The sequence below is a fragment of the Mytilus californianus genome, unplaced genomic scaffold (assembly GCF_021869535.1).
Source record: "Mytilus californianus isolate M0D057914Y unplaced genomic scaffold, xbMytCali1.0.p SCAF_10, whole genome shotgun sequence".
Classification (NCBI taxonomy): Eukaryota; Metazoa; Mollusca; class Bivalvia; order Mytilida; family Mytilidae; genus Mytilus; species Mytilus californianus.
In genome coordinates, this window is record NW_026262582.1 from 48,058,088 (window position 1) to 48,130,176 (window position 72,089).

The following is a 72,089-nucleotide window of genomic DNA, read 5'->3' on the forward strand; positions in this document are numbered from 1 at the left end:
AAGTGCATGTCCCAAGTCAGGAGTCTCCTGTAATTAAGTGGTTTTCGTTTTTTGCTGTTTCTAATATTTGTTGTTCAGTTATTGCTTTGCATAGTTTGTTCTTATGATCTACCGTTACGTCACTGTCCCAGGGTAGGAAAGAGTTGGTGTCTTTAAACTTGTTTAAACCCACCACATTATGTATGTGCTTGTACCAAACCAGGGCCTGTAGGTCAGTGGTTGTCATTGGTTCATTTCTGTAATATTTGTTTTGTTTTCATAAATTATTTTGTTATAAAGTAGGCCGTTGGTTTTCTCAATTGAATTGTTTCACATTTATTTCAAAGTTAGGGCCTGTTATAGCCAATTATACGATTTGTGTTTAATTGAAGGTCATACTGTTGTTTATAATTGTGAGTTCACTGTGTCGTCAAAACTTTTCAAAATTTGATATTACACCCAAAAAGATATTTTACACTCATCAAAATTCTTTTAAAGTACATTTGTTTTTGTTAAGCTGTTGCTATAGAAATTTTAATTTAAGGATCTCAAAATGAGGTTTATTGCCGAGCTTGATTTTTTCTGTTTTGCACTCTAATATCAATGAATATATGAACTTTTTAAAGCATTTAGGCCAATACTAAAGACAACATTCAAAAATTTAAATACTGATGTCCGAAAGACGTATGCATATGAACTATTTTGTTTTAAATGCGTACTACCTTCAAGTATGTTCTTTTTTTACCGGGCCCGATTTTGATGTGATACATCTTACAAAGTCCATCTCTCAATCATTTTGAAGTTATCCGCTCAAACCGGTGGTAGAAGCCGTGTCAAAATTGCGGTGAGTTGAAATATCTGTTTTGCATTGTTTTGAAGGCCTCATTGCAATTTTGAAATGAAGAACAGTAATAAAAGCGCTCTCCCTTAGCTGTTTGTGTGTTGTTAGCTGTACATGTACTGATTTTGTGTCATGGATGGATACCCCATAACTTTTATTTCTGTGTTATGTCTTATAACCATCTGAAGGAATTTGGTATTTATAGTATATTTTGCACTTGAATTTAAAAGGTACAATACTGTCTTTATTTTAGTGTCTCCTTTATAAATAAAGATTATACATGATAAAGGCAATAACATTATGAGTGATGAATACGTATACAGGGATGACAAAAATTGACAATGCTCGACATCGCGATAGGTACAACGACAGTGACAATGATCCAATTTAAAAAAAAAAAGTTAATAAGATAGAGATTAACAACTGTAAATGCTGCATCATATACCAACTGTCGATCATCAGATGATTTTGGTTTTTTTTTTTCTTTTCCCCAATCATTAGTCATAACTTTAATGGAACTATATTTGTTTTGAATGGAAAATGACGTTAAGAAATATACGTTATTTTAACAACAGCCAAATGTTGAAAACTATCAAAATATATCAAGAACACGTCCAACGGAAGACGGCAACCACAATCAAAAGACGACAAGAGGTCACCAATTTGTCCACACATTAAGTCGAGCATTCCGTCGTTTCAATACTTAACTATTTTTTTATAATTAATTAAGCGAAAAAAAAAAGCCTTTGGACATGAAATAAGACAACCATTAGCCGTGTTCCTGACTTTGGATAGGTAAATGCAAACGAAGTAACTTTTTTGTTAGATCTCAACCCTCGCATATTTCCAACTATATTGAGATGATCAATAGTGTATAACCTATCATTGACCAAAACCTGCTCAGAAAAAAAATTATTCATGTTTAAATACAGGCATATAAGGCAAAACAAACAATAAAACAAAATAATAATAATAACAAATAGTATACCGTCTTGCCAATCAGAAAACTTTTCACCAGAGACCAACGTAGGTAGAAGTTAGCAGAGGGTAACCGAACAGTCTTTCACGTGTGAAAAGACAAATTCAACATAGCAAGCCATATGAGCTATAAATGGTTCCAACTTGACAAATGTAAAACAATAATAATAAAAGCCTGATTTATGCAAAGAGCATGTAAATTAGTATTTGTCGTTGTTTGCTGTATATATATGTCGGACTCTAAAGTGCGATGGGGACGCTAAAACGCGATGGTCACGCTTAAGTGCGATGGCCTACGCTAAAGTGGGATGGTTTGATACGCTAAAGTGCGATGATCTGTGCTATTAATTTGAACACGCTAAAGTGCGTTTATTTCCGCTAAAGTATCGAAGTTAGCAACGTTAGACAACATTATGACGAGAATGTTTGTCCAGACTAAGGATTTTGATTTGACAAAACAAGAAAGAAGAGAGAATCAAATGATCACAATCTGGAACATTTTGGTCGTTGCTGGAAGAGGTTAACTTAATTTGTAAAATTGTAAAAAGAACTTTAATCAAAACAGCTGGGGTGCCAAAAAAAAAGTCTTCTTTTTTACTTTCTAATTGACTAATTCTATAAAAAAAAATACAATATGGTTTGTTATTTCTGTTAAATAATGAATATACGTCAACTAGACAACAACCTAACAAACAGATGTGTAGTATCATCATAATATATGATTGCCAATAAGATAACTCTCTATCCACGACCTAATGTCATTGATACGCAACTTTAGGTTAAAGTATGACCTTTAACGCGGAGCATAGTCTTACACAGCATATTATTTTATTAAGAACAATGGGCCTCAAAACAACAAGTGTAAAACAATTCAAACGAGAAATATAGCAATCCGATTTAAATACAAAACAACAAACCAACAGCAAATATGAAATATACCAAAAAACTACTTCCACTAAATTCTGGGTATACTAACTATACTTCAATGTAACCATTACCCTTTTTGGACAACTATCGTACTTTAAATAAAAATAAGAAGATGTAGTATGAACTATCCATCCAACCTCAAATGTCGTTCATGTATGCAACTAATAATCATACGGCCGTCAACGTAAAGCCTTGGCCCATACCGTATATCAAGCTGTATAGGGTTATACAATGACCAGTGTAAAACAATTCAAAAGAGAAAGAATATGGCTTGATATACAAATAAAACAACAAACGAAAATGTAATAGGAACTCAGCAACAAACGAAAACCATTGCCTGAATCACATTCCCGTTACACCATCGGACTTTAGCGTGTCATACCATCGCACTTTAGCGTGATATCTGATCGCATTTAAAAAAAACCAAACAACCATCGCACTTTAGCATCTGACACCATCGCACTTTAGCGAAGACCATCGTACTTTAGCGTGACCATCACACTTTAGAGTACCATCGCACTTTAGAGTCCTACATGTATGTACCATATTTGTGTTTTTGTTTGTTGTTTTGTCCACAAATCAGGTTGTTAGTAATCGAGTTGAGATTCTATATACTTATCATTTGGCCCTTACAATTTTATATACATAATTGGTTTTTCTTATTGATGAAAGCCGTACAGTGACACATAGCCGCTAAATTTAACGTCATTTGGTCTATAGTGAAAACCAAGCTCATTGGCAATCATACATTATGTTCTAATCTTTATACCACAAGGGTCAATGAACGAAAAAAAAAAGATAATATTCATTCAGGTCAGTTTGTTGATAAATGAAAATGGGACGTTAGGCAATTTAAAAGTGAAATTGATATATTAAGTTGATTGATCAACATACAAAATGTACCTAATAAATCTCTTATAATTGAGTAAAGCTTATGAAAAATTGAGGGACATGGGTATTGTTCATTACAACTAATAAGTATTGGCCAAAGTCTTCTTTTTCTTTGGGCCATATTGTTTTTATTTTTTTAATTTATCCTTGGTATATTCGTTCGTGGTTTATTGGAAGAATAAATGCAATTAACATGATGACGAAGAGAGTAAAAGAGACGCGAAAGATACCAAAGGGACACTCAAAATTATAAGTCAAAAATAAACTGAGAACGCCATGGCTAAAAAAAAGACAGACAGACAAACAACCGTACACAAAATCAGCATAGAAAACCAAAGAATGAGCAACACAAACCCTCCGAAAGTTGTACGTGATCTCAGGGTCTCTGGAAGGGTAAAATGATCCGGCTCCACATGTGGCACCCGTTGCGTTGTTCGTATTAGTACAAAACCGGTAATATGTCTAATTCGATAGGTGATGATCACCAATCCTATGGCAATATTGTTGACATGCTACTGGATTTGCATGAACTAGTTTAATCCCTTGTATACGAGCTTTACATAATAGAGAATAAGGGACAACACGAGCAGAAGAAAGGGCAAATATTATAAGAAAATAGACAACAATAGGCCAAAAATTTAAATAAGAGAAAATGGCGTGCTGAAATGTACAGAATAGAGTATATTGGTCAACACAATGAACGAATAGAGAAAAATAGTATATAATAAAGAAATGAAGGACTTCATCTTGACCCTTTTAATGTTGTAGTTGTAGTTCCTGATCGTGTATCCTCATTATTTTTCTCAAATTGTTTTCAGCTATCAGGAATAGAATGAATTTGCATTCATTATCTTTGTCGATAATGAAAGACGGGAACGACTGTGTGCAATACCTGCCTTATGTGTCTTTTTTAAAATGTAATATGAACATGTACGAGAAATGAGGACGTCACCGTAATGTCTAGAGAGCTTTTATAGGCTCTGCCTGTTGATTAGTTCTGTGTATATTATTATGTATACGATATATTAAAAATCAAATGTTTTAATGCGCATACTAAAAATCATGTTTACACATTAATCTCTTGTTTGTGTGGTACTTTTTTTTTCGGCAAAGGCCCTTAGGATCTCTCCGAGTTTATAAAAAAAAAGACATTTAGTAATAATCCGACATGTACAACAACAACTATAAAATTATAATAACAAATTCCAATTAAGTTGCTATTTCAGCATAAATAAGAATTCTATGAGGAAGCCACTAGTATGCTAAAAGAGGTTAACTATCAAACACGGCTACTTAAATGAATATATTTTATACTTATTGACTGGGTATGCGTGGAATAGTAAGTTTATTGTCCTCCGATATGCAACTTTTGCCCTGAGTCGTAGCAATAGTTGTATGCAAGAGAACAATAAACTTGGTATTCCTAGAATATCCAGTCATTTAGTTTTTCCTTATACCGAAAGAGAAAATACAAAATGAATATCGGGGCTAAATCAACTATCGTAATATTAAAGCAGAAACACAACCAAACTGTTTAACGTTTACTTCATATATATTCTGAATACTAAGGCTACGTCCCGCACTGACGTCAACCCTAAATACAATAGGTTAAATGTAACTGCCGCGGTATTCTCAACATTCTCCTATCCCGTAGATGCAGTTGAAATTCTGCGAAATATAATGACGCTTGCGGTCAAATAGTTTCATTGAGGTCAAATAGTTTGAAACTTTGACCGGTCCAATAGTTCAACGCTTACAATATGAAAAATAGTGAAAATGTTGTGTTCTTATTTTATATGGAAAATGAAAAATGAGGTTTAATAATGTGATATAATACTGTACAGTAGTCTCAGTCATTCTTAAATAACATCAACAAGTCAAATATTTATTCTTGGAGATATTTTGATTAAATTAAATTAGTAACTGAGCTCTGAAATTTCATAACTTGACCTAAAGAAAATTCGTTAAAAATAAAACATAAAAACAATAAAGGTTAAACATTGAATATTTTATGTACACCCTTGATTTTACAGTTACAGTTTACTGAAGCTGTTTGTTTGATATGATGTGGCTAGTAAAGTAAATGTAAGGTTTTTATTGTTACTTAACCATACCTATTATTATTCTAGGCTTATACTATGAAGAACTGCGCCGTGTATATAGTAATAGTGTGTCTCTTGGTTGTTAGTTGTAAGTACATTGTTTTTCATTTTATCAAAACGAAATTAATTTATAATCAGTTGATATTAGAACAAGGAGGTGGGTTTAAATTGATTGCCAATTAGACAATCATTCACCAAAGTTAGAATTTAGTAAAATGTAAGCAATTATAGGCAACCGTACAGCCTTCAACAATAAAAAAAAAACCATACCGTATAGTCGGCTATAAAAGGCCAGCCAGTTATTTGATAAATTAATCAGTCAAGGATAACATATAAAACCATATCGCTGATGTATACTGAGGTAAATTACCAGGTACTTGGAGATCGGAGAAAGCGGAAACATTATTACATGTAGTTCAATATTAAAAAATCACTTCTGACTTATGTAATTTATAAATTGTTGTTTTCATTATTGTTTGCCAGCATAGATAACTTGGGGAAAGTGGCTGTTCGTAACTTCCGTTACGTACGGCCCAATATGTCAGATGACCGTACCGATAAGATTTTATATTTCCTAAATACTTTTTTATTCGACGGTAAAAAAAAACAAGAAGCCGTACGTAACTTTGAATGTAGTCGTTCGTAACGTAAAGTATTTATATAGAACGGCTGTTCGTAACGTTAAAAAAAGAAAACTTAAGCGCATAACGTATATGACTTTATGACATGTATTTTGGAACCAAAAGAAATTGAAGTTGTATTCTTACTACATCAACAAAATGTACACTTCGAAATGTTGTATTGTTATTTTATTTGACAAGTAACAGAAAGACATTTTACTACATAAAACAGAGCATTGAATAGAGATCAGACAGATAATTCGGATGGTAATGCATACATATATAAGAAAACACTACCTTCCCAATAGACATCTAAAAATAAATATTATACAAAGTTATTCGTAATTTTTATTTGACGCTATTTTTGCCATGTAAAACATTTTTTTACATAGTATGTGGTTGGATTTTAAATAATTTAAAAGATAAATAAAAATAAAATACAAAAGATACAGAATCACCATTTATTCATTTGCTAATTTTTCTTCTCATTAAGAAATTAATTATGGATAAATCTGCATCTTTTGCATTTTATTCTATAAAATTCCAACAACAAACAACTCAAATATGCTCATGCATTGGGCAAAAGTCTTGAAAAGAAACGTTACATAGAAAAAAGTTTATAGGGGTATAGAATGAATTCCAAATAAAAAGGCAGAATGAACATTTTTGATGAAACAAATGATGGCTTAATATTGTTGGCTTAATCTTGTGAAAAAGAACGGGCATGATATGGCAATATATCCGTATTCAAATATTGTTGATATTTGAAAACAAATCTCCGCGCACAATTTGTCCCCCCCCCCCTCCCCTCCCCATCCCCCCCCCCCCCCCCTGAAAAATCAAAAATGTTGTACCCTAGATAAGCATATTTTTTTTTAAATATTGTTCCTCCTATCATTGCGTTATAACGCAAACCTTTGCGAACTAACGCAAACCTTTGCGAAATAAGGCAAACCTTTGCGTTTTAACGCAAACATCTTGATTTCAATTTTCACCAGGTTTTGTATATATGTCTGTCTGTCATTAAATTCGGTTATGATTTAGTTAAGAAAAGAACCATAAATACAAGGCAAAATCATTTTAATTAATATGCATAGGAATAGGGAAATACTTGAAGTGCAATTATACACAGCTTCCGTAAGTTTGTATTGAACATCATGTTTATATCAGTGGTTTGTTAAATAACAAGAAATAACATGAGTGTCAATTATTTTTTTTTTATTTCTAGATGTTCACGTTCATTTTCCGTAGACATACAAATCTATACCAAATTAATTAGATACATTTATATATGTAAAACATCAGTATCAGGTATTTACCCGGGATGCTGTTCATGCAGGGAGACATTCTAAATGAACAAGGATATACAATATTATTTTAAATTTAAAGACGATCAATTTTCTGAAAACAGTGTAAAAATATTCATATAAATTTATTATATTTATTATCAGAATAATAATGGTAATAATAATGATATGAAAATTTAGAACTTCAACAACATAAGAACGAACAATAAAAATCAGTTGAAAAGGCTTAAATCATCAGACGGATACAAATTCAAAAACATCTAACAAGAAGCAGAGTGAACGTGGCAGGGTACTTGTACATCCCAACAAAAAGACACTAAGTACAGATCTGAGAGTACTCGCAGTAACTGCCAGCTAGTTCAAAGCAATACCAACTAATAAAAAAACCATGCATCTAAGACTAGATTATCAATCTTTTCTACAGAAAAACGTAAGGCATTAAATCTAGCATTCAGTCTGTAGAACATATTTTCCACACATTTTTTTCTTCAAGGGGATTTAGGAAAAAAAATATTATAGAAGATAAATTCTACTCCCAAAAGTATGTAAACATAACAATAACTTAGGGTAGGGACTGTGGGCAGGCAAATAAACAAAAATAAAGTAGTAAAGTGTCTGGATTGTAAATGCAAATTAAGCTCATTAAGAAATATGTATAGATCTTACTTATCTACAGTAATTTTGTCACGGAAATAAATCATATTAATGACCGGAAACTTCCGTAAATATTATTTTATTTTGTATCCGTATTCCACGACTTGTCCGTATTTAAAAAACAGCGCAATATGTGCATTAACATTGTTAAATTGAAAGCAGTTTTCAGTATACAGTTGACAAATCAATAAAATTATAAATAAGTTACGCACGGCCGTAAAATCCGTTACGAACGACTTTTTTTTAATTTTCATTCTTAAAGTTACGTACGGCTTCTAGTTTTTATACCGTCGTATAAAACCATTATTTAGATATTCTATCTCCCGAACGCTTGATATTCGTGTTGTCCTACATATTATACAGACTTTTACCAATTTTCTCTAACAACAATGCTTTTGATCAAAAGTATTTAGGAAATATAAAATCTTACCGGTACGGTCATCTGCCATATTGGGCCGTACGTTACGAACAGCCGCTTTCCCCCAGTTATCTATGCTGGCAAACAATAATGAAAACAACAATTTATAAATTACATACGTCAGAAGTACTTTTCTAATATGGAACTACATGAAACAAAGATGGGTACATAGTGGTACAAATCTTTTTTAAAACTTCTCTCACTTGTGGTATATTTAAAGAAGCAAGGTTCAAAATGATCAATGAAAAACAAGATCATTTGTTAAGCAAATGATGACCATCAATGACAACAAATTCTGTCAATAATAATCGTTTTGAATAAGGTAGGCTTAGAAATTGATTTCTTAAAATATTTGTATGTTCATCCGTTGACTATTTTGTTCCTAAATTACTATATATTAAATTATGATAGGTACGTTTTTGAATTATAGATGCTCACTCTGAAAAGATGAAAAAGATACATGAACAGAATCAGGCACTGAAAGTCAACACATCAAATTTTCCTAAATTAGAAGTAATTACACAGGCACTCACGCCAAACAAAACAACACAGGCTCCTCCAACAAAAGCAATAACACAGGCTTCTACACCAAAACTATCAACACAGGCTTCTACACCAAAAGTATCAACACAGGCTTCTACACCAAAAGTATCAACACAGGCTTCTACACCAAAAGTATCAACACAAGCTTTTACACCAAAAGTATCAACACAGGCTTTTATTCAAAAAGTATCTACACAGACTTCTACACCAAAAGTATCAACACACTCTTCTACACCAAAAGTATCAACACAGGCTCTTCAACCAAAAGTATCGACACAGACTTCAACACCAAACGTATCAACACAGGCTTCTACACCAAAAGTATCAACACGGGCTTCTACATCAAAAGTATTTACACAGGCTTCTACACCAAAAGTATCAACACAGGCTTCTACGCCAAGAGTATCAACAAAGGCTGCTGAACCAAAAGTATCTACACAGGCTTCTACACCAAAAGTATCAACACAGGCTTATACACCAAAAGTATCAACACAAGCTTTTACACCAAAAGTATCAACACAGGCTTTTATTCAAAAAGTATCTACACAGACTTCTACACCAAAAGTATCTATACAGGCTCCTAAACCAAAAGTATCTACACAGACTTCTACACCAAAAGTATCAACACACTCTTCTACACCAAAAGTATCAACACAGGCTCTTCAACCAAAAGTATCGACACAGACTTCTACATCAAAAGTATTTACACAGGCTTCTACACCAAAAGTATCAACACAGGCTTCTACGCCAAAAGTATCAACAAAGGCTTCTGAACCAAAATTATCTACACAGGCTTCTACACCAAAAGTATCAACACAGGCTTCTACACCAAAAGTATCAACACAAGCTTTTACACCAAAAGTATCAAAACAGGCTTCTACACCAAAAGCATCTACACAGGCTCCTAAACCAAAAGTATCTATACAGGCTCCTCAACCAAAAGTGTCTACACAGGCTTCTACACCAAAAGTATCGACACAGGCTTCTACACCAAAAGTATCAACACATGCTTCTACACCAAAAGAATCAACACAGGCTCCTAAAATAAAAGTATCTACACAGGCTTCTACACCAAAAGTATCAACACAGGCTTCTACACCAAAGGTATCAACACAGGTTTCTTCACCTAAAGTATCAACACAGGTTTCTACACCAAAAATATCAACACAGGCTTCTACCCCAAAAGTATCTACACAAGCTTCTACACCAAAAGTATCAGCACAGGCTCCTAAACCAAAAGTATCTACACAGGCTTCTACACCAAAAGTAACAACACAGGCTTCTACACCAAAAGTATCAACACAGGCTTCTACATCAAAAGTAATAACACAAGCTTCTACACCAGAAGTACCAACACAGTGTACTCCACCAAAAGTAATAACACAGGCTTCTACACCAAAAGTATCAACACAGGCTTCTACACCAAAAGTATCAACACAGGCTCGTAAACCAAAAGTATCTACACAGGCTTCTACACTAAAAGTATCAACACAAGCTTCTACACCAAAAGTATCAACACAGGCTCCTAAACCAAAAGTATCTACACAAGCTTCTACACCAAAAGTATCAACACAGGCTTCTACACCAAAAGTATCAACACAGGCTCCTAAACCAAAAGTATCTACACAGGCTTCTACACCAAAAGTATCAACACAGGCTTCTACACCAAAAGTATCAACACAGGCTTCTACACCAAAAGTATCAACACAGGCTCCTAAACCAAAAGTATCTAAACTGGCTTCTACACCAAAAGTATCAACACAGGCTTCTACACCAAAAGTATCTACACAGGCTTCTACACCAAAAGTATCTACACAGGCTTCTACACCAAAAGTATCTACCCAGGCTTCTACATCAAAAGTATCAACACAGGCTCCTAAACCAAAAGTATCTACACAGGCTTCTACACCAAAAGTATCAACACAGGCTTCTACACCAAAAGTATCAACACAGGCTCCTAAACCAAAAGTATCTACACAGGCTTCTACAACAAAAGTATCAACACAGGCTTCTACACCAAAAGTATCAACACAGGCTTCTACACCAAAAGTATCAACACAGGCTTCTACACCAAAAGTATCTACACAGGCTTCTACACTAAAAGTATCAACACAGGCTTCTACACCAAAAGTATCAACACAGGCTTCTACACCAAAAGTATCAACACAGGCTTCTACACCAAAAGTATCAACACAGGCTCCTAAACCAAAAGTATCTAAACTGGCTTTTACACCAAAAGTATCAACACAGGCTTCTACACCAAAAGTATCTACACAGGCTTCTACACCAAAAGTATATACACAGGCTTCTACACCAAAAGTATCAACACAGGCTTCTACACCAAAAGTATCAACACAGGCTCCTAAACCAAAAGTATCAACACAGCCTTCTACACCAAAAGTATCTACACAGGCTTCTACACCAAAAGTATCAACACGGGCTTCTACACCAAAAGTATCAATACAGTCTCCTCCAACAAAAGTATCTACAAGGGTTTTTACACCAAAAGTATCAACACAGGCTTCTACACGAAAAGTATCTACACAGGCTTCTACACTAAAAGTATCAACACAGGCTTCAACACCGGAAGTATCAACACAGGCTTCTATATCAAAAGTATCTACACAGGCTTCTACATCAAAAGTATCAACACAGGCTTTTACACCAAAACTATCTACACAGGCTTCTATACCAAAAGTATCAACACAGGCTTCCACACCAAAAGTATCAACACAGTCTCCTCCACCAAAAGTATCAACACATGTTTCTATACCAAAAGTATCAACACAGGCTCCTAAACCAAAAGTATCAACACAGGCCCTTCAACCAAAAGTATCTACACATGTACAGGTTTCAACACTAAAAGTATCTACACAGGCTTCTACACCAAAAGTATCAACACAGGCTTCTACACCAAAAGTATCAACACAGGCTTCTACACCAAAAGTATCAACACAGGCTTCTAAACCAAAAGTATCAAAACAAGCTTCTACACCAAAAGTATTAACACAGGATTCTACACCGAAAGTATCAACACAGGCTTCTACAACAAAAGTATCAACACAGGTTTCTACACCAAAAGTATCAACACAGGCTTCTACACCAAACGCATCAACACAGGTTTCTACACCAAAAGTATCAACACAGGCTTCGACACCAAAAGTATCAACACAGTCTCCTCCACCAAAAGTAATAACACAGGCTTCTTCAATAAAAATATCAACACAGGCTTCTACACCAAAAGTATCAACACAGGCTTCTACACCAAAAGTATCAACACAGGCTCCTAAACCAAAAGTATCAACACAGGCTTCTACACCAAAAGTATCTACACAGGCTTTTACACCGAAAGTATCAACACAGGCTTCTACACCAAAAGTATCAACACAGGCTTCTACACCAAACGTATCAACACAGGTTTCTACACCAAAAGTATCAACACAGGCTTCGACACCAAAAGTATTAACACAGTCTCCTCCACCAAAAGTAATAACACAGCCTTCTTCACCAAAAATATCAACACAGGCTTCTACACCAAAAGTATCAACACAGGCTTCTACACCAAAAGTATCAACACAGGCTCCTAAACCAAAAGTATCAACACAGGCTTCTACACCAAAAGTATCTACACAGGCTTCTACACCGAAAGTATCAACACAGGCTTCTACACCGAAAGTATCAACACAGGCTTCTACACCAAAAGTATCTACACAGACTTCTACACCAAAAGTCTCAACAAAATTTCCTACAACAAAAGTATCAACACAGTCTCCTACAACAAAAGTATCAACACGGTCTCCTACAACAAAAGTATCAACACAGGCTTCTACACCAAAAGTATCTACACAGGCTTCTACACCAAAAATCTCAACAAATTCTCCTACAACAAAAGTATCAACACAGTCTCCTACAACAAAAGTATCAACACGATCTCCTACAACAAAAGTATCAACACAGGCTTCTACATTGAAAGTATCTACACAGGTTCCTACACCAAAAGTATCAACACAGGCTTCTACACCAAAAGTATCAACACAGTCTTCTACACCAAAAGTATCAACACAGGCTCCTACACCAAAAGTATCAACACAGGCTTCTACGACAAACGTACCAACACAGGTTTCTACACCAAAAGTATCAACACAGGCTTTGACACCAAAAGTATCAACACAGTCTCCTCCACCAAAAGTAATAACACAGGCTTTTTCACCAAAAATATCAACACAGGCTTCTACACCAAAAGTATCAACACAGGCTTCTACACCAAAAGTATCAACACAGGCTTCGACACCAAAAGTATCAACACAGTCTCCTCCACCAAAAGTAATAACACAGGCTTCTTCACCAAAAATATCAACACAGGCTTCTACACCAAAAGTATCAACACAGGCTTCTACACCAAAAGTATCAACACAGGCTTCTAAACCAAAAGTATCAACACAGGCGTCTACACCAAAAGTATCTACACAGGCTTCTACACCGAAAGTATCAACACAGGCTTCAACACCAAAAGTATCAACACAGGCTTCTACACCAAAAGTATCTACACAGGCTTCTACATCAAAAGTCTCAACAAATTCTCCTACAACAAAAGTATCAACACAGTCTCCTACAACAAAAGTATCAACACAGTCTCCTACAACAAAAGTATCAACACAGGCTTCTACATTGAAAGTATCAACACAGGCTCCTACACCGAAAGTATCAACACAGGCTTCTACACCAAAAGTATCTACACAGGCTTCTACACCAAAAGTATCAACACAGTCTTCTACACCAAAAGTATCAACACAGGCTCCCACACCAAAAGTATCAACACAGTCTTCTATACCAAAAGTATCAACACAGGCTTCTACACCAAAAGTATCAACACAGGCTTCTACACCAAAAGTATCAACACAGTCTCCTACAACAAAAATAACAACACAGTCTCCTACAACAAAAGTATCAACACAGTCTCCTACAACAAAAGTATCAACACAGTCTTCTACATCGAAAGTAACAACAAATGCTAAGACAACAAAAGTAACAACACAGGCTCCTACACCAAAAGTATCAACAGAGGCTCTGAAACCAAAAGTAACATCGCAGGAGGCTATACCAAAAATTCCTAATACAATGTCTTCTGCAACAGGGATTATCAGTCTGGACAAAACTACTGCTAAGAAAGTTGATTTAGGTAATTATATCAGATATCAATTACACGTTCTTACTTATTTTGATCAGAATATGTGGAAGAATATTGGTAAAGATAACATCTTTTAAAATTGATTGTGACTCTTTCATTTTCAAACGACTTGCTTAAAATATTATGTATCAACCTTTACCCACAATTTCAGAAGTCAATCTTCTCAATTCTCAGAAATGTGATTGACTATCACCATTTTAAGCTCCGTTATTATGCCTTTATCAATATCCATTTTGCAAAGACAAGTTTGTTACATTGATTCTCATACATGACAATATACGTGAAATAAAGACTGATTCTTGAAAAAGATATATATATATATATATATATGTAACACTCCCAAACGTGTCCTTCCCCCCAAACGTGTCCGATTCCCCCAAACGTGTATATTCCCCCCAAACGTGTCCGTAATATTCAATGTTGCCCAAACGTGTCCGATTTCATAACCCCCAAACGTGTCCGATAATTGTTATTCGCCAAAACGTGTCCACTGTTAAACGCCAGAACGTCTCACGTCTTTTAGCGCTAATACATGTATGTCCTAAATGAAATCAATAACGTTACGGCAATTCTATGATGGGGGAAACAGTTGATGAGGTAGTAATTTATTAGCATTAGTTTGTTCAATGCCGGTTGTTAATGATTATCATAATTGCAAATGTAATATGTAACATATGAATTAACTTTAAACTGAATTTGCTTATTGTCCAGTTGCAAGTATTTCATGCTCATTTAGAGCGAACATACAAATAATTCTAGTGCAGTTGAATTAATGGTTTACTATGTAAATTATGTGTTACTAATTAACTCCTATGATGCCTTTTATATTAATCCGACGGCGGGCTTTTAGAAGAATTGACTTCCCTTCTTTTCAACAGTTCTGATATTTTAAAAGCTCTTCAAATCATAAACTGGTTTTCAGGTTTTTAATAAATTTTAGGTTTCGAGCATCACTAAACTTGACTAAAGACACACGAACAAGAGAAATAACGTCAAGTGCCAATATTTCATGCATTATTAGAACGACATCATGTTGACAATAAATACTGTATATAGGTTCTATTATCATACCGGGAATTTAGGATTGGGCCTAAATTTTGACGGTTATTCGGGATTGACACTAGTTGGGATTTTAATCTAAAAAAAATAAGAGCGAGTGAAGACCGATTTTTTTATGACTTCAGTAAGAAACTACTGCAATCTCCGTTATGTAATAGAGGCCGTTTTAAATAAAAGTTCTCCCTACACGAGGTATCTGATTTAATATCTACAATTTAACTGAGCATGGCTGCTTACATTTACATCCAACATAGCCGAACGGACGCCCCCACTTTTAACCAGGTTAAACTGCCGGTTTAAAAAAGACCTAAAGTAATTTATTTCTATTTTTTAATGAAATAATAAAATGAGTATACGTTAATGAAAAAACAATAACTTAAAATAACCTACGTATTTATAATATGGACACGAATGATAGTTCCAGTAAAAGAAAAAATTAAGCTTGATATGGACACGTTTGGGGGATTGGGCACGTTTGGGTGTTTATAAAAAAATGGACACGTTTGGACTTGTTTTGCAGTTCAGTGGCGTCATGTGGACACGTTTGGGGGAATCGGACACGTTTGGGGGGAAGGACACGTTTCTGAGTGTTACATATATATATAGATATATAAGTCTAAATTGAAAACAACTTTCAAACCTATGATTGTATTGGATAAAAACCGCAATTTTTATACGTGTGCATGCAAAACAAATGTCTAGGTAGAGGGGTCTAAATACAGCACAAACAACATTTTCCAAAAGACCAAAAATGTGAAAAAAGTATATTTAAACAAAACGCATTTGACTAACAGGTCGAACAACAGATGTTCTTAAACCCTGCTGACTGCTATTGGCGATTGCCAAATAAACGGATCACAAGATGTAACAAAATGGATCTTTATTAATAATTTAATACCAAACAGAAAACAATAAACTTGCGGAAAAGATGGTATACCGCAAACATGAGGTGCAAAATTTTGTACACCATATCCGGATTTCGACAATTAATGTATCTTCAGTGATGTTAGGAATCGAAACGGTATTTGGAAGGCCATATAATTTACCTCAATTTAGGATAGACTCTTGAATTTTGAAGAGTCGAAATATATATATATATATATATATATATATATATATAAGAACATCAGTTGTTCGACCTGTTAGTCAAATGCGTTTTGTTATAATATACTTTTCACTTTTTTGGTCTTTTGGAAAATGTTTTTTAATGTGCTGTATTAAGACCCCTCTACCAAGAAATTTGTTTTACATGCACACGTACATAAATTGCGGTTTTTATCCAACGCAAATATACGTTTGAACATTGTTTTCAATTTAGACTTGTTTATATTTTTTCGTTTGGGCTTGTATTATATTTTCCTTAAGGTTTATATGATCCGTTCGTCCTATTTTGACACTTTAAGATTCAACAGTCTATCCTAAATTGAGATAAATTATATGGCCTTTCAAATACCGTTTCGATCCATAACATTACTGAAGAGACATTAATTGTCGAAATCCGGATATGGTGTACAAATTTTTGCACCTCGTGTTTGCGGTACACCATCTTCTCCGCAAGTTTATTGTTTTCTGTTTGGTATTAAATTAATAATTAAGATCCATGTTACATCTCGTGATCAATTTATTTGGCAGTCAACATGGTTTAAAAACATCAGTTGTTTTACCTGCTAGTCAAATGCGTTTTGTTAAAATATACTTTTTTACTTGTTTGGTCTTTTGGAAAATGTTGTTTGTGCTGTATTTAGAACCCTCTCCCAAGACATTTGTTTTTCGTGCACATGTATAAAAATTGCGGTCTTTATCCAATGCAATCATAGGTTTGGGCTTGTATTATATTTTCCTTCGGGTTTATATGATCCGTTCAACCTATTTCGACTCTTTAAAATTCAAGAGTCTATCCTAAATTGAGGTAAATTATATGGCCTTCCAAATACCGTTTCGATCCCTAACATCACTGAAGAGACATTAATTGTCGAAATCCGGATATGGTGTACAAATTTTTGCACCTCATGTTTGCGGTATACCATCTTTTCCGCAAGTTTATTGTTTTCTGTTTGGTAATAAATTAATAATAAGATCCATTTTGTTACATCTTGTGATCGTTTTATTCGGCAATCGCCAATGGCAGTCAGCAGGGTTTAAGAACATCAGTTGTTCGACCTGCTAGTCAAATGCGTTTTGTTAAAATATACTTTTTCACATTTTATGAGCTTTTGGAAAATCTTGTTTGTGCTTTATTTAGACCTCTCTATCAAGAACTTTGTTTTGCATGCACACGTATAAAAATTGCGGTTTTTATCCAACGCAATCATAGGTTTGAACGTTGTTTTCAATTTAGACTAGTATATATATATATATATATATATAACGGATCACTAGTTATGTATATATAAGTCTGTAAATAGGATCAAACAACAAATTTAATAGGTGCCGGATCGTCTAGAATAGACGATGCTGCGCTGACAAGGAAAAAATTATATAGGTCTAAAGATTTGCACAACGGTACTAATATAAGATGGTAATATACGAAGATGGTGTTATGGTATAACAACCACGCTGAAGTACGTCCATTATTCATTTTTCATTATTCAAAATTCATTTTTCATTATTCAAAATTCAATAATGAATAATGAAATAGTTCATTATTCACTATTCAATGTTTAGTGATGAATAATGAATACTGAAATAGTTTATATATATACCTTATTTTAATAATAGAATGGACTGCTACAGCCTTCAGTTTTCGAATGACGTATAAGGTATGTCTGTAATTCGGGCCTGAAGGGTCGCAGCAGTCAATTCCATTATTCAAAATATCCATTCCATTATTCAAAATTGGCTATTTCTTAATTTTCACGCGTATTTTGTCACTTAGGTCCTCCGTAACCCCTCTAATCGGCATTACGGCACATATTGATTATATTCATGTTGTTCCTCTATCAATAAGCCTTCAAATGGAATATGAAGTTTTCTGTAATTAGGGGCTGAAGGGTCGTAACAGTCCATTCCATTATTCCAAATAAGCCATTTCTTAATGTTCACGCGTATTTCGACATTTATGTCCTTCGTAACTCCTCTAATAGGCGTTGCGGAACATATTGATTATAAGCCTTTTGTTCCTCCATTGATAAGCTTTCTAATAGGTATTTCTGTAATTTGGGGCGAAGGGTCGCAGCAGTCCATTCCATTATTCAAAATATCTATTACATTATTCAAAATTGGCTATTTCTTAATTTTCACGCGTATATTGGCATTTAGGTCCTCCGTAACCCCTCTAATGGGCATTGCAGCACAATCAATAAGTTATATCTTTAATCAGGGGATGATTAAATATGATAGGATATTTTATAGTGTGTTTTTCTATGTTGTGATTTTACACTATTGTTTAAGGTATGGGTGAAGGTTGGTACCTATTAAAACGTTTAAACCCGCTGCATTTGTTTGCACCAGTCCTAAATCAGGAACTAATGTTCAGTGGTTGTCGTTTGTTGATGTGGTTCACAAGTGTTTCTCGTTTCTCGTTTTTTTTTTATATAGATTAGACCGTTGGTTTTCCAGTTTGAATGCTTTTACACTAGTCATCTTTTGGGGCCCTTTATAGCTTGCTGTTCGGTGTGCGCCAATGATCCGTTTTGAAGAAAGTACTTTGACCTATAATGGTTTACTTTTACAAATTGTCTCATTGGCACTCATACCACATCTTTTCATTATAATATCTATGAATAATAGCAAAGGTCCAGTGAAAATCAAAATAAAGACAATGTATTATAATAGTATTTTAAATTTTATATACTAGTATGCTATGTTCAGGTCGTCCATACATTAAAACAAGAAATTTCAGTTAAAAATAGTTGGGGAAACCCACTAGTTTATCCTCTGAAACTAAATAAAAACATTAAGATAAAAATTAAAAAGGGTCACGGTTTTGATTTTTTTTCTTATATTTATTTGAAAATTTGGTAAATAACACCAACATGACGAATTCAGAAATACGAGATATAGTGTCACAGTCAAAAAATAAATTTTCTATTTCATTTTTCACTTATCAACTTGAATACTGAAATATAAACTATTTCATTACTTATTATTCATCACTAAATGTTGAATTTTGAATAATGAAAAATGAATAATGGACGTACTTCAGCGCATAAAATCGAGTTGGCAAATATTTCGGCTTAATTTTGACAATACTAGTTGTATGTTTAAAATAGCTCAATAATACAGATACGTTTTGGTCTATTGATTTATTCCCAAACCTTGAAGATCATAGTATAAAACAAAACTCAATATTCAATAGACGTGACTGTGTATATATACATCCCAAAATGAGTGTAAAATAACACTGCTAGTATGTCTTATTGATGCCGTTTGGATGATGTACATTTAGTTCATTTCATCAAAAGCTTTCCCGAACCTGTTGCTGGGCATAATTCCAGTGACTGTTTTGTTCAAACAGTAGAATGTTCATGCGGTTAAAGTCTTCAAGTTTGTAACCCGACTGTCTGAAATGCTGACTAACTGGGAGAAGTGGCTTCTTAGAGATATCACTTCTATGGCCATTGAGGCGTTTATGGAAATGCTGCTTTGAATCATGCACCAGCATGTTCTCGTTTTTGATATCTTAAAACAAAAATAAATAACGGAAGTGTTTTCGTTTTTCGTTTTCGATATCACAAAAAAAGACCCGACATTTTGATTTAATCTCTGTATTTAGTTATAAGAAATTCTCGTTTAGAATTGAACAACGTTTTCATATATTGTTACTTACAAATGTAATCATCGAAAAGGAATTATGTCTAACTTCGTTTAATCTTACGCAGTGTTAACATGAAGACGTTAATTTAAAAGATACAAAATAGACCGTCTGACTTATGAATTGAAATAAGGTGATTAGTGAAACAAAGACTTTCACACTTCTTGTTTTTTTATTTAATAAACATTAAATTGTAATATCAATATATATATATATTTAATTACTATACCACATTTACAAGAGAGGTTACTTACTGACAGAAAAACTAGCCCAGCTGTTAAAGAATACACAGCGGTTATCAAATTCAAAAATATTTAAATCGTAGATAAATTCGATGAACGAAAAAGACTTGTATAGTCTTCACAATTAGGGTGCAAACTTTCAAGTTTTAAAAGGTTGGAAATCGAAGACTGGTTCAAATAGATGACTTAGGTACGTTAGCCAATATTACACGAACATTCACAACGATAATATTTATACGTTATGAAGATTAATTCTCCAACAAGTTCAAAATTCAGTTCAGTGCTTGTTTTACATGTTTTTCTTAAAGGGTCTAAAATTTGTTTTTCATGTCTTTATCTCAAATGAAATTTAATAATAAAGAGTATATCCTATAATTACAATACTGTATAACAATTTTAAATATAATTTTTTATTATATGCATTTCCATAATTTCAAAATGCCACTCAGCGTTACATGTTGATGTTGAAGACATATTGCTACCAATTTTCAAAGTTGACATGTTTTTGTAAAATTTAGCACGAAGAACTTCTATAACCAAAATGAATAAGACAGTGTCGGAAAGATAATACATATTATATTTACTTAAAATATAATTTTATTTATAGACTTATACTTTTTAAAAATGGACCTGGTGAAAAATAAATTGGAGAGGATGGGGTGATATTTACAATAATTTGAGGCTTCCTGATTTCTGATTTTACGATAACATTAGAAACATGCGTACGAAAGCGTATATGGATCTCGTCTTAGGTGCTTTATAACGCATACGGTAACTAAATTAAAGCATCTGAAGTGTGTTATAGAGTAAGAAGATTGTTTATTATTTACATGGTTATTTGTTTTAGAAGCGTTTTGTCTTAGGAATTTAGGGCCCATAATTCATCATTTTTCCTAACCTTCAAGCAACGTTATGTCTTGGAAGAATTAAAAAAAGAATCAGTGCAGATAAGCTTTTTATTAATAACAAATTCAAATTCAAATATCTTTATTCCTAATCAAAGGGCCCTTAAAGAGCATATAAATCAACACAAATCATAAAGTTCATACAATATCCACACAAACAACACATGCAATCTAACATACATACTGATTGACCAGACTCAAGCTAGCGAACAATAAGCCAGCGAACAATAAGGTGTATCAAGCTAGCGAACAATAAGCCAGCGAACAATAAGAAATACGCGCCAAACTGATCACGCCTAAAAACCGAAGACTTATATAAACATGAAACGTCCATTCAAATCTGATGACAATCATTTCTGTCATGCTATACATTTTCACGAAGTCAAAATCGATTTTATATTTATATATATGTTTAAAGTTGTGGATTGTCTACAATTGAGGTCCAAAGTTAGGGTCGGTTGACCGTACAACCTCCCTACTTTAATTCCTTAAAATGTCTGTTCGTCAAAGCTTTTGTCCACACTAGATACAAATGCCAGGCAATTGCTTAAGGTTGCCTGGACCTAAAGACCCAGGTGGGTAAAGTTACGGATCGTCTACAATTGAGTTCGAAAGTTAAGGACTTGTGACCCTACCACTTCCCTTCTTTAATTGATAAAAAAAGTTTGCAAAGCAAAGCTTTTGTCCACACTAAGAACAAATGATAGGATATTGCCTTAGGTTGCCTGGACACGACGACCAAGATGGGTAAATTTCCGGAACTTCTTCCACTGTTTTTACATTTGCGGTATGCACACCCCATCACATCCCAATTTTAATTTGTCAAATAATCATTACGGGTAAACTTTTTCCTACACTTAGTACAAATGATAGGCAATCCCCTACTTGTTGCCTGGCCGTGGTGGATAAATTCTCGAAACATTTGCAACTGAGGTCTAAAGTTGGGATATGGTCACCTTTCCCCTTCAAAATTTTATTCGTCAAAAAAATTCTCTACGCGGCAAAGCTTTTACCACACCAGGTACAGATGAAATTCAATGGCACATAGTTGCCTGCATTAGATAACCCAGGTGAATTAATTCATAATGAGTCATGGAACTACTGCAACCGAGGTTAAAATTTGGCGTAAGGAGTTCCTACCCCTCCAAACTTTAATTGTAAGAAAATTTACTACGACAAAGCCTTTGTCCATACTATGAACAAATGATAGGTAAGTCCTTGAAGTTGCCAGAACCAGATAGCAGATAGGCGAGTTGGGTAAATTCACCGAAGTTCTTCAACTGAGGTCCAAAATTAGGATATGGAGACCCCTCACCTTCCAATTTTAATTCTTCATATATTCCTATGGCAAAGCTTTTGTCTTTTGCCAAGACCAGATGGCCCAGGTCATCCGCTGAATAATCTTATGTTTTTCTTTATATTTCATGACTCTATGCATTGCAAAACATTTTGTGCCAATTTGGAAAAGTTTTCAAACATTTAATTTGTATTGGGCCAAAACCGGGCATCGATGCCCCTACCTCTTTACTTTCGTGGTTCACCTTTTTCGACGAAATCACAGAAAAAAAAATTATCACATGAATCTACAGTACCATACTAGAAAAAAGACCAAATTATTATTATCAGCTTCTTTAACGACATGTTTTACAGTAACTAGAAGACGCAGTCAATCCAAGATGCAGGGTTATAAGTCCAGCTTAATGTTTTAACTTGAAATATTGTGTATTAATAAATTCGCATTAACTATTATATCTAACCTGACCTAAAGGATCAGTGTGAGCTTTTTACAATAATTGGCGTCTATAATTTGTATTCCGTAGTCATCCGCCATCATCATCCGTTTACTTTTAAAAAAGATTTCGCCAAAAAGTATGATCCGCTCATTAAGATCTACATATACGTTATTGTCGTCAGTTGACTGTATATATTTTGTTAGTTTTTGCAGATAAATTTCTATATTTCGTTAAATAATCTAAAGTGTAAACAGCATTCCCTGTTCAACTTTTAAACTAGAAATTATGTGTTGTGTGAAATGGCTTTCCGTACTTTCGGCATCCTGTCAAAAAGTTCCTAAAATATTTTTTTGTAGAATAAACGTATAGAAAATGTACAAACTATTTAAATGATAACCTTTCAAAACAAAGGCGTTTGAGTAAATTGATTTTTATTTTTGAACAACCGAATTTCGTTCTTCATTTTGTTAAAGGCCTGAGAACTACATTATGTATCGTTGTAAGGCGCGTAACCTGTTTAATGAATTAAAATAGAAAGGTAACATATACCCCCAAATTTGGACCTCAATTAAAAAAGTTCCGTAACTTAACCCAACTGGGTCTTTGGGTCCAGGCAACCTTAGGCAATTGCCTATCATTTGTACCTAGTGTGGACAAACGCTTTGCCGTAGGGACTTTTTTATGAATTAAAATTGGGTGGTGTTAGGGTCACCCTACCCCAACTTTTGACCTCAATTAAAAAAGTTCCGTAACTTTACCCACCTGGGTCTTTGGGTCAAGGCAACCGTAGGCAATTGCCTATCATTTGTACCTAGTGTGTATAAAAGCTTTGCCGTAGGGAAGTTTAAATGGATGAAAGTTGAGAGGGGGTTGGGTCCAGATTTTACATAGACTCAGATTAAAAAAAAATTGTCGTTTAAATTAACCAAAATCTTTATGTCAATTCGTTTCTCGTTCTATTTGGGTGCCACTCTTACACTTATCACATTTCTATCGAAATATAGTAAATACATTTCCAGAGTGACGACATACTTTTGAATAATTAGAAAAATGAACTAGTTCTTTGACAAAAGAAGAAAACTGCGTATAATGGTTATCAGCTTTTATTTCTAAAGAAAATCTAACAAAAAATACTTGAAGTTCCAAAATCAATCGATTAATATTCTTTTCTTTTCAAACGCATATATAAGCTAGAAGATTTAAATGTATCGTTATATTAGTTTAGTTTGAACTATTGTTATTAATTGTTTCATTGTTATAAAAACAACAAACCCATCTCTAATCAGAGAGCACTAAAAAAGAAAGGATTACCTAATAGGAATTTTAGATTTCCGGTTAAAAAAAAGTTGTATTAGATACATGTACACGAATAACTAATTAACTTTGTCTGTGTTAAAATGGAATTGCATTTCGTCTTCCTACTGGAAAATATTGTCATTAGATTTAAAAGGACGTTTTGTGTTATTGCAAGTCTTCGGTTTTTAGGCATGATCATGTTGGCGCGTTTTCTTATTGTTCGCTAGCTTGAGTCTTGTTACTGATTGTTAATAATAAAATATGATGTAGAACAAATATGGAAACATGATAATAAAAAAAAATATGTACATGAAATGTATATGTAAACTGAATTTTTACTGTGCGTATTGCTATGTGTTTCTTTATTCTACATTGGCTAGCGGTATAGGGGGAGGGTTGAGATCTCACAAAACATGTTTAACCCCGCCGCATTTTTGCGCCTGTCCCAAGTCAGGAGCCTCTGGCCTTTGTTAATTTTGTATGTTTTTTAATTTTAGTTCATTTGTATGTTTTGGAGTTTAGTGTGACGTCCATTTTCACTGAACTAGTACACAATTGTATTTAGGGGCCAGCTGAGGACCACCTCCGGGTGCGGGATTTTCTAGCTGCGTTGAAGACCCATTGGTGGCCTTCGGCTATTGTCTGCTCTTTGGTCGGGTTGTTGTCTCTTTGACATATTCCCCATTTCCATTCTCAATTTTATGATAGGAGAGAGCCAGTACAAAGAGGAATAACTCTATTTATTTGTCTTAGCTTTTGTCTCTTTTCTTGTCTGATCTGGAAATTTTTATTTAGGTATAGATAAAAATCCGTATTAAAAACTAAATCTTCATTTGTCATTATCCAGATAAAGAGATTTTCTAAATTTATGTTTTTCAGATTTGGAAACTTTTGAAATAAATTTTGTGAGAATTCTAATCGTGGTTAGCTATATAGAGGGCACTCTAAAACAAAATGAAGCTCATTTTCTATAAAATTAAGTGAACAGTGTTGAAATAGCCTTTCACATCTGGACAAAATTTCATGTTTTCCTGAAATAATATTTTTTTTTCGTTCATGTCTCCCAGTTTCTATTCTCAAACTGTGGTTACTCAGTCTAAATTTTGTTAAGGTTCTTCTGCTGTTAATTTTTTTTATATTTAAGTAACTTATGTAATTGAAAGCAAATTTGAATTTTAAATATGTGCTTAGTTTTCCAGTATTTTTTGAATAGCTGTTTTTATGTCTAGCCATGTCTTAAGAAAGTTCTTCTGGAGACATATTTTCAAATACAATTTAAATTTATTTTTACAAAGTTTTTTGCAGATAGATAGGTTAATATCCAGTTTTTTACTGTAAAACAGTATATTAGAAAACCATGAGTTATTTGACGGTTTTTTGCTAGATTTATATTCATTATAGGCTCTGCTCAACAGATCAGATTGGGAGTACTCAAGTCTATACCAGTACAAAAATACAGAGTTTAGTAACACCCAGAATGTGTTTACAGAGTGTTAAGTTAAGGGAGCTACCATCCTAGCCCCCATCCCCCCCCCCCCCCCCCCCCCACTAAAAATCAAACGGTAGCTCCCTGAGTTTTCCATTTCCCAATCTTTGAAAATATTATTCCCTTTTGAAACAGTTGTTTTTTGGCTTCATTAAACTTTCCAGTGTTTTCAATTATAAGCCCTAAATCTTATATATTGTTTGACACAATCTAGAGTATCAGTTCCAATATGAAACATGTCAGTCATTAGCCTTCCAGTTTTGTTAAAAATGATTACCTTTGTCTTATTTACATTAAATTCTATACACCATTCAGTACAATAGTTATTTAAAATATCTAGCTTTTGTTGAAGACCTATTTTGGTGTCTGAAAATAATAATAGAGCATCTGCATATAAAAGGAAAGGAATCTTCCCGCCATCCAAAGTGACTGAATCTGTTTTATGATAAATAATGGTGGGGAGATCATTTAGAAATATCTTTAAAAGGCTAGGGCTTAGAACATCACCCTGTCTTACTCCGACCTCAGATGTGAAAACTCTGTCATTTTATCATCAGCCCTTACACACAGTCTGTCATTTGCATGCATTGATTTCAAAATTTTATAAATATAACCATTAACATCATACATTTGTAATTTATACATTACACCAACATGAATAACTTTGTCAAATGCTTTGCAAAAGTCTACAAAGCATGCATACAACCCTTTCTCTAATTCTTCGTCAATTTATCCCTTCCTGCACCCATTGTATAAACAAAATTTAATCAACGTGTGGTTCGTTCGATCTCAGTTCTCCATTGGTTAAAATCCGATTATGACGTCGAATTTACTTGCTTTCCTCTGAATTTCCTATTGTGACGGCATGAAAAAAGGCGACCATGCCTGATGACGTCACATAGAAAGATTACATCTTTTTACAGATCATTCGAAAAGACGGAATATGTTTGCCTGCATATTGTTTATTTAGAGAAAAAGATTCCACCACCAAATCTCGTGTAATACGATATGTATCCACTCTCGACAGTTAAATTTTAAATATTTAAAAGGCTCGGCGAGCCTCGCGTTTTAAATTTGAAAATTTAACTGTCTCGAGTGGATAAATATCGTATCACACTCGATGCAGTGGTAGAATCTATATTTATCACCAGATTTTAGATATTTATCTATTATACATTTGAGAACAAAAATTTGATCAGAGGTGCGTTATCCCTTTGAGAAACCAATTTTGGTTTTATGTATAACCACTGTTACTGTTGTTGTAAGATTGGGTTAATAAGAGTAAGTGCAAATTAAATAATTTAAACTATCTAAGATAATTAAGTAAATTTTTCACCACAAGAAAAGAACAGAAAAAGAAACTAGAGGCTCTACATAGCCTGTGCTGCTCACCTACGTCTATGTGCATCTTTCACAGTGTGGACTACTGTTTACAGTTTCTCTCCATCTCATTTGGTTTTTGTTCAAGACACAGAGGAGGGTAAAACAAATTGTCATTTAAGGGCAATTATCTTATATTTTTTTACAACAGACTATGCCCTGATTGTAGATCTTGTCTTACTGATCATGATTGTTGTTCAAAGTTTTTATCTGTCTTTTATAGTTTTCAAGATAATAGGCGAGGAACCCAAAAATAGGAAAAACATCGTCATTAAAGAGCAATAACTACAATAAGCAGTCGACTGAAATGCAATACCTTTAATATGGAGTTGTTTGAAGATTTCCGCTATAACTGACTTATTTGGAGATCTTGTCTTGCTGATCATATTTCTCTCTATCTATTATAGTTTTCAAGATAATGGGTAATATGATTTTTTTTTAGAATGAATCGTAATTTGAAGGAAATAACTTCAATAAAAAATTATCTAACAGTCAATAGATAATAGGTAAAGCTCAACATTTTCAACATTCCGGTCCCTGTCAGATTTTCTCTATTAAGCTTTCGAAATAACAAAACTTTTACTTTACCTCAAATGTTTTATTTTTAGCCATGTCGGCCATGTTGGTTGGCAAGCGGTGTCATCGAACAGATTTTTTTTTTTATATATCAAATAACAAAATGATGATTGTTGCCATTTTATGGAAAATTTGGCTCCGTAGTTTCAGAGGAGACGATCACTGTAAAAGTTAGCGGACAACGATGATGACAACGACAGACGACGGACGCCAAGTGATGGGAAAAGCTCACATGGTCCTTCGGGTAAGGTAAACTAAAAAAGGGGGTCCATGTCCCAAGTGCCTTTGACCACGATCCTACTTGACCACTTAGTGTATTGTGTGAGTTAATATGAGAACATTGGTGAAACTTTTCTTTATATTAGATTGTTTCAATACGGCATAGGTAGAAATGATAACTTTTATATTGTGTATGACACAAAATGTCTATGTACAGTTGTGCATGTAACGGTTTGGTTTATATTGTTAAAAGAAGATTTTAGGTATAAGTTTAAAATAGAGCAACCTAACGAAACAAGAAGGTAATATATCAGTAATTGCAAATGCATGTGAACATTTCTTAATGTAGATCATAGATATTTCTTTACTGATTTTTTTTTTCAATTATCAGTACTTAAAAGTGTACCTAAGATGAGCGGGATTATGCATGGCCAGAGAAACATCTGTCAATTTTTAAAAGAAGACACGAAAATTTGTGTACCTCTTTTTTTGGTTTACATATTTCGTTTGATTTTTCTTTCAAGCATGACTTTTAGAGAACATGTTGCTAAAATACAAAAACATTATTAGTGTTTAGTTATTCTGGTTTTGTTAACTCCCCTTTCGACAAATGGAGACGGTAAAACAATAAATATACTTGCTTATTATGTCGAGAACTAGGCATTGCGCCTTCGGGTATGGACTTGGGTATAAAGCCCATTCCACCTTATGTTATCAGTTGTTGAATATCACAAAACGGATTCAGATATCCCACCCTATACCAAGGGTATGTTCTTAATTACTATGGTTAAACCCCAATTGAATTATATAGATCTCTGATTTTGTTATCCTCTTATAGGAGGATAACTAAATATTAGGATAACAAAATAAGAGGTCTATATTTTAATTTGATTGGTTAAACTCTTCCAATTTGGAAGCCAATTTTTCAAAAAATATAATTTGGTTACGAGATTACAAATTGAAAATCGTCATTACTAATTTTGTAATTCGTTATCACAGATTTGATAACAAATCTGAGGAATAAGTTACTCGTGATCACGGAGTTATTTCAGTTATCACATGTTGTACTTTTCGTTCTCACGAATTAAATTGATGATAACGAATCTGTGAAATTAGTAATCACATTTATGTATTTCTTCATCAAGAATAAATTTCGTTATAATATATTTTCAAACCCGTGGTAACGAATTTTTTTTAAATGCAAAAACGAATTCAATTCGTTATCACGAATGAAATCTGTGACAAATCATGAATTACAAAAATATTTGAACACTAACTTCACAGATTTGGTAACACGAAATTTAATCTGTCATAGCGAATTATATATTTCTTCATAACGAATTATATAATTAATGATAATGATTTTATCCGTAATCTCGATTTCTTTAAGTTTATTAACTCGAATTCGTAATAGGTTGTTGGTATATCCTAAATGGACCTCTGTATTCTAGTGTACCGCTCGCTTTGTCCCTTGGGGACATGTACCGTCGCTTATTGGAAATTGTTAAATTTAATATATGTGCCTGTTTCAAAGTCAGGAGCCTGTAATTCAGTGGTTGTTGTTTGTTGCTATATATCATATTTGTTTTTCTTTTGTTATTATGTGCATAAATATGATAAATCAGGCCGTCAGCTTCTTATAACTGACTATGTGGTAAGGGTATTGCTCATTGTTAAAGGCCGTACGGTGACCTATGTCATTTTGTCTCTTGTGGAGAGTAGTCTCATTGACAATCATACCACAGCTTCTTATTTTTATAGTCCACTAAACTGTTCATCGGCACATAATTCATAAGGGCTCCGAAGACAAATACATAGTACCCTATAGTATCAACTCTGACTGTTTGTCCGTCCGTCAGCATTTTTTATGTCGTTACGTAAGTCACGAATGTCTCGACCGATTAACTTTAGTGTTGAAACCTATCAAAGAAAGGCCATTTCGATTTATTTAATAAATTTGAACAACCTCTGAATGATTACAGGCTCCTGTAATGCTGTATATGTATATACGTATTGCCAATTTTCCGTTTGGAAAAAATGGCAATAGTCAAATATTCCCCCGGTTGAAAATGAGATTATGCCAGTTTTTTTCGCCGAACGTGGAGGGGTAGGGGTGACTGGCATGGACAATGGATATAAAACACCGGGCTAGTTTTCCTGTCAGTTAAGTAGTTACCTCCCTTGTTAATGTGATATAGTAATAAAATATATATATTTTTACCATCTGTAAAGTATTTTTCACTGTATAATTTTAATTTGTAATCAATTTAATATTTCAATATTACAATTTAGTTCTTATTATAGATTAAAACAAGAAAATTTGAAAGTGTTTGTTTCATTAATCACCTTATTTCAATTCATAAGTCAGGCGGTGTATTTTTTCTACGTTACATTGAGGTCTTCTAGTTAACATTGCGTACATTAAAATGAACTTCGTTGACATAATTACTTTACGATGTCTTAGAAACGAAATATGAAAGCATAGTACTGTGATGATAAATACTCGATTTAGTTTTTGTTTAGTGATAGCAAAAACGAAAAACGAAAACACTTCTGTTTTTCTATTTTTGTTTTAAGATCTCAAAAACGAGAAACGAAAACACTTTCGTTTTTCTATTTGGATTTTGAGAAATGAAAAACGAAAAACAAAAATACTTTTGTTTTTCGTTTGGTTTTGTGAGAAACCAAAAATGAAAAACTAATTATCAAAACGAAAAACGAATGCACGCAAATGTACACGGACCTGCCTCGGCTTGATATGGAAGTTATAAACGTGATACTAAAAAAACCGCATGATATTATCAGATAATTGCATCGCATTTTTCATATCAGATGTATTATCAGCCCAATGTTAAATATCAGCCCAAAAGCTGAAGGCTCAATGGCTGTTCTTGACTGCGGGCTGATAATACTTCCGATATGAGAAAATGACATCTTATGATCTTTTTACGTAAATTTAATGCTATTATCATACTGTAAAAATTATAAGTTAACTGGTCTAAACTCTAAATTTATAATAATTTCTATCTATCAAACTATTAGAAAAGTAAAATAACAAAATTACCGACCTCATAGGATAATTCAAAACGGAAACAACTGTCATATTTCTGACCTGGTACAGGCATTATTTTCCTTAGGTAAAAGTGGTGGGTAATTCCTGGTTTTATAGCTAGCTAAGCCTCTCACGTCTACCACAGTCGCATGGAATTCCATTATATTGACATAATATGTAAAGATGTCAAATACTGGGGTACAGCATCTTAATTGTGTTATTATCGTAATCACAATAGAAAAAATGATTATTTCAACAAAGGGAAACAATAATGGCATATAGAAACTCTATGGACAAAAACATGAGCATATAAACGACTAACGCATTGAAGTTAATTGCATAAATTGATTTCAATCGTTGAAACCTTTAAGATTAAACACCACTACTAACCGTGTATTGAAATAAGCCCCGCCTAGTAACCTAATATAGAATATACACGTTCTCCACGCGGTTGCTTTTAACCAATCATATTCATACAAATGTATCGGAGATAAGATTAAAAAAAAATATTGAGACATCGTATTCTTTATTTGAAAGTGTATTTGTTAAATGTTGAAAGCCTTGAACTTCTGAAATGTACGTTTGTTCTGATTATAACATCAACTAAAGCGTAATTTATTTGAATTCGCATATTATGTTAAACGTTATATCTTCAGGAGCTGTTATACCAATAAATTTGAAAATTTCATTCAAAGAAAATTACACAGTAGATCTAGAAGATTCGCAATCGGACACATACAAGAAAAAAGAGAAAACAGTGAGAAATTCCGTAAGTGCAGAATTGATATTGACGAAATGAAATATTGAAAAATGACATATTTAAAATTGACGACTTGACATTTACAACGAAAGTAGGATCGAGTCACAGTTGTTCCGAAAATGTACAATTGTAAAGCTGTAAGCATCTCATTTGTCGTAAAGTTTTGTTCTCAAACGAACTTTTTGTCTAAATCTCTGGTTAAAAGACAAGAAATGATTCATAAATAAACTTAATCTTTCGTAACCTTTAACAAATTCAACAATCTTTGAAATATTGAGTGAGTGAACACCATCTGTATGCTGAAATGTGAAATCAAAGAAGATACAAGGTTCTTTTTATTATTACTGTGAAGCTCGTGTATGACGTCTACCTCATAAGAATAAAGTCACTAGTCGAAAAGAAGAGTGTTCTCGTAGAAATTATTGTCATACTTTTGGGAGAAAATAAGATATGACTGTCCCTACTGACCTTTTAGTTTATTATTCGTTTATGCAGTAGTTCACTCATCAGAAATATGTTGTGTATCACTAAAAATATGTTAGACAATACAATAGTTTAAAAAGGAAAAAAGAACTGTACGACGAACTTGGACAACACAAACAACCTGACAGAAAGCATTTATGTTCTATAAGTTAAAACTAACAATCAAACAACATGTTTTTAAAAACCTCATGGTACTTTTGTCTGTGAATATTAAACGAATTGTTAAATTTCAGTCACTAGACAGGTGTCAGCAAACACCTCGTCCTTAAATGGCTTGTATCAATTCTAAAAATAGATAAAATTCTTTACCTCACACACACTTATATCTTTTTTTTTTAACCGGACGAAAAACAGATGTCACTACAGTATGAAAATTGATGTTAAGTAGATATTTGAAAAGATATGTGACTGACATCTTTATTGTGTTCTTATATAGCTCACTAAAGTGTATGAAAAAGTTACTGGGTTCCAAAGTATAACCATCAAAAGATTCATGTAAGTATTTTGTTCCCCTTTGTATATTACTCAAATATATCTTACATGTTACACATGCAAATAACACTTAATAAATTGTTATGCGTTCGAAGCGTTTTTCTGGACTAACCTTCAAAAGGAACGCTATGAGTTAATGAAGCATAAGTAACACGTTAAGACAGAAATTACCCAAGAATTTTAATTTTAAAAGACAATAAATACTTCTTTAGAGCTTCATTGTATAAATGTTTGTAAACAATTGTTAGTTTGATTGTTTGCTAGGTGATTCGTATAGTCTTTATCTATCACACCATAGATATAAGAAGATAAGTCACTTAGTCATATACTGTCAAAATGCACTTGCTGAACGAAAGTTCAACATATTGTAGCCAATTACGAAATATGGTCATATTGACTGCACGATTATGTACACTTCTTTTGAAATTTTAAGTAAGCAAACTACATAATTATGTTCAACGAAAAAGACATAAAAAAAGTTGAATTCGAAAGAGCTTATTACAGACCTTCTAAAATTCAAACTGACCATTATTCCGTGCGTTCATCGTGTATCGTGCGTGTTGCGTGCGTGTATCGTGCGTGTATCGTACGTGTACCAATCGTGCGCTCATCATTCATCGTCCCGTGTATTTTCCGTGTAACGTGCGTGCATCGTGTATTCTTAATCGTGTATGGTGCGTGTATCGTGCGTGTATCGTGCGTTCATCAATCATTCATTCTTAACCGTGTATCGTGCGTTCGTCAATCGTGTATAACTGTGTACATCAGATAACGTGCATTTGTCAAACGTTCATCTCTAATCGGGTAACGTTCATTCATTGCGGTTTTTATATGATGGTCGGTTATAGAGCTCATCAAAGCTTATATTTTATTTCACGGTTAAAGTGTATATATATGTTCCGACTTTAAATAAAATTTACATTCATACTTACTTTCTTGTGAACACTTAATTAACTTCATCGTACATAACGTTCATACAGATTCATGAATTTTTGTGTAAAATTTATTTATCATCTGTAAACATTTCGTGGTTATTCAGTGAATCTTGGCTGGGACTGACACATTTTAATATAATGATACATGTTCTACGTACAAACAATAACATGATGACATTTCTACGACAGAACAGTTAAAATTGGAATTTCTATTCAACTGAGCGAAATGGGCTTAAAAATATACTGTTGGCCAACTGTAATTTGTTAAAAAATATTCCGCCAATTAAAAACAACAGTGCTTTTGGCAAATTTAGATGTGGGGTAGCTCCACTAAAAATAGAAACTGGAAAGTATGAAAGAAAAGAAGTCCACGAGATGAAATGTGTTGTAGCTCTACTATTGAAGATGAACTTCATGTCATTTTAAAATGCCCATTATATGTTGATTTAAGACAAATTATGATACATTAAGCTAAACATTTTAATGAACATTTTAACCTCTAATTATCAGATAGCGAAAAATTTATATTTTTATTTAATAACGGCAATGTTGCTGCTATAGTTGCCAAAAACATCAACAATATTTCATTGAAAAGAAACGGCATTTTATTTCCTAGTTCTCAAAGAAAAAAAGTTTTATTTTCATATAGTACAGGTGGACACTGTAAATTTTAAATGTAAATGAGTAAATATATTGTGTCTTAAAAGTCTCTCATTAATCTTTTTAAGATTGGTACATACAATGCAAATGTTTTAATGTTTTATGTTTATTTCTGTGATTCTCATTTTATGTTTGTATGTGGTGAGACTATAATAAAATATTGAATCAGTATTAACATGATTAATGTTCAACTTGAGTCATTTCTCCAATGTTGAACAATGCAAGATTATAATTCTTCGCTTATTTGGCAAATTCATAATCTACTAAATATTCAAACATTTAAGTTTTGATAAATACCATTACAAATATAATTTTTGTCTTCGTTTCTGATGGTCACGTGCAGGTAAGGTTATTCCATTGAGAAAATACAATATACAAGATTGTCGGGTAAATTTGGATTGCGGATTAAGATTTTAGGTGTCAAACTTGAATTAACAAATTAAACTGAGGCGAATTTAACACGAATATGTATTTTCTCTTCAACAGTGTTTTTATTCTCTGTTCTTTATTTTCATTTAAAATAAGCTAAATATGTTTTGTGGAAAATTGAATACAAATAAACATATGTATTTGAAGGCATTTTTTTAATTAAACAAGTATAAGATCACGCAAATATATCCCGTATTCCTTAAGAAGGATTTTAAATTGAGGAACTTTTTAAACTTGAAATTGTGTTTACGAGTTTAAGATATTCTCTTTTATTTAAATTTTTTGATAAAATAGTTAAATCTGGGAACAGTATATCTATATATGTTCCTGGTTAAATATATTGTATTATCATAACAAGTCTTTATTTAAATGGAATAAACATGGAACACTTTCACAGATTCACTTTTCATTGTGTTCATGGTTGCATATCAAGGACACCGTTTTTAATGTATGTCTAAAAGATTAATATCCGAAAAAATAATTCACAATAGTACTTTGTATTAAAGAATGACGGATTATTTTACCATGGGGGTATTTTTTGTTCCGTTACTGAGGACATTTTTTTGTCCTTTATGAATCCATATGACAAATTTGACTCCAATAAGGATAAATTTTATCTTATAGAAAAATCGGTAGTTTTTATCCGATAGATTTTGTGTTCATCTTTATCGGATATAAAAGATTGAAAAATACAAACAATTAATTGAAGTTTCGTATGCATCAATCACGATCCAGCAACTTTTGACTAGTATAAAGGGTTGCCTTGGTTTTATAGCTCAAAACGGTATCATTTGTTTTGCTTTACATTGGGTTAAATAATGAAATGTATGTTTCAGAAATTTACACAAGTTTGATTTCGGCTTTGACTCCCGGGGACACTGTCGTTTACAGTAAAAGACGAAAATCTACACATGTACGTTCTTATAAAAAAGAAGTTGTGGTATGATTGCCAATGTTCATCATTATATCATAATTATTGTACTCCCCCTAATAATGAATCTATAATATATGCCACTGAACGTTAAACGATCAACTATTATTTCATCCATCTTATCCTTTTAGTTTTGTGATAATTTGCATATCAAATACATGAAACAACAGGGGCGGATCCAGTCATTTTAAAAAAGGGGGTTCCCAACCCAGGGCAAAAAAAAAGGGGGGGGGGTTCCAACTATATGTCCCCATTCAAATGCATTGATCGTCCAAAAAAAGGGGGGTTCCAACCCCCTGAACCCTCCCCCTGGATCCGTCACTGAACAACTGCAGAGTTTCACTAAAGTTAGAAGGCCGATATTATTGCACATATAAAACAGACATTAACATCGATCCCTACGTTTTGATCCCCTCACAAAACAACACTTTATAAATTTCATGCATCTATAACGCTTTTCTGGATTTACTTTCACTAGGAACGCTCAATGCTAAATATTTGAAAGCCAAAGAATGTATAAAATAGATAGGAGTGTAGAGCTATATGACCAATAAAGGGCCTATACACATTCATAACATTCTGTGTATTTATGTGTCTGTCAAAAGCACGTAGTTCAGTGGTTTTCGTAACATCAATTCTGTTATATACATGTATTTGGGCTTTTTTTGTGGCAAGATACATGTAGCTTTGAAATAAAGAAGGCCGTAAGTTTGCTCAATTGAATTGTTTCATATTTTTTTCATGTCGGGGCGGGGCCTTTAATAACCGACTTTACAGTTCCCGTATTTTTTTCATTATTGAAGGTCGTATAGATATAACTGCTAGCATTCCTCTTGATTTGAACTTTCTTGAATAGTTGACTCACTAGCAATTATACCACATTTTCTTATTTTTACATAAGCCTTCAATCCATCAAAAGCCAATTTAGTCTGCTGTAGCTGAAACCTACGTTTCTTAAAAAAAAATCTAAATTTATATATTGACAATTTAAGAAATGTTTGTCATAGATATCTGTTCGTGATATAAGTATCAAAATATTTTAGCTATGAAGATGTGTAAACCCTTAAATAAACTCTATTTCTTTGGGCAATTCCTACGGGAATTAAAATAATAAAAACCATTATTAAAAAATCGGAATATATATGTGTGTATGACTCGGAGGTGCAATGGAGATCATAAAGTTTCAAGGCCACGCGTGAAGTGCACTGGTCTGCGCCGAAGTGCGATGAGCTGTTCGATGGTTTGCAATGGTTTATATAACGCGGGATCATGACCTAGATTAAAGTCTACAGATGTGAAATTATTATGAGCAGTATATTTGTTTCAATGTCAGTATATAAAATCATTTACTAGTGTTATTGTCTATGAATGTAATAGTTAAAGTTGCCACGTACTAATTTAGAGATCGTCCTATTTGATGTTTTGCATGTGGAAATTATTCTTGCTTCAACATGTATCTTTACTTAATTTGTTCCTCTAATGAGATCATCATTTACCGTTATATAATCATAAGAATAGTTTCACGGTGGACCCGTATGTATTGAGGGAATGACACTTCATCGTACGTAAAAACAAATCTTTCGTATATTTCCCGTTTCACAGTCCTACATGTATATTGAATTTTACCCACAACTCAGAAAGTTGACCAGCGCGGGGTATGCTTAAACCTCTTATTCTAGATGCCAGGTAACTTACTCGTGTTTATGTTGGATTGCTGTCTGATTGACGAATATCCGTCATTTTATATATATATATATATATATATAACAAACAAATTTAAATTATATATATAAATATATATAAAGAAAAGTTAAGTAGAATCCGTATGCTGGTAACATATAAGAAAATTAATAAAAGATAACAACGGTTTCCATTCATCACTTTTACTAGCGCTTTCACTGCTTTTACAGATCTTCAGGTAATATATATAATATATTTAAATTTGTTTTTAGGGATGCATCCAGTTGCTCCTTTTCATGTAAAATATATTTCCGTGAAGTAATCTCAAAAGATTACTCACTTCAATAAAAAATAAATAAGGGAAATGAAACCTCTTCTCGCATGTTGCACTTTGTGTAATTGTTCTCTTCGACAAAATACTGCCTTGAACTCAATTTTGGTATAAATATAGAGAAGCCACATTTGGTTCTTAAATGGATATTTTTTAAACACCTAAAGCTAGGTAAAGCCTATCTCTTGATATAGGCTCTTAAATTCGGCAACTTTTAGAGACCGACCGTGCTTGGGCTGTATAGCCAGTCAAGGTAGCTAAACTCTCATTATCCTTTTAGAGATTTTCTGAAAATACGATGGTTACTGTCTCATTAGAAACTAAAACCTTATCAAATATGGTGGCCTTCGGCTGCCATCTGCTCTTTTCGGGTTGTTGTCTCTTTGACATATTCATCATTTCCATTCTCAATTTTAAAATAACTAAAAATATGATAAACAGTTGTCAGATCAATATTCATTTAACAAGCCAGTGCGTTGATACAGGTTATATTCTACTGAATTTACTATATCCGTTATTATTACGTAATTATATAAGTCCCGTGTCCAGGTAAAAATAACAATTTGTGGTTTGTATGTCAGGTGAAAGTGACAACGGGTGGTATGTATACTAAAATGTTTATCGTCTTCCATTATACATGAGGGTGTGGATGGGGGTTTATAGAATAGAAAATTATTGACCAAAAATTAAAGAATACAAAAAATAACCAGACAAATATATAGAAAAGAAAATGATGAGGTACTAGAAAATATGGAATAAAGAATGATCGACAAAAGGTATAACGATTAGAAAAAAATGCCTAAAATGATAGAATACAGAAATAATGAATCCTTCAGACCCTCATAATCTGACGATGACATTTAGCTTTAGGACAATTATGGGCATGTGATACAGTTTTAGAACCACAGTGATTTTTTTTTTATACAAAAGTTCACATATATACAAGCTAATTTTTACAAAATCAATTTGTATATGTAATAAAAATTATATATCCATGTGCTAAATTTAAAAGACAAATGGGTTTGAATTATTCGACATTAAAAAATTTTACTTATAACATTTCGATTTCTTGGACATTTTTGTCCTTTGAACAGACATCCTTAACTTTTTTGTTTCAAAAGATAAAGATTTGCGGATTTCGGTAAAGAGATTAGGAATATCTTCGTTATAAAATTGGGTCTACATTTGTGTAACAATTCTTTATTAATATTTAATTTTTGTGAAAAGAAATTGATACAAGAAGAAAAAACGGTATTTTTGTTGTATATTTATCTAGTTAAAAAAAAGTCGGTAATTTCTTCATAAAAGTTGCAACGAATAATGTTCATACAGTATCAAGCAAAATGTCATGTCTAAAATGAGGGGGCCATAACTGATAACACTTTTTCCTTAAAAAAATGAAAAAAATAATTATTTGGATAAGAAAATAACCCAGATATTTAGATATATTAGAATAAAAATATTTTTTTAATTTTTTAAAAATCATTTAATATTCATCGGTTTATGATTAAATGAAAAATATAGAAAATTGTTAAGTTGTTTTTAAGGAAGGAAAATAATGTTTGTCCCGAGAAAAATCCCCCCCCCCCCCTTATAAATGATCATTAATTTACCTAAGTGGGGGCTTAAATTTGGAGACCGATCGCGAGGCCTGACTGCCATAAACAACAGATAACGAACAGCAAACAGTGGATACACCAATTGATATGTATGAAAGACAACGGCGGACACAAAATGATTGCACTGAATAATTTCAACTACCATTGAGATCGTTTTTTTCAAATCTCCTTATCAAATTAGAAATGCATTTTAAAACACCTTGGGATATCTTTTACAGTTTGGAATTGGAATTGGAATTAAAAATTGCATTTCCCAAAGAGTTTCAGGTAAAACCCCGAGAATCTCACCTCCTAGAAATTTGAAGTGCCAGGATGTTTGAAAATATGTATGAATTTTATTACATACTTGAAATTGTATAAGGAATATAAAAAGATTCAGTATGTTTACTGTACAAACAAACAACAGACACCAAGTGATGGATACAATTGTGGCTTATATTGTTTAATTCATTTTTACTGAGAGCAAAATTTGATTGATTTATAATTCAGTGGTTGTTTAAACGTCCAGTGGCAAAAATTTCATGCATATTGAGGACGAAAAGTCGTTTCAGAAGTACATTATGAAGTATTTGGTATTACAAATGTTTAAATTTTCTCATTATTTGGTAAATTTCATTTTCTTAGCTATTTCTAATTAATTTGTACGAATCAGATTTTTCTGACAAATTATATATTTTGCTCTAAATTAACTCATACGATTCTTATAATATAAGGAACATTGCAACTTAAGTAAAAAAAAAGAGATTATGATTGTTTAATCAGTTGTTATGTAAGTTCGCTCGTGTCAGTCGGATCACTGATTTTCGGCAATATCAAGGAAAAACCGGCACGATCCAAATATTGTTCAACTACTCATTTAATGGTGATTCTTTTTCTTTAAAAATTGGAATTTATGTAATAAAAATCTATCTATCTCTACCATAGTATGAAAACAGAGTACAAGTAACACGTCCTTTCTAGTCCTTAGTGGCATATTATAAGTCCTTAGCAGTGTTTAGACGTACAGGCAGAAAACAGTCGAAGGCCACCAATGGGTAGAAAATCCCGCACCGAAGGCGTTTTCAGCTGGTCCCTAAACAAAAATGAATTTTAGTTCAGTGATAATGGACATCATACTAAACTTCGAAACATACAAATCTAAAATTTGTATACCCTTATAGAATAAAATGGCTTTGAGAACCGTGTATTAAGCGCTTATTGTTCATTCGTCAATGAATCATTCACCGTGCGTGTATCGTGCGTGTATCGTGTGTTCATCATTCATCGTGCATCGTGCGTGTATCGTGCGTTCATCATTCATCATTCATTTTTCGTTAATCCTCCGTGTAACGCTCATCGCTCATCGTGCGTGTATCGTGTATCGTGCATTCACCGTGCGTGTATCGTGCATTCACCGTGCGTGTATCGTGCGTGCGTGTATCGTGCGTGTGGTCAGTTTGAATTTTAGAAGGTCTGTACGAATGTTTATTTTTTATTTATTTTTTTTTTTTATTTTAATTGTTTTTTACATTTGTGTTGTTCGTTACTTTTTTATATGCTTTTTGTTATATACCACCGCTTCATTCTTTTGTATTGAAGAAAGGGAAGTATAATAGCTGATTTTGCAGTCAATATTCGTCTGTTTCTACCTACTTCTAACTCAACACAGATTGGAATAGAATTGAAATTAAAAACCGAAGAATTATCAAAGACTGGATCTCTTGGCGACGTAGCATTATCGAAACATTACATTGAAGTTATTACTGTCAGTATATTAAAAAACGGTATGTACCACCCATAAGCTTAATATTACAAGGTTTACAAAACGGAATAACAGTTGCGCTTGATTGCTAAGAATTCTTCCTATCTTAAGGCAGATATAAAGGAATATGATTTGGTGCACCGGATACATGTATATCGAGGAAATTTGCTATTAAGTATGTTAAACTTTGTGTTTTAATCAATGCCATAAACGTACACAGAAAAGTATGGTAATTAATACACATTTGATATGCAAAATAAAATTTGTAGAAGCTGATTGGACCCCGGTGAAGCCATATAATCTTAAATTCCAATAAGTTATTGATTTAAACGCCGTCAATGAATTTTTACGTGACTTAATAAGTATCCACTATGAACACCCAAACAACTTCCGGTAGCGTACACGATATCAGTATACACAATACCATCTAAAATGAACCATTTATATATGATTTGTAAACAATGTACTTCGAAAACTGGTAAACATTGCACCACACATAGTAGGTGAACCCAGTTTCTTGCTTTAAGCATGTTTTAGAGAAGCATTTCATGTTTTGTTTTGTCCTTTCTCATAATAAACAAAAATAGCCTTATGATTTTGTACACTACACGCGCGTTTCATCTACAAAAGACTCATCAGCAATGTTAGAATAAAAAAATCGAAAGGCCAAATAAAGTACGATTTTAAAAAGCATTGGGAACCCGAAAATCCGAAAAATTTGCCAAATTCTTCTAAGATAATTCATTCCTAGGGTACAAAATCCTTAGTATTTCTAAAACAATTCTACATTTTGTAAGCAGTTTATTTCATGATACATGTTACTCATGTTAACCCTTTGGTCAACAAAATATGTGTTGTTTTGGCAACTTTGTGCTTACAGTGTTGATAGCAGATGTTTTATAGCCTCCGTTGTTATAAATCATCACGTATCTAGATTACGAATAAAATAAAGAATATATTGAAAAGAAATCCTGTCTATTCTTCGCAACCATATGGTAAGCTCCCTGCATTTTATGCTATTTGGGCAAATTATAGGGCATAGACATTCAGACTGAACGATATAATATTTTGTATCCAAGCAAGTAAGTTGCATGCAAGATATATTTGAAACACACAGATCCAAACACAAAAAAATTAAAGTACAAACAAATATCAAGCACATAACGTGCAATTATGCTATGATTACCATGCAATAAACAACATAACACATATGACAGTTAACTGTAAGTAACTGAGTCGAACAGAAGTGGGTGTGTCAATCATGGTCGACATTGAATGCTAACTACGTTTAAAACGCTTTTATTTGTAGAAATAAAAAGAGAGAAAAATATACAAGTTTGGGCATATGAAACTTTGATCAGGAATGTTTAAATCCAAATTAATCCAACGAAAAAAACTGCAAAATCATACAAAACTACACATATAACTCAAGTTTAAACCTCAGGGCCCGTTTGTTCAAAAGTGTTGTTAAGCTAACGCAGTCGTTAAAGTGTCGTTAGAGAGTCGTTAAATTTAACAAATTTGTTAACTGTTGTTCAAAAAATTTAACGACAAAAGTAATGTTAAAGAGTCGTTAATTTTAACAACTTCTGGGAGGTCGATTAAATATCTAAGTTATTGTTAAATATGGCCGCCTTCATGCAAGTACCTGTTCCACCTCAGAGAAAAGAAAGGTATTTTCGCCTCAAAGATGATCTTTTAATGCATTTATTATGTTCTCCTCAGCAACGCTTATTGGTTTTGGAGCAGGTCCTCCTCCTGTCTTGTTTCTCTCCCTCTTTTCATACACAAATTATTCTTTGGCGTCTCTTGTGAGGTTTCTGAACTTGGTTTTCACAGTCAGAACTTGCCTATAGCTCACACCAAGAGCATTCACTTCTGCAGTTATTTTTTCCCACATTCTGTTTTTTGCATCAGCTGTCACATCTCTACCGAATTTCCCCCTCAGTAAAGCCAGTTCTTCAACAACTCTCCTACTGATGAGGTTAACTTCCATACTGGAAAAATTCTGCCCTCTAATTCTTGGAATTTTCTTAGGGGGTTGCTCTTCAGCCATTTTCCAACAGGAAGTGGAGGAATTTTGGGTAATTTTTTTGGAATTATTGGAAAATGTTAAAATAAACAGTTGTTAAATTTTCTAAGCGAGGGTGGGTATGCCGTGTGTGTGGCTGTTCTTTTTTACTCCCTGTTAGATAAAGCTCAAACATTCTAATAAATCTCTAGCTTGCATGGATTTTTTCGTGAATAACCGCTAGAAAAAAATATGTTAAATTCTTTTAATTCTCAAACCCAATATTTGCCATTTTTAATTTACATGTTTTTCTCGTAAGCTACCGTCAAATCCAAAGTTGATCATGATTTCGTAACTAAGGAGCCGCCATGTTGACTTGCTGAAATCAGTAAATATGCGAAAAATGCAATAAAATAGAAAAAAAACAAAACCTACCTCAAGAATCCATTTTAATACAATATTATACGAATTTCGATGGTTCACGTAACGGAAAACCTTCAACTCTAGCGTTTTCATTTGTATGACGTCATGTTTTGAAATGACTTATATGCGCCAAAAATATTAATAGATTTTCGCGGAATTTTATTTTATTTTGATTTTGTTGATTTCTCTGAGCTCTTGCGCGTTAATTCTTTTTATTATGCATCCGAATAAGACTTGGAGTTCTTTTGTCTTTTTTTAATTACAATTTTTAAAACAATAAAATCGGCAAAGCGTTCACAAATAGGTTCCAATACATGTGGATTTAAGTGGGAGGTATATTGTAATATCCATTATTATGTATATCTCTGAGTCTCCGCTAAGTATAGATATATCGAGAATTTTATCACGGTGTTGTTTACAAAGCGAAAGAAGCACGTCATATTAGAATTCGCTATAAGGTCTAGCAATTTATGTTTCAACAATTAGTTTTTGTTATTTCTAGGAAAAATATGATATGAATCACTTGCATAAGGGTATTAAAACAAAGCAAAACAAGCATTTTTCATTTAAGTAGACTTTAATACGTTAAAAGAGTGCCCCTTTCATAATTGGATTGTTCTTATCGTGTGTTTTTTTTTTTTATTATTTCTTTTCAGAGTTGAGGGATAAGACGAACCAGAAAGACTTGTATATATGTGGCATTGGAAAAAAAAGTATAAATGGAAGTTGTGTTACCATATGTCAACAAGATATATACAAATGCGTGTATGGAAACTGCTATGCTCACTTGAATGGAACAGCCCATTGCATGTATGGATTATTTTTATCTTCAATTTTTTTTCACCTGATGAGTAACTACAAAGACAATTCATATCTGAAATTTGCGTAAAATGATAAGAATGTTCCTAATGTTTCTATAAAATCAAAACGATAACCTGTGACCTCTGGTTGTTTTAATACTATGTTACTTGACAAAGATAGCAGAAATATAAGGTTTCTATGCATTTCAACTGAAAAAAGAGAGATAACCTTCTACATTTGATTTCATATGTTGCTGACATTTAATTGATTCCGAATGCTTATTGTTCATATGCACCTCCTCAAAATAAGGAAAACTTTTGGCTGGTTCCAATTACTCAATATCACTTCTTGTGTCATATAAGTGGTACTGTGGATTTATATACTTTAGTGGGTACTATTTCGTGGATTGCGGGACACTTGCATTTTCGTTGATATTTGATTTCGTGATTTTGCCAAAATCTGCATACATTCTTTGAGAACATTTGTAATTCGTTGTACATTAGAATTCGTGGTTCCCGGGTATTCATTGAGTTTTAATAAATCCAAAGTAATTCCTAAGATTAGAAAAATATATGCTGTCAAGGACTTTTTGCATGAGAAGAGGGCTACTTATGGTTGTCCAATTCAAGGTCATATATGTGTAATTTAATGCAAAAAAACCCGTGGGTTTATCAAAACCAATATGGACCTATAACTAATAGCCGTGAATTTAAGCGTCAAAACTGCAATCAAAACACCTGCAGATGTCACCAGATTGGTTCAGATAAATCTATAAAAAAAATCACCATAATGTTTCTTAACTTTTTGCTCCATTTTTTTCGTTTCTATCGCTTACAGTGCATGCTGAATAGCATTTACAATGAATCTATTTCTATGTCAATAGTCCATGATCTCAAATAAAAAAATATAAAGTCTTTAATATGCATCATGTGTAAAGTTCAAAAGTAATATTACCAAATATATTTGCTGCGCGGCAAATTGTGCCTTTTGCTTTTGTCCTTGACCTCAATTTGCTGCCTTTGGACCAATGAACTTTTATGAAAGTTTATAGGTCTCTTTGACTGACGATTTATCAGTTACACCGACGTACGATTTATGTCGATGCCTTTGGACCAATGAACTTTTATGAAAAGTTTATAGGTCTCTTTGATTGACGATTTATCAGTTACACCGACATACGATTTATGTCGATTACAAAATGGGAAACAACTCTAATACATGTAACATGCTCGATTCGGTCAACATTGAATAGACCAAACTGGAGAAAACAAATAGCGGCGTCTTTTGCGTTTTGAGAAGTAGTGATAATAAGAGAAAACCAGTGCATATGTAGATATAACAACCGTACTGATAGTGGTTGGTTCATTAGAGTTAGTTTCAAAGGCGCAAAAGCTGTTCGATATAATATTCAAACTATCTTTTCGGCATATTGCCGTTAAAAAGGCGTTGTCACATAAACAAAAGTAAAGACAAAACTAATCTCAATAAAAGCAAAAGGTCTTTCCATGGAAAGTTTGAAAGAACTAATTACTTGAATTTTTGTTAAAATAATTGATTATGAATATCTTCAACATATTAAAAAGTAAAATACATATATATTAAACTCTTATGCGAAACAAAAAACAGGTCAGGCAAAATTAACCAATCTTTTGGTCTCCATTGTATTTTTCGTTTTTATTAAAATCCCGACTACAATAGTCTTAAAGGACGAGAAAAGCGTACATGTAAAACACCAAACATTGTTTTACAGAAGCATTCTCAATCATGCATACACTACAAAAGTCAAAAAGTCTGAAAAGACCAGTTTTTGTCTGAATTTGCATGAATTTTTACTCGACATTCTTAATTTGTCTGAACAATTTTTAAAAATTCTTGACATAGTATGAACTTATCTAATAAGGTTCTTGATTTTTCTTGACAAGTGTCTTGACAGTATGAACATTGTCTTAAAATTTCTCGACACTTCCTGTATCATCTGATAACGAGTCTGGATTAGTCTCGACCAATTCTTGACTGTCTTAAATTTGTTTCGATCTGTCTTGACATATTCTTGACATTCTTAATAATGTCTGAATATGTCTCGACATATTCTTGACATTCTAAATAATGTCTGAATATGTCTCGACACATTCTTGACAGTCTTAAATATTTCTTGACACTATCTCAACAGTATAAATTTCGCCTGAAATGTAAACTGACTTATTCTGCACTGTTTATGACATTCTATTGCTGTTATATACTCCTTTTTATTTTGGCTAAACTAAACTTTGAAGAATCAAGGATTAATTTGATATAGTAAGATACCCTTTTGGTGCAACTAAGTTGGAATACCCTGAATAATCCCCCATGTACTTTAATTTTGATTTATTTTTATTAAACATTTAAGTAATTGTTTTCACTTGGAATATAAGTCGAAGGTATTGACAAACAGCATTTAGATTTTTGCCGTTCGCAAAACTGCCAGTCAAATTTGCTTTACTAAAATAGATGTGTTGTATCTCTTTTGGATGAAATATGTCTACAGTATGATTGGTTTGAATCATTTAATTTATAAGATTTAGGAATCAAAATTTGTAATTATTTAAAAACCCACATTGAAATTGTTTTATTTCAACACACCCACATTTGAATTATTTTATACTTTAGATTTCATAGCCATATTTGCATTTGTAAAAATATTAATATACCCAAATTTTCAATTATTTTACATGCCCAACTTTTATTTTTGTTGTAAAGAAGTGTAACTTGAAACAACAGTATATCATATAAAGAGAAATAAAGATTAAAGTTATATCATGAATATTGGTCATGATTTGTAAAACTCAGAACTGTCAAGTAAATTTAAGACACGATTCAAAATGTTCAGAATATGTCAAGCCATACTGAGAAAAAATAAGAATGTCGAGAATATGTCGAGAAATTTCATGACAGTATTCAAATGTCAAGAATTTGTCAAAAAATTTTAAGACCATATTCAGAATGTCGAGAATATGTCGAGTAAATTTCATACAAATTTAATATAAATGAGAATTTGTCAAGAAAAATTAAGACACAAGACATACTTTTGGAGAATGTCGAGTAAAAGTTCATGCAAATTAAGACAAAAACTAGTCTTTTCAGACTTTTAGACTTTTGTAGTGATAGTCATAGGTAAATTGGTATCATTTTGGGCGCGTTTTAACGTTCATTTTGCATAATGTCTTTTTGACGCTTGTTAAGACATAATCGCTGACGACTAGAGTTTTATAACATATGAAGGAAGAAATCCCCAAAAATACCTCATCACGGTTTGATGTAGCTTTATCATTGCGAGTTTATCCTTTTGGAGGTTTGTTGTGATGGACTATCTATCATTGACTTATTTAAAATCATAGCTTAACTTTACCACACTTCAGAAGATTGAAAAACAGTATAGAAACTTGTCTTATTTGTTCTTTTACACCCGTGTATTTGAGATTTGATTTTAAAGTATTGTATAGTTTCTACATCCGACCAAAACCGTGTGTTGCCCCCTTGGTTTTTGGTTTGTTTGTTTGAATTCTTAATAGTTTGGCGGCTTTCGTACGTTTTATGTATTGTAGTTTTTTTATATCTAATAACATCTCCCGTTAAACTGTTGACGTTTTGATTGATGATAAAGCTGGTATTCCATAACAAAAAGCATATACAATGTTAAACAATGTACACTGATAAAAGGCAGAAACCCAGTCGAAATTAAACAAAAGAAATGGATATGGTTTTTAGAGAAGGTACAAAAAGGCGAGGTTGGTAAATTTGAATTGTTTACATCTGTTTCTCATGTTGCTATGGGCGTTAAAAGTTTAATGAATGTGCCTAATTTAGGATTGTGTTTTTACTTAAATTATTGAATTGAGCTTCGAGATATTTGTACACTTAAGTCGATTGTGGTAGGTGCAAATTTACGTGGATCTTTTTTGTGCATAAACATAAATTCCGCCGAAAAAAATCCAAAGAAAGATAATAGATTTATCGTTTTAAAGCATCAATTTGCGTCCCTGCTCCTGGTGTCATTTTTTTAGGAAAACTTTCCAAAATAGGCAATGATTTCATTGAAAAGAGAAAGTCGAGTACACCTTTTTAGGTTCAGGCGTGTTTGAGTTGACTATTCTGTCTTGAAAACGTATAAAAGAAAAATATTAGATACATCATCTCGTTTCAGATTCTATCATTTTTATATATTTAGGCTGTGGCTATAGGTTGATACAATAACATTAAAAATTTACAGTACAAAAAGATGAAATATATGGGTCAAGTGAAACTCCTTCCTAATGAGTCATAACCACAGAGTAGGTGTGTTCGAATACATTGTTTTTACTAAAAGTACTTGACGACAAACTTTTCTGGTGGATCTTAAAAATGCATAACTTCAAAAAACTTCATTTTGTACGTGTGTTATCTAGGGTAATTAGTCTTCAACCTCTGAAAATTCTAAGTGTGCCCTTCCATGAAAAATCTAATTAATTTTTTTATAAATGAAATTTATCGGTTTTCAAAGCTAAATTGACGGATCATCACTACAATCGCTTCCATTTTTACGATTATAAAATTTAATAGGCGCAATGGGAAGATAATTTGACGAAGTAGAATCCTGACTGATAAAGTATTATTTGAATAGTTATTTCGTCACGACATGTGTCATCAAAATATGGTCAAAATACAAACAAGAAGAAATTTGAAAATATATTTGCGACTTATATTACATGAACTATCATCTTGATCACTGATACGATGATTTCCAATAGACTGAAATGCAGCTCAAAATTTAATTGATTCTACGTTTAAAACAAATATTAAAACATTCACATTTATGTAAAAAGTTAAATCACAAAAATACTGAACTCCGAGTAACATACTGTATTTTTTATTTCTCCTTAAATGTCTACTCTGCAGATGTAACCAAGATGACGACTATTTTTATACGGGCGAACAGTGTGATGAAAAAACTGAAAAAATCCAATTTGAGCCTAACTATATTATAGCGGCTGCATGTGGAAGTAGTGGATTTGTAATCATTGTAGCTGTTATCGTGTGCATTGTCTGCAGACATAAAGCAACCGAAGATAAAGATAAAACAGACCTGTATATGTAAGTCCTAAGAATAAACATGGTTTTGGTCTATAATATTTTGGAAAACACTTGATAGGTGATACACTATTGACTTATTTCAAAGGGGTTCCAGTATACATATTTAAAACCATAAGTAAATCCATTCATTTGGTGAAGTCATCGAAATAATTGGCAACAAAAATGCAATCTAAAGCGAATAACCTTCAAAAATATACATGCATCAAGAAAAAAGGCGCAAAAAGAAAACAAATTATATTTTAGGAGTAAAAATCACGACAGAGAAGAAAAATGTTCTCAAAGTAGAAACAGCACAGGCACTACAAACTGCATCATAAATTTTGTCCAAATAAATAAGTTTTAATCTACACAAACCCCATTCACGAATTCGTGGTAAACCCATGGAGTATTAAAGAATGGGCAGTTCATTGTTCTATAACGGCCTCATCAATATGACCATGACAAAGTTAACTTCAGATATAAGTTCTAATCATTAATTTCAAAATGAAAGTGCATAAGATAACATAGAAAAATGATCATTCCAATCATAATGACGTCCATAAAGCTTACGAGGTAATCATCTAAACGTCAAGCTATTTTTATTGTTTAGACCAAACACCAAAAATAGTTGAAGGCTTATTAGAGAGTTGGGAACATACGCTGTACATCATTCTTTTCTTAAAAAGGACGCCACATAAAGTCAATCTTCTACGACTTTTTGAGGTATTTAAAATATAAAACTGATGTAGACAACGTCAGTTTTATATTCGGTGATGAATCATACATAAACCTAAGGCGACATTTTTTTACAGGACACGTAAATGTAAGGTCATAAAGAAATGTTGTAGGATTAGTACAAATAAAAATGCAATACATTGCGAAAAGGAATGTTATCAGCAGGTTACTAGTAATCTGAATAACTGTATTGTAATTCTAGAACAGAACATGATACCTTAAGCTACAACCATCCGACTGGTCTCTTGGGCCGACAGAGAACACCATCTAATTTGTATTTGTCAATGCGCGATAGCACATACAACATTGACAACAGAAATTATGAATTGGTTGAAGTTGAGAAAAATAGCAGGGGGAACGTAAGTGTATTTTCATTTGTGTTGGAAAATGTCCCTCTTAAGCATGTGTAGTGAATTGTCTAGCTTACGAAATTTTTATCCTGGTATCTATGATGTGTATATTGATATGTAGTCCTTGATCAATTAGCAGGATATTGAGGTCATGGACTGGGTTAAGGTCATATTCTAAACTTTACTTGCAGTATTGTAAATTCATATATTTTTGCGTGCATTTATTATTTTTTACCTTTGCTATAACTTCATACCAGTACATGATGGAGCCATTTAGTTATTTAATAAATATAGAACGCCACAGCTGCCTTATGATGCCGATAATCATATCAATAATGGTTGAGATATAACATGAGGCAATTTTTTGATACTATTACGACATTTGACTATACTACTCTGTAAATTTGCTATATCACTAAGATAATTTCATATACTATAAAGACGTTTTGATATAACATGGAACTACCTTTTCATACTGTTCTATCATTTTACTTTGTCATGAAGACATTCTTTTATTCTAAGAAGATATCTTGATATCAGATGAAGCTACCCTTTCATACTATTCTGTCATTTTACTATACTATGATGCGATATTGCTATATCAAAAAGATACATTTTATGCTATAAAGACGTCTGTATATAACAATGATCAACTTTTCCATACTATTTTGTCACCTCACTATACTATTATGTCATGTTACTATCTTATTACGATAAATCTCTATACTATACAATCATCTCGATATTACATAGAGCTTTTTCATGCTATTCTGTCAAATAGCTATCTTATGAAGACATATCGTAATATCAAGCTACCAATTTCTTATACGGAGATGTGTCATTTATATACCAGTAGACTATTTGATTACACTACAAGACCATTACATCGAACTATCAGAAGACAATTCAATAAATAGCGGCAAAAATATTATATTTCATATTTTTCCTTTTTTTTTATTCTGTGTTTTCTGTAGGTTCCAGTATGGCCAAAATAGTCTGTAGATCCACCTGTTTTAAGCAAGTTGGGGGGGGGGGGGGGGGTCTATTAATTTCAATTTTTAACAATCTCTAGGAAATTTACATTATTTCTCCAAAATACAAATTTAAAAATTGAAGAAAGTGTTCATGAGACACAGATCTCTTCCACATAAGTTCTAAACGAACATATCTCTTGAGCGGTAACAGTTACCGAACTTGCTCTGTATATTGTGGTAATAAGCATTGTGTATACGTTTTAAATTATCAACCAAGGCAAGGGACATATGTACATGATGTACGTTCGAACGTAGGGACGGACGGATTAACGGATGGACAAGGGTAACACTAAATCCCCCCTTCGCCTAGCTACAGGGGCATACAAATAATATTAAATCAGAACAAAGTTGGGCGGTTGCAGATGTGTGGGCTGCGAGATGGATATTAATCGGAGCATCATGCAAGTGTATATTTAAATTAAAGAAGTTGTTCGCCTAACCTTTTCTTAATTAAAGGACAAATAACATATATAAAGTTGGCAGTTGATGATGAAAATGGTGTATAAAAGTTTTGGCAAGTCATAAACACTTAAACTTAATTATTTTCTTGACATTTCTTCAACTTAGAATGTTGCACTATCTCCAAATCCGGAGTGATCACATAGATCCAGCATGGCTGAATTAAAAAAAAAACTTTAGATAGAGGTCTTAATGCTTTTGAATTTGTAAACGGCATCTTGGACTAAGAATTATGCAAGACATTCTTAAGATACAGTGTGACATGTGAAAAATTACCTCACTCCTTTTTAAATGAATAAAGTCAATAACTGTAAAAGAAAAAAAATCGAAATTCAACAAAAATTATACAGACCATAAATAGATACAAGAAGGTGTGGTATGAGTACCAATGAGACAACTCTCCGCCCAAGTCACAATTAGTAAAAAGTAAATTATAGGTCAAAGTACGGCCTTCAACACGGAACCTTGGCTCACACCGGACAGCAAGCTATAAAGGGCCCTCAAATGACTTGTGTAAAACCATTTGAAGAGAAAACCAACAGTATATAAAAACGAGAAAAGAGAAACACTTATGAACCACATCAACAAACGACAACCACTGAACAACAGGCTCACAAGATTGTCATAACAAACAACTTTGTAAATTGTGAAGGTAATGAAGCAAGACATTCTCAAGATACAAGTGTGACATGTGAAAAATTGCCTCCCCCTTTTCATATGAAAAAGTCCATAACTCTTGTAGGAAAATTTAAAAATAAAAAAAAATAAATTATATATATATAGCATTAGTCTATCATTAAAACAACCGTGTAAAGCTTGAAGTTAATCAAGCAAGGCATTCTTAAGATACAGCGCAACGTGAAACACCCTTTTTTAATGAATAAAGTCCATAAAACTAAAATGAAATGTTAAAATTTCCCCAAAAAGAATAACAGACCTTGACACATTCACCACAAATAACTGATAAAATTGAGAATGGAAATGGGGGATGTTTCAAAGAGATAACAACCCGACCAAAGAGCAGAAAACAACCGATGGCCACTTATGGGTCTTCACCACAACGTGAAAATCCCGCAACCAGAGGCGTGCTTCAGCTGGCTTCTAAACAAAATGTACAGTTTTAAAGTTATTTGACAACAGCTCAACCCTGGTTGGAGTAAATATTATTTGCACGCCCCCGCCGCTAGGAGAAGAGGGCATTAAGTGTTAACCCTGTCCATCCTTTCGTACGTCCGTCCGTCCGTCTGTACATACCTCACGAAATTGGTTTCCGTTCTCAACTTTAGTTTGGCTTTGCCGAATCATTTGAAACTTATACACAATGCTTCTAACCACAGTATACGGATCGAGACGGAATTTGGGTTTTGTATCTTTTTCGGCTGATGAGTTATGCTCCTTGAAAACTTTTAAAGTTTCAATTTTTGTGGTTTCCGTGCTCTAACTTTAGTTTGCCATGGCCGATTATTTGAAACTAATACACAATGCTAATTACCACAATAAACAGATCAATTTTGAATTTGGGTATTGTAACTGTTACCGTTCAAGAGTTATGCCCCTTTAGAACGTATGTGGAAGAGAAGGCATCTGTGTCCCATGAACACTTAATGTTAATTAATGTTAGAAATAATGTAAATTTCCTTAAGATTAAAAAAAATCAATGATCATCAAAATTCACTTGATGTGTCCTACTGGAATTTCTTAAAAACACAGAATAAAAAAAAAATAATTAAAAATATGTAATATATTATTTTCGCCGCTATTTATTGAATTGTCTTCTGATAGGATAGTACGATGAAATGGTCTTGTAGTGTAATCAAATAGCATCTGGTATATAAATGACATCTCGTGGTATAAGAAACTGGTAGCTTGATATTAGAATATGTCTTCAAAAGATAATAATATGACAGAATAGTATTAGAGAGTTGCTCTATGTTATATTGAGATGATTGTATAGTATACAAATTTATCGTAATAAGATAGTAGCATGACATAACAGTATAGTGAGGTGACAAAATAGTATGAAAAAGTTGCTCAATGTTATATTAAGATGTCTTTATAGTATAAAATGTATCTGTATGATATAGCAATGTCGCATAATAGTATAGTAAAATGACAGAATAGTATAAAAGGGTAGATCCATGTGATATTAAGATGTCTTCATAGTATAAAGGAAAGTCTTCATGACAAATTAAAATGACAGAATAGTATGAAAAGGTAGCTCCATGTTATATCAAAACGTCTTTATAGTATATGAGTTTATCTAAGTGATATAGCCAATTGACAGAGTAGTATAGTCAAATGTCGTAATAGTATAGAAAATTTGCTTCATGTTATATCTCAACCCTTTATGATATGAGTATCGTTATCATAAGGCAGCTGTGGCGTTCCATAGATAAAGGTTAGCCGGAAATAACACCGAGCAAACGTATCAAATCAAAAGTAGTTTTGCACTTATTTCAAGAAAAAAAACCTTACAATCATATCCATTCGGAATCAGTGTAAAGAAGGGTAAATTATGACACATAAAGTGCCTTTCCGTCTACCAGAAGCGGTAATCAGCATATCGGAATAAGCTGATAAGTTGCCTTATTTAGAGAAAAGTAATTAAACACCTTTTATTTTGATTAAAGTGTCATAAAATTTGTCATATGACAACAGAAGTTACATGTTGTAAATCGTGAGAGGCTTTTTGTTATCCTAATTTTAAGTGAAAGTATATTATAGAATTCATGTGCTTTATGAATATCAATGACGCTAATTATTTCCAATTTTTATTTAATTCTTGTTAAAACTATTGCTTTTTATTCATTGTATGATGAACTATCTTCCGAACAGGTGTTCAAAATTTTACAATAATTTTGTTTTTCAACAATATAAATTGGAGAGTTGAAAGACATGCAATAGTTGTGTTTTTTTATCATTTTATTTTCTATCAACCAGACTTATATGTATAATCCTTCTGCGGACCAACATTTGAATACAGAAATTGACAGCAGATCTGACAAAGCTTATCATTACACATCGTTTTGTTCTGAAGAGGTAGGGTCACAAAAGTATTTATTAAGAATGAAAAATATAATTTATAGTTTAATATATGCCAATTTAGATCGGCAGGTTCAACATTAAACAAAAAACACTTTTATCAGACGCATTAATGAGACCCCAACTAATGAATTTTGTTTTTTTTTATGCCCTACCTTGGGGCATTATCTTTTTCGGTCTGTGCGTCCGTTCGTCCGTCTGTCGCGCTTCAGGTTAAAGTTTTTGGTCAATGTAGTTTTTGATGAAGTTAAAGTCCAATCAACTTGAAACTTAGTACACATGTTCCCTATGATATGATCTTTCTAATTCTAATGCCAAATTATAGTTTTGACCCCAATTTCACGGTCCACTGAACATAGAAAATGATACTGTCCCGCTTCAGATTAAAGTTTTTGGTCAAGTCAGTTTTTGATGAAGTTGAAGTCCAATCAACTTGAAACTTAGTACACATGTTTCCTGTGATTCGATCTTTATAATGTGAATGACAAATTAGAGTTTTTACCCCAATTTCACGGTCCACTGAACATAGAAAATGATAGTGCGAGTGGGGCATCCGTGTAATATGGACACATTCTTGTTTTTTTTATTGTTACCGTCTTTTGTCAAAGGTAAATGCACTGTTTTATTCGAATCGACCAATTGTTTCAGTTTTAAATGTCCTGTAATATCTTCCGCTTCTTATTTCACCGATCAATGTAAAATCTCTTGCATTAATGTTAATATTATAACAACACAAACTTTTATTGTACATTGTAAATATCTTTTAGAAAAATAGATCGAATCATACTTTTAACTATTTGAGCTAGACAAGGGAAACATGCTTTCAATTTAATAGGTTTTAATTAGTTATTAAGACTACGAACACAAAAAAAGTATTTTATTATATGTTGTCCTTTTAAAAAAATGAAAATGCAACATTGTTAGAGTAAATAAAGCTTCCTTTTGTCTTTTTATGATGTAGTTTGCAATAAAAAGACCACAGATCCGAGCTAATACAGATTATAAGTATAACGTATACAATAGGTAAGAAATATTTCGATTTCGTACAACAACATAAACAACTATATCTGTACGTGTAAATATGTTCTTAAAATATAGGCGGTGTACAACAACCAGACCATAGTGATGCAACAGTCTAAAACCACCAATGGGTCTTCAACGTAGCTATAACTGGAGGTATGTTTCAGCTGACCCTTATACAATAATGAATCCCTTTTCTGCGAAAAGGAAGCCACACTAAATTCCGAAACTCACAAATGAACCAAAAAACAAAACACGACTAATTTGTTTCTAATTTTATTGTATTCATTTATACACTTTTATTATGTATGCAAGTATTTTCATGGTCGATTACTGGAATACATTTAATGTCTTAAATTCTGCAGTCAACTAAACAAAAGCAGAAACAATCATATCATTTCCAACAGGATCACATCAAATTTCATCTTACTTGTTCAAATATGCAGGGACTTTAAACATGATTGTCAATAATGCAACTATATATCCACTAGAGACAAAAGGACGTGGATGAAAGGAAGTACATTTTCTACAATAAACAGTCGGACAATAAAACATTTACATACACCACTGGATATCAAAAGTTTTAAAAATATGAATGGCCAGAAACAGTTCATTATATTCACTTTTTAATGTTCTTAAAGTAAAATTTTATGTAGGAATGACTAATGCTACTCGACTTAAACAGACTGTTTACTTTTGTCATTCATTACCAACATTTGTTTTTTATATTTTCAGACCAAACTCACACCGACCTGATTACATGTAATGAATTCATTGAATCATACTGCATGCTTGGTTGAAAGATCTACATATTGACGCATAATTATTTTATAATCCAGTTTTCACACATAATATGCATGCATTTTTCTATAAACACTTGCATCACCATGCATAAATATTATTCTAGAGAATGAAGGATTACGTCCCTCTTTTGTCTTGTAGTTTTCCATTAGTCTATGTTTTAGGGGTTTAACTATTTCTTAATCTCGATCAATAATCTTTGAATGAGTACATACATGAACATACTTTGAAAATCATTAACAGCAAATATCGTATAGGACACAACAACGAGTTTATTGCATGTACTGTAATAGTTATGTCACAGAGGACCACGTATATGTTATAATACTGTCGTAATCACAATACTGTCATATTTGCCTGGATTAGCAAATATGAACACACCAGGAGCAACATAACATGATTTCTCTCACAGAGTGGAGTTTCTGTGCACATCAGTATTTAATTTTTTTTTGTTGCTGTTTAAGGACTTGTTTGCCTTTTCATTGTCTTTTTGTGTTTTACCATGACATGGTCAGTTTTTCTACGACTTGTGAAATATAATTGTTTACCTCAATTTAAAAACAACTGCAGTTTCTAAGAACAAGCTGAAACAATATTGAATACTGAGAAGAAATAAAATAGTCCTACACTGAACTATTGGTTCATTTCTATCAATAAATAATTTTTTATTTTCTATTATTAATTGCGAAATATATGACTTTTGATGCGTCGTATTTCAATATTTTTTTGTATGTCTTTTAGGACATTTTTGATTACGGAGAATGTTACATGGTTCATAGCAGACCATGGAGTCTTATATCTTGCCATATTTTAAAGTATATTGTTACATACTGTATGACCCATCTAGATGTCTTATGGTGTTATTTTTAATTTTTTGTTGGTTTGATGTTTGACATATATCTACATTCTCATTTAATCAATATTCAATACGTTTCATATTTGACAATTTTAAATTGTGTAATCTATTGTTTATTATATAAATATGTATATTATTACTTTATAACTATTTTGAGATACATTTTTTTTTGTAATTTCGAAATATACTCGGAAATGAATTATTGAATATCTAGTTATGACATGTTTCAATCAATAGCCAAAATTTTTGTTTGATTTGAACACTTAAATGATCGGGACTCTTTAAGATTGCAGAACAAACCATATGCAATTATCTGTTTTATCTATTGGTATCATAAATTTCGCTTTTCATCTGATTTCACAAATTTAAAATGATTACAGTTACTCAGGGGTTGAGGGTTGCAATAACCTTTCTGCAATAAGGTTTGTCAGATTCGCTAAAGTCAACGATCTTACTTGATGACTTCCAAACTTGTTGTGTCTTATGTTTAAGCACTTTTTTATAATTGTATTTCACTCAATGATTGCTTTCTAATGTTTGCAAGATAATCTCTTGTTTAAACAACAACAGTCGAGGCAAATAGGAAATTGCATAATATTATGAAATATCCTAATTTGAATGACTAGTAATAACTATTTCCCAATTGTATAGAGCATGACATATGGTATAGACTATTGTTCAGTGTATGTTCACTGGTGTTAATATGTCCTTTGATTGAGTTAAGCTATTTCAGTTGATATTTTATAGTGTGTCTTTCTATGTTGTGATGTTACACTATTGTTTCAGAAAAAAGGGTGAAGGATTGGTACCATTAAAACGTTTAAACCCGCTGCATTTGTTTGTACCTGTCCTAAGTCAGTAATCTGCTGTTCAGTAGTTGTCGTTTGTTGATGTGGTTAATAAGTGGTTCTCGTTTCTCGTTTTTTATATAGATTAGACCGTTGGTTTTCCCGTTTGAATGGTTTTACACTAGTAATTTTTGGGGCCCTTTATAGCTTACTTGTTCGGTGTGAGCCAAGGCTCCGTTTTGAAGACCGTTCTTTGAACCCAAATGGTTTACTTTTATAAATGTTGACTTGGATGGAGAGTTGTCTCATTGGCACTCATACCACATCTTCTTATATCTATGTATTGAAAACCATTTGCTATAGATGGTTTTTGGCTTGTTAGTTGTTGTATTTTTTGCCTTTTGGGTATTATATTGTTTTCTTATTACATATAATTCATCTTCCTCAAATTTTATTTAAGTCATACTCTGAAATCTACAGATTTTAGACACCAAAGAGCACTTTTGCAACTCTATGATTGATTGATAGATTGTTGGTAATTAACGCCACATTCATCACTATTGGCTCTTTATATTGATGAAGGAGCCGGCGTTCCAGGAGAGAACAACCGACCTTCGGCAAGAAAACTGGCATGCAATTCTATTCAATTAAGATGAGAGTCAAACGCAAATGTTTCATGGGGGTTTGAACTCACAATCTCAAATTGACAGTACAGCCGAGTCCAACCAAAGATTTGAACATTGCTATTTGATGCGTCTTAATTGAGTACGTGTCCTTTAGGAGTAGGAGCAAACACTAGTCGGATCGGAGTCAGAGTAACGTGTTACACATGTAATGTTTACTGTCTTCCAATCGATTTATTTGTGTCCATATTTTTGTAATGAACTACTCTGTTATAGCGGGAAAATGTTCTTACAATTGAAGAGTTCCGTTTTAGAGTGTTTACAAATTGTCTCATGATTGGGAAATTTCAACCTTGTCTTAAAAAAATTGCCTCATTTTACGGATTGGATTTACACCTACAAATATAATGCATTAAATAACTTATATAACAATCACTGACGAGAAAGCGACCCTTCATGGAGACGCTTGATCAAGTGTGCGCTTTATTAAATACGACTCTATCCTAAGGCAAATACTCTATTACCTTCACGGAGACGCTTGATCAACTGTGCGCTTTATTAAATACGACTCTATCCTATGGCAAATACTCTATTACCCTTCACGGAGACGCTTGATCAAGTGTGCGCTTTATTAAATACGGATGGTTGTTATGTACAAGACGCCATAGTTTATTACTTTGAATTTGAAATTTAATCGACAGTAATAACAGAACATTCAGTATAATAAATTAAATAACACATATCTGAGAGGGTGATAGAGCAGTGTGTTACCCCTCGAAAAGACATTGTCAACCTTGGCTTCGCCTCAGTTGACAATGTTTTCTCGGGGTAACAATCTGCTCTATCACCCTCTCAGCTATGTGTTATTTATATAATGTCAAGCGATGCCGACCCATGAGTAATAAAGAACGTAAACACGATATGATTACCTACAAATTCATTAAAAGAAGCACATATATGCTGTTCTGTTTTATGAAACAAAAATAATCTGGCCTATTCAGTTGCTAAACAATAATATGACTTCATCTACAGCAAGTACGACATGTATGATGTTATTTTGTCTTCGCTCGCTAAAAAGATTATCCACACATTGTCAGATTGTAGTGTACTAGTACCTCACTTTCAAGATCTATGGACAAACCGACATACAGGACAGGACACACTTGTTAAACCTTAACCGAACACTTAAACAAATATTTACATAGAAGACATTTATGATAAAATATCGAAAGGACAAAATAGAAAAGAATTTAAAAATCAAATGCTAAGAGTGTGTATTAGTATATATAGGATTGGTTCATTCAAATGTTGAAAAAAAATATTCTTGCTTTGGATTGACTGAAAAAAATATTCTTGCTCGGTTTGCATGATAAAAAAAATCTGGCTTGATATAAGAAAGAAAGTCAAATGGTCCATGTCTAATTGAATGAAAAAAAATCTAATGGTTTTTCATGAGTTAGATCATTATACCAAAACTTCAATCAAAAACTCATTAAAACTATGTATGTAAATAGTAAATAATAATAAGTCAGTGTTTGAAATATTTGTTAGAAATTTCAAACTTTTTGTTAGTAGGAATGAGCAGCTGAGACGCCAAGTACCCAACCCTTTTCATATATTTTGTTTACAAAAATATATACCTTATCATACACAATTAACAAAAAAAAAAAACAGACCTATACAGCTTACTGTTTGGTGTGAGCCAAGGCACCGTGTTAAAGACCGTACGTTGACTAGACTTGCTACATGTCCCTTCCTTATTATATTTATTTTCAATTTTCTCCTTTAACAATTTTACTACTACAACTAAGAGATTACCATCATACTGACATTTGCAGAGAAAGGTCTGTTTCTAAGGACAATCAGTATACTGACAGTTTTCAGTAAATATATAGATTAGTAAGAAAGAAATAAAAGAAAGGGAATTGTAGCAAGTCTATTTTTTAGCCTATAATGGTTTACTTTTACAAATTGTGACTTAGATGGAGAGTTGTCTCATTGGCACTCATACCACATCTTCTTATATCTATAGATATATTTGGATATATTTCATCTTCTGGTACATAACTATGTAGATTTTTTAGGGTTCCGCTCATCGTCAGGTTCTTGTTTAGAAGCAACGCAGTCGTAATACTAGACGTGTTACGAAAAGGTATATACTCGACGCTGAGGTTGGCAAATAAGACTTAAAATGAGGAGACTGTGTCAAAACATTGATTATCGATTAAAACAGGTAAAATTCAATTTGAGTTATGTTAACCGGGTATCCTACACACAAGTCTTGATTCATTAAAAGTTATACAAATTGAGTATAATCAGTTTCTGATATCATTGCTTTGGATAGATCATAGGATGGGCAAGGGGTGAGTATTTGTGTGTGTGTGTGGGGGGGGGGATTTTTTTACTTTATTCATTACGATATCAATCTGTCACTCCACTACTGTACCTCGTTCCGAAAAGCATGAAATATTTGTAACTGGACCAAAACATCCAAACAACATTCAATATAATATAATAAATCTAGGCAAAACCCGCATAAAGCTCTACAGTCTGATTGAATTGTTTTCGGATGTCTCCATAGGCTTCCACCGATTTTGGAAGTTGAAAAAGCATGAAATATTTGTCACTGGGCGAAAAAAACAAACAACTTTCAATCAATCTCTGCAAAACCTGTACAAAATTATACAGTCTAGTTGATTTTTTTGCAGATTTCTTCATAGGCTTCCACTAAATTTTTCAGCGTCTAATAGCGTGTTTCAAGTATACCTTACACCCGAACGATAATTGCAAGTTTATTTTTTACATTATATTTTTTTCTGCTCTTGTTCTACACGTAGCTCTAAGTTGATGGCGCCAATAGAGGATAACGAACGGAGAACGACATCCGGTATTTCTATTTTACCTTATATGACTAAATTCCAGGGAAATCTTATTTCATACGTGGCAAATAAAAGGCAGTATATTAAACTGTTGAAAATCATCCTGTTGATATAAGAAACTACTCCGTGTGAATATGATGTGATTTCTAGTGTCCACAACGGATCGAACCAGTCACATTTTACATGAATATAAGATAAAGGAAATTAATTCCTGTGTAGGTATTAACAGATTAGTATACATAAAATCATTTCCAATGTCCAATAAGGGCTAATGAGGCACTAGAGATTAGGAGTTTATTGCTCAAAACGGGTTCCCTCTTCTCCTGCTCGACTGCATGTCAGCCCGCCCGCCAGCTAAATTTCGTAATATTGTATCACAGTCAGTTTTGCATTCAGTACAACCCGTCCAAAAGTTTTGAACACGGGTAAACACACCTTTAATGAAATGTTCGTCACTATTGAGTTCGAAAAAAAAGAAATAGCAAGTTGCTTTATTTTTTATGGATTAGCGAGGATTTTTTTTTCTCCCATCCATTAATAATCCTTTTTTCTCGAATTTTAAATCCTTTCTGCAATACCCTCTCCTCCTGTCAGTGTCCCAAAATACAAAATAGGAAGAATAATTATGTTGTAGATTATAATTATATTCTTCACGAAATAATTACTATTGAGTATTTATTCCAAATACAACACCTTGCTTTTCAAATAAATTCGTCATTTCTTTAACACTTTTCTCTATTACCCCTTTTATATCTTTTATTATGAAGAAATTTTAATTTCAAAAGACAATTAAAGATGTTTGATCAGATAAATAAATTAACAGCCCAGACAGTAGCTAACGCTTTCATTGAGTTTAATATTAATGAAAAACGGATAAAAAGTTACTTTGCCGTTCCCTCTTAAAGATTGAAATAAACAATTATTTTCCCCATAGGCGACAATGATAGCCTTTTTCGAGATACAGGCTTTAGAAAGTTGATTTTTTTAACGAAACCTTGCTAGAATTAAAGAAAAGTTATTAGGACAGTATTTTTTGGTCCAAAAAATATAGGTTCGCGTTGCTTTTCTTAGCGTAATTTGTACATATCTCCCATGCCTATCAATTTTGCACTTAAAAATACGTGTCTCATCCTAGCGTTTAAAAGACATCAATCAGTTCCGTTATGGCTAAGGAAAATAATTTATTTGGCCTTTGGTATAATGCAGAATGCACGAAGTCTCTAATAACAAAAAATAACGGGCGCACATATCAACCAATCATGATTAGCTATACTCTTAATTCTGAATACCAAGTTATGCTCATAAAATGGCTGCGTCCCTAAAATCTAATGGTTTATTGTAACCTATACGGTATTTAATACTTTCTAGAATCATGCAATTCATAGTTCGTTAGATGCACAAATATATATGCCACACAAAAATCATCTTCAAAACGTTCTGGCATTTCTCTCTGAATTTTCACAATTTTTTATCAGAGGTGACCCCAGTCAATAATTTAAAATCTAATGGTTTATTGTAACCTATAGGACGCTAGCTGTCACAAAGGAATTTCTTTAAATAATTGTTATCATATTTCATGTAAACAAACCTTTAATGTGAATTAGGTGCACATATCAAAATGATCGGATTTATTGCATCTATAAATAGCATCAGTGGAAATACCAGATTTCAGTAAATAGAGTTTAATTGGTTTGACAAATAGCTGATGTATTTACGGCAGCCGCTTCAAAAATAAATACGGACATATAATTAGTATCAGATACTTATGATATAATCAAGCAAGTGATTATATCAACCTATCGATCGCGATGTATTCAATCTGATTTTCTCACCCTTTTCATGAAATAGTGACCTATTTTAGCTCATCACTACCACTCATTACATAGTAAGTGGCCTCGAGATCTTCAGATCTACCTTTTTAAACGCATTTAAGTAACATATATATAATTGTGTGTGTTTTATCAATAGCTAATACTGTGGTATTATCTTTGTGGCGTTATCAACCATGTAATTACGCATGCTATTCTATGCATCGGTTTCCAATGTTTGAATGAGTTTACAAAAAATATTGCTTGGTATTGACCTTCAAGATAAAACCGCAACCTTGATAAAGGTAGAATTTTGCGAAAGACTGTAATTATTTGTGGTTCCGCTTTTAACAAACAGGATGTTTGATTATGATAAGGAAGAATTGGAGCTGCAGTATGTTGTGTCAAAACTTTAAAGAATCCAGAGTGTAACAAAACTCCACTTAACTTAATAGTCATTTCATCATAAAGTTTATAACACAATTCCGTCTGTTGAACACGTACGGTTTCTACATTTTACAATTTTTTTACATAAAACTACATATCACACATACAGAGAAAAGTATATTTAATTCTAGGTATCTATTTAAACTTAGGCCTACATATTATTTCTTGTTAATATCTCTTACTCATTTTTTTAGTTCGTAATACACTATACAATATAAAAAAGAAGATGTGGTATGATTTCAAAAGAGACAACTCTCCACAAGAGACAAAATAACACAAAAAATAACTGCTAAAGGTGACACCGTACGGCCTTCAACAATGAACCCAAACCGCATAGTTAATAAACTTCACTTTCTTATCTGTTTTGGGACCTTATATCAAATTATCACTAACATTGGTTATAAAGATAATTTGTGTTGTTTTTTGATTTACAAAATTCAACTCCGACATTTGGTTTAAGTCTTAATGTTCTTTATCTTACATTATTGAATATATATATATTGAAGTTTTAAGTTTTGTCCACGCTGTGCATAAAAAAGGGGAAAAATTAAGGCTGAAAATGCACCAAGTATTTATATTCAATTCATTCATGAGTATTTGTTAAGCAGTGAAACCAGTAGAATTCTATTGGAACATTTTTCAACAGTTTGATGTTTGAATAGACAAAATGTGAATATTCGTATTGAATATGAATAAATCGTGCATTTTCACCCTTATTTTTCCTATATTTTTTTTACCTTTATATATACTTTATCTATCCAACGCAATTATAATTTTGAACGTTGTTTTCAATTTAGATTTGTATAGTACCATGAGTTCGAATCCCGGCGAGGGAAGAACAAAAAATTTGCGAAAGCAAATTTACAGATCTAACATTGTTGGGCTGATGTTTAGACGAGTTATATATATATAAATACTTAAAATTGAATTCTCCGTCCACACTAGTAGAAAAAGAAATAAAATTAAATTTCAAAATGCTCTCAAAGTCCTTTAATCTTCTACATTTTTTCACCAACCGGTTTCACATCTTTGTAATAATCATGGATGATAATGAATATATATATATATATATATATATATATATATATATATAGTGAGGCCAACAATGCTGGATCTGTAGATTTTTGTTCTTCCCTGGTCGGGATTAGACTTCATGCTACTGAGATATCGTGGCACCAAATCTCCTTGAACTATGCAATATTTTCTGAATTACAATCAATTCAAACAAATGTTATTGTACGAGAAAAACACAGACAGAAATTTGTTTATGCATATAATGATAATAATAATAATAAAAACACGAGGGTTTTGCCGTTTTACCACTGATAAGATTTACCGATAGCGTCAAAGAATTACACAACAAAAACATGCAATTGTGAATAAAAATGGAAACATAATATGATTGGAACGCGAGATTAAACATTGTAAACTATAACCTATGCAAAGATTTAAGTTATAAAAATCATGATAATTCGATAAAGTCTTATCAATTCATAAATTGGTACAAAAATAAATCATTGTAAAACAGATATGGAATGGATATATGGATTATCAAACTTGATAAGTATTACAAATTTATGTTGTATCCTAATTATACTTATGATAATATTAAGTTATCGTCCTTACAACTTCCTTTAAGACAAAAGTTGTTATCTCCCATGTCTTAATTGTCAGGGTGAGTCTAAGAAAGATAACTCAAATTTGCCACAAGATGTAAGTAGAATTATGCTTTTTCATAATATTATTGTATTTCCTATTTGCCTCGACTGAACAAATTACAAATACTTTTGGCCTGTTTCAGAGGTAAACAAATAACTGGCCTTAAATTCTGTTTATTTTCCAAACCATTGCCTAATTAACGATTTAGAAATACAATATAATTATAATAATTGACCAATACATGGCATCCTACCGCCTTCAAAAACGATCACAGCGCATATCTAATATAAAACTATTAAGGCTTCGGCATAATGAAACAATGAAATTTAAAACAACACAAACAAACTGTAAAAAATAGTTGGGAAAGGCTTGACGTATCATGTTGCCACATAGCACAACAAGGACCAACAACGAAAGGAAAATGATAGACTCAAAGTACCTATCTTAGAGTCACAAAATAACTGAAAGTTAGTTCGTAGCCATTTACCCCCACTAACAAAAAAATAATTCAAGACTAAACTATTGATCAGTAGACAACATCGTATCTAATAAAGCTAATGGAATAACGTCATAAAACAATCTAATAACCAAAAATGACCTGGTTCTAGTGTCAACATGACGCATCGATGGGTGGTAAAACAAAACTTGTTCAAAACTGTATACCGATGCATTATTAATTTTATTTTCGTTTACTGATAACACAATCAATGTGGATACTATTAAGGAAAATATTCACATATCCTATAACAGTGTTGAATGTATAACTTTTCAGCCCTAATGTATTCAGAAAACAATACCCGATAACATAAAAATAAGCTACGCCAGTCCTGTCATTCCGTATATCCAAACAAAACCTACTGCTTCCACGATTTTGAACCACAAAAAGAAATATTAGATCTTTACCCTCAGGGATGTCAAATATCAACCTGGCCATTACTCTTGTGCATCGACTCCTTAAACATATACTCCCACTGACCGTGTTATAACTAGATGCATTAGCATCGTAAAACATTGAACAACGTACGGACTTGTTATCAAAAGGCACGATATCTAATTACAAATCACATCAACTGGAAGAAGAACTTCGGGATATTGATAGCTGCAGTTGTGTACTATACCAGAAAATAGGTTAAGCGCGAGCCAAATGCTAGTAAACTGGACACTTTTTATAGAATAAATTAAAGCTGGTCGGTCATGCATTCACGATGCATAATAAGCTCAAGGGTTTCTTACACTTTCAAGACGCCCTAGTTTGTCGATGCTTGTCCTCTCTACACGACAGATACATTGTTATTCAACCAGATAAAGCTTCTAGCAATATGATGTATGTTCAGAAATCATTATTCGGAATGTCTTACTAAAGAACTTAACATTCACACCAAAACTGGGAATCTTCGAAACTTCGGGATATTGATACATGTTTTTGTAGCTGCAGTTGTGAACTATACCAGAAAAAAGATTAAGCGCGAGCTAGGTTGTCGATGCTTGTCCTCTCTACACGACAAACACATTGTTATTCAAGCAGATAAAGCTTCTAGCAATATTGTTGTATGTTCAGAAATCATTATTTGGGATGTCTTACTAACGGACTTAACATTCACACCAAAACTTGGAATCAAAAATGTACCCCCACATTATTCACGAAAGAATGTATTTTAGAAAATTACAAATCCATCTCTTCTCGTTATGCACACTAAACAGGATAATGGAAATATCCAATCTTTGTACGGGATATCTAAACTAATAGGTGTGGCTAAAAAATACTTAAAATGGAAAGCATACAGCCGCGTCGTTCAAAAGATCGATTGAACTTTTTTTCAAAAGTTGTTCCCACTATCCCTTCTACAGTTACTATTAGCCTTCAAACACATGGTGATTTGTTATATTCAACCAGCGGTATCAATCAATCATCGATGCTTAAGAATTTTAAAGATCTACTCCAAAATCTTCAAGCAAAACCTTTACCATTTTAAAGTAACATTAAAACTTTGATTTTTTTGTTTACATCATGTACATGTTACACTACTATCCCCAATGATCAATGCACAGATCGACTACAACGTCTCATTAAACAAAAAAGTGAAACGTTTCGAAACAAATTATTTCTTTAAACAATACAAAATGTGAAGAACCAAATACACGGGATAAAGTCCAATTAAAAATACTCCGCCGATGAGTTCACAAAAATGCAGGAAGTTTTGAATGAACAGATGTGCGACTATATTTTATACATACTTTCATCTTATACATGCGATCTAAATCCATATACATACGACCTTAATAAACCTCATTTCGAGATGATGCGATATGCGCTCAACATGGCCATTTTTTTTAATATTATCTTGGTAGATGCGCTTAAAGTAAGGAGTGTATCCGCAAAAAAAACATTCTTATACAGGTTCATGGTAAAACAAACGATGCTTACTAGTAGTGCATTTTGGTATTAGTTAATGAAGGAGAAGAATTCAAAACAGAAGGAAAAAATGTTTTCATACTTTTCATTTAATTAATTATATGACCATATAATTTTGAGGCGGATGCCTATCTAACATACCATGTCTGAAATTATAAATATAACATGCATTGTTTACATGTATTGATATCGGTTTTCCAAATTGATAATTCCCTTGATTATTTTTTAATTCAATATAAAAAAAGATGATGTGGTATGATTGCCAATAAGACAACTCTTCACAAGAGACCAAACGACACAGAAATTAACAACTATAGGTCACCGTACGGCCACCAATAACGAGCAAAGCCCATACCGCATAGTCAGCTATAAAAGGCCCCGAAATGACAAATGTAAAATAATTCAAACTAGAAAACTAACGGCCTAATTGATGTACAAAAAATGAACGAAAAAAATATGTAATACAGCAACAAACGACAACCACTAAATTACAGGCTCCTGACTTGGGACGGGCACATACATACAGAATGTGGCGGGGTTAAACATGTTAGCGGGATCCCAACTCTCCCCCCTTACCTGAGATAGTGGTGTAACAGTACAACATAAGAAGGAAATCAGTTGAAAAAGGCTTAACTCATCAGATGGATGAATAGAAATACATCTAGCAAAAACACAGAGTGGACGTGGCCGGGTACTTGTACATCCCAACAACAAAACGACACTAAGTACAGATCTGAGAGTACTGGCAGTTACCGACAGCTAGTTCAAAGCCAATAAAAACTAATAAAAAAATTATGCATCTAAGACTAAATTATCAATCAGTAAGCATTCAAAATCCAATGCATTTAGTGCAAAGACGTCACTAACAGTCAGAGAAAAACATGACCTTTGTGCAATGCCAAGATATCAAGTTTGTGTTTTTTTTAACAAATGATTAATGGTAATGAGAACCGTATTATAAGTAACATAGTGTGCTAGTGACCTAATACGATATATACAAGGTCAGTAAATTATATATTAGTGAGATTAAGTCCCATTTGGAATTTAATGACCTAGTATATATCTTATTAGGTCACTTATACACTGCAAAAAGAATTAAGTTTACCGACTATCCTAATTTTGCGTATTTAGTTTTAGCTGTCAACATAAGAAACACACTTTGATACAACATTTAACAGAACTTTCAATCATTGAGTGACACAATCAGTATCTCAAAGACATGTGTTTGTCTAAAAGAACAAACAAATTATAATTATTAAAACATATATCATCATTTGAGAACAACACTGTTTTATCTTTCCACAAGGAACATAACTCTTCTGCTCGTCGTGTATTTATAATAAACCAGGTCCACTAACTATGTTTGGAATTTTAAAAAAACACACACCCACTGACCTATGAATATCTATGCTTGGTTCCCGCGTGTTCGCATTGAACCAATGTTTTCCCTGGAAGTTTATAGGAGATAAGATAAAACATTGTACGGTCCATTTAGGTTTCTTCTCAATAGTTTACTTCCCTCTATTACCTAATATAACATTCATAACATCTGGTTTAAATGTTGTTCACTATAACAAACTGGCAAAGTACCAGTTGATTTTTTTTAATTTGAATGCTCCATTCTGAATTATATTTCTATAGTCGTCAATTTTTGGCGGGTTCTTCTGTTTATCCCCCATCCAGCCCTAAAATTATAATCTAAATTAACCGATATCCATTACAACCCCATCCACGTTGAATTAAAATACTGAATCACATTTGGGATCAAAAATACTATCAATACGTTGAAGCTGTTTGGTACGATCTTAAGGCTAATTGTCAGAAAACTTTTTTTCTGACACTTCCACTAACCCCTCTCCAATATTTGGTAGGTTTTGTTACTCAGGCTTTAGTTTTCTATATAGTGTTTTGAAAACTGTTGTTTGTTTTTGTCATTTATGCTTATTTGCCAAGGCATTATTTGTTTTCGACTTTAAGATTGAATATCCTTTTTTGTATCTTCCATCTCTCTTTTTAACGTACTACTATTGATACACAAAAAAAAATTAAGATACTTTTTGTCATATTATATACTTTTCAATTTTCAAACGTGTGATTGCGAAAAGGTGAAAGATACAAAAAAGAGGATAAACAAACACGGACTATAGACTGAATAGAGATACTGTGGATTCAGTAATTGTCGTGTGTACCAATTTTCTTGAATTGATGAAGACTTGAATTTTCCTGGATATTTAATGTTGTTGTTTTGGCAAAGTTCCCTTGTATCATCGAAATCCACGAAAATTGGTATCAAACGAATATTAATGAATCCACAGTAAAATGAGACACAAGAAAAGCTACGAAATGCAAAACCCTACGTATTAAAAAAAGATTAAGAAACAAGAAACATAAAAAATCCCTTGATTAAAGACATACAATCCGCACAAAACGCCAGTTCCTTGTTTTTTAGTATTGAAAAACAATAAAATGGAAAGTTGTATCGGTGACGTCATACATTAAATGGAAGACTGAGTGATAGCTGTTCATTATGTATCCGTTTTCAGCTAATCAACCTTACCACAATGATATCATACTCAATACGACACAACAATTCCATTGTCATTTCAACTTAATAATAAGCTATATTTAGATTATAGATTAAACGAACAAATTATGTCCCCTTAGTACATATATATATATATTTAAACAAGGAAGAAAAAAAAGGTCAGAAATTTGTTCAATCAAAATTTATTTATAAAAAGAGTAACAACAGTTCATACAACCAATGCAAAATCTAATCAATAACAACCACGTTGTAATATATTAAGAGAAATTTACCAGTAAATCGTGTTCAATGCTAATAATTAAAAATATATATAAGTGACGGTGCTGCCCTTGAACAACAAAAAAACGATTCTTTTCTTTTCAATATACAACATGTACAATGTGAAGCACATTTTCAAACTTTTAGAATTTCCCCTTTATTTTGAAGGAACATATGAATTGGCTTAACAGTGTAAAACTGATCTCATTTAGTCAAAAACCGAATATTTAACTTTCATTTTCGATGTAAAAATTAAGAATTGAACGAAGCTACCTTATAATAATATGACCAATACTATAAACGAAAACTCGAAGCGTTTATATTAAATTTTAGATATAGATTGAAACTTATTCAGTTTATCATGAACTCAATCCGTTGATGAACATTTTTGTGGAGTTACACAAGAGAAGGTTCCATTAATTTAGGTATTATTGGGTCGATTATCTGAATGTAATCAAATAAACATGTCAAGGTAAATAGAATTTAATGTATTCATTATCATAATACAATTTCTATTACGGTGGAAATATTATATGGCACAATTAGATTGGTATGTGTATGTTAATAATACAATCAACTCATTAAATGAGCAACCAATTGAATTTCGAAACATTTTTATTAATTTTTTCAACGCTATCAATCACTTTTTTTTCAAAATTTTATAGGGAAAATCTGGATTCAGAATATTTTTGTTTTTGTCATCTGCTTTACCAGAATAATTTTATTCATCAAATTGGGGATCAGAATATTTTTTGGAAAAAACATCAACTCAAAAACAAAATAGACATCAATGAATTCGTGTCATTCAGATGCGTAATCTAACATGTCTAAAGGAACTAAAG

At 32.7% G+C, this 72,089-nt stretch overlaps 1 protein-coding gene across 1 annotated transcript; it reads left to right on the forward strand.

The window, feature by feature from the left end:
- The first annotated feature begins 9,164 nt into the window (after window positions 1–9,164).
- Window positions 9,165–58,657, forward strand: LOC127718764 (mucin-17-like). Its single transcript, XM_052224816.1, has 11 exons — window positions 9,165–10,175; window positions 10,215–14,439; window positions 31,806–31,918; window positions 32,829–32,887; window positions 41,048–41,232; window positions 44,301–44,454; window positions 49,357–49,551; window positions 50,468–50,624; window positions 55,049–55,147; window positions 56,112–56,173; window positions 56,906–58,657. The coding sequence occupies exons 1-11, from the start codon at window positions 9,165–9,167 to the stop codon at window positions 56,934–56,936; spliced, it is 6,291 nt and encodes a 2,096-aa protein (XP_052080776.1). The 3' UTR covers window positions 56,937–58,657.
- The last annotated feature ends 13,432 nt before the right edge of the window (window positions 58,658–72,089 follow it).

Coding starts and splice junctions, on each gene's coding strand:
- LOC127718764 (XM_052224816.1), top strand. CDS start 9,165: ATGAAAAAGATACATGAACAGAATCAGGCACTGAAAGTCAACACATCA. Junction 32,888..41,047: donor ATAACCATCAAAAGATTCAT/GTAAGTATTTTG, acceptor TTTGTATTGAAG/AAAGGGAAGTATAATAGCTG. Junction 44,455..49,356: donor AATGGAACAGCCCATTGCAT/GTATGGATTATT, acceptor TCTACTCTGCAG/ATGTAACCAAGATGACGACT.